Here is a 72,089-nt window from a genome sequence, read left to right as displayed (position 1 = left end):
GAAATCTTCAATTAGAGTTTATTCCCTCAGCTATCCCCTCTCGCATTAGTACCTCTCCAAGTGTGACCTGGCTCTCAGAAGTCTTGCCGAGGAGCGCAAGAAGGAGACAGAGACTGAATGAGCGGAAAACTAGAGAGAGGGAGGAAGTGGTAAAGTTTACGAGAGAGATCCACTCTGGAGGTTGTAGTAGGACACACGAAATTAGAACTAGTGACAGTTATTACAACACCCTCCTCGCCCCTGCCCCTGAAAACTGGACATGTACAGCAGCATTCCATGAACGGTCCCTGCCTCAACTGGAATGTCTTCTAAGCCCTCCAAGAAAGCGAAGATGAAGCCTGAGCGCCATGGAGAGATGAACCTCATTGGTAGGCGCCACAGTAGATCTAGCTGGCTTTGCAACCACAACAGAGAATATGCTGCAAAAGCCCTCAAAGATGACGATTCGAAGAGTCACTACATCAGCCATACCAGTAATAGAGAATATCGTAGTAAGTGACCCAACCGTTGGGGGGCATAAATGTTCTACTGCAGACATATTTGGCTAACCTACACCTACCATACCAAATAGGGGGAAGACAGGACTTGAAATCGAATCAGAAGAGCATACAGATTGACAATCTTTAAGAAAGAGCATTATAACAAACCTCAATCAGTCTGACAAATCTAGCCGAGTTGGTGCAATGATTTGAGTCTGTAAACAGAGAGATAAACAGGTCTCCCGGAAGAACTGTGGACAAACTACCCGAACTGAGGCCAGAAGTAAAAATGAGGATGGCAGAAAAAGGAGCGAGATAGGGCAGAGTGAGCAGATATCCCCAATCTTGTCTCGCAGGTTAGCATCCATGCAAATTCCACCTAGAATATTCATGCGGCCCTGCTCAATCCACCTCAAGCTCATCAAGTTTGGTTACTAAAAGCAAAGAGCTCCTACATTAAGTGATCTCCACCTAAGGAGTGCACAAGTACAATGGATAGCTGATAGCGAATTAAGAGCCTTAACTCAGGACAGGAGAAATCCAACAAGGAGGGAACCAAAAGAAGCCCTACGAAATAAAGTTTAAACCAAGCAAGATCCGAAAAAGGGCCGTGGGCTTCTAAAACGACTTGAAAGTTCTCCACGGGGTACAGATTGAGCAATGGTGCCCCCTTAGTAACAGAGACTGTATTGTTGTGAGATGTTCGAAAAACAATCGTGCCCATTTCTTGAGCTTCTGTAAAAAATGTGGCTAATGCGACATCTGAATCGAACCTGAAAGTTGTGGTTGACTTTCCATAGTTTTTGTGATCCGTTGCGGCCAGTGCAGTCTCCACTCAATCCGTGTCATAACTTTTCAGGCCACTGAAAATCTAACTTTTTAACTTTTGAAGTGTACCTCAATCAATTCTATTATTTCCAACATAGCAAGTTGCTGCACACTTGATGCATTCTATACTAGTCTATACTTTTTCTTTCAGTACTTTTGCTCTAGCAGCTTCACAGCATTTTTTTTTGCAGTAAAGAGCGCAATTATGTAAGAGATCAATGATTGTTGTACCCACAGATATACTGATTTGGTTCATGTTTTTGTGTTTCCCTTGTGTTTATTTAATGATTCAGTGTATTGGCACTTGTAATTCTGATGCACCAAAGGCCTTTAGTCAAAACGGGTTCAACAAAAACGTTAAACATTCAAAAGATGATGCTGTTATCATCCAACAGGTGGTGGCAGTCCTTTGCATGCTGAAATCAGGTGGGGTCTTTAGGGTGATGAAGATGAGTGTTGTTTATCATAATGCTGATGGTATGCAGGCATGAGGGTTCTTAAGGTTCGAAGAAAAGCATACTGTTTTTGAAGTGTTGGTGGCCTCAGGATGTCGAAGGGTGGTTTCATCCAAGGTGCTGACTTTGGGTGGGGAAATCACTATGCCTGATATGCATTTGAGATATCAGGCAGGAAGAGGTGGGCGGATGTGGAATTCGCAGACAGTCTTTCTATCGAGACATGAGTAGGCATGGATCGTGTTGTGATTCAGAGTGTTAACTTAGAGCAGCACACACATTGGGACAAGCAATTTGGAAAATGATTAACCCTTTACTAATGGACGTGAAATGTATATCTGGTTGGCTACATCCGTGAGGGTTTGATGAACACCCCGCAATGCTCCAATCTCAAGTATGTTAGTTTGTACCACACTGTTTATCCCTAATGAGGGTAACTAGTTTGAGAGCGGCCTACTTTGGGGTGATGAAGCTTTTTTATAAAGCAATGATGCCCTATACAACAGAGAAAATATTCTGAAGAAAAAATGCATGAAACCGTGTCCATGTTTGGTGGATTTTTCTTCCTTCTTTTATATCAAAATAACTGCTGGAGTTGAGCACAACACTCTGCTGCCACCTGGGCACACCCTGGTTTACAGAAAGATGCTTCTGCATGATTTCCATCAAGGAATGACCCTTTATTAGCGCCTGGTATCAAGAATTCAGAAAGTGTTTAACAGCAGAGGCGTAGACAGGGTAGGGCCTGTCACTGTGATGGGCCGACTACATTAGCTTCAGGCAACACTTGTTAGACAAGCCTGGCTACTCCTCTGTTTAGTAGCAGCTCATTATAGTAGTAGCAGGTTGGTATAGAAGGTCGAGTAGGAGAGTTTAAAGGCTGGAGGAATACGTGACCGATGGGACTCAGGTGCAATTTAAATATTACAGGATACAACAATGTGCTGTCATGAAAGAGATAATAGGATCTTTGGGATTCAGTTTTCAATGCCGAAGAGACAATCGTAGACTCAATTGTTGAATGTAAAGTGTACCGTGGCATGTCGAGGGAATGCAATTTATTTATTTAAAAAACAGGGTGGAATAGCCTTCCAAACACACATTACCATTTTGCTCTGTAAAGCAGGGACCATTATATTGTGAAACATGCAATGCTGAAAAAGGATTCGGCAGCCAGTGACTCTGCATTGCTCTATCTATGTTTGTATGTAGATGTAGCATGTCCCAAACCTGCTCATGACGTATGGTAACAAAAAACATGTCAAGGGTCTTCTATGTCTATAAGGCAAGAACTGTATTCTAATTCACCTCTGTTGATAAATCATACAGATGAAATGTCAACAGCAGTGCAGAGTTCTAATTCTTGGCTGTCTTGCTAGTTCAAATGACTGGCCACACAGTAAATGTTAGTGGATGAACAGTTTAAGATGTTAGTAATCGTGAATTTAAATTGGGGTGTTGACATTACTGAACACAATATGCATCCCTTCAGGGGCCAAGTAGGTGACAGGGATTTGAGCATTTATAAGGTCAGTAGAGTTCGGTAACAATGTGATCAATGGATTTCATTTAAATGGGAAAATGAATGTGAGCTTTCTCTTGTGAACCAAGTGAAAAGAATAAAAACGCTTTTTTCCTTAGGTGCCATTGAGTAGAGTTGATGTCATTTGCAGGCTGCAAGTCACTACTGACAAACTCTTTAAAACAAATAGGAAAATGTATTTTTACACTATGCCTGTAATCTAGACGTGTCTCTAGAGGGCGACCATATTTATTTTTGTTAGAAAAAAATGACACATGGAGAAACAATCAGAACGTTTTTTTGATATGTGGTGAGACTTCTAGTTTAGTTCAAAAGAACTAATGATATGATATGATAGGCCATTTATAACGCGCCTGTACACAAGGGTTTCTAGGTGCGACAAGACAAGGGAGGGAAGACAGAGGGAGGACAAGACAAACAATCTTACTAGGCCTTGTTTCATTCAGATCGTGCAAGTGCAAGACCGAGAAGTGCAAGGGGAAAGGGAGGGGGAAGTGCAAGGGAGAGGGGAGGGGAAAATAGGGCAGCAATGCTCTGAGTAAGTGCAATCAGGGCAGCACATTTATGGGTAGTGCAAGGAGAACATGGGACTGTAGTGTTACAGTTACAAGTCCTTCGTGCGTGGTAGGCCCGGAGGCAGTGCAAGGGTGACTGATCAAGAAAGATCCTGGTACCCAGTGAGATTCTGAGGGTAGCCAAGCAACCAGTTGGTACAGCAAACAGGTAGGTCAGATAGGTCAGCAGGAGAGGGAGAGAGAACGCAGAGGAAAGTTTGCAGCTGCTCTGGAACTGGGTAGGGAGGCCATTCCAGAGGGAGGCACCTGCAGAGGAGAGAGCTCTACTCCCCCCACTCTCTGTCTGGAAAAGCATCTAACCCTTAGAGAGTTGGAGGTAGCTGAGCGAAGGGCTCCAGAAGGAAGGTATTTTGGAAGAGAGCATTGGATGTAGTGGACAATGCAAAGGATCTTGAACTTGATCCTTGCAGCCACCGGGAGCCAGTGGAGAGATTTCTGGGCTGGAGAGTTACAGTCTCTGGGCTTGAGGCCAAGGATATGTCTTGCAGTCCTGTTCTTGATTGATCTGTAATGGATCTGCATTAAAAATAATGGGGGAGGTTTGGCCTATGCAGATGCCAATGTAATATTTTGGGAGGAAGGAGAGAATAATCAGCACAGATATTTGCTGGTACATGAAATTGAATCTATCAAGATTTTTAAAAAATTGGTATCGGGCGGATGTGGAGTGTGAAAAACAATATTATAATAGCTTAACTTTGACATATAAAACAAAGATATTTTGATTTACATTTGCATACAAAGAAATGTTTTTGGTGCTGTTTCCCATACATGAAGGCGATAAAGGTATTGTAAAGCTTAAAATTAAAACCAGCACAGGATGTTTAAAGTTTTTTTTTTTCAAGTTGGAGTTCTTCTTCTGATAGAAAACATAAGGAAGTGAGCCCAACTGCTGTAATGACATTGTGTATCATTAATTAGGATATATTATATATAAACTAGAAATTGGAGCACAGTTGAGGAGCCAGCTAGAATTGTACTGGTTGGGTGTGTGGCCGATTTTTTAAAAAGATAACACAGAGATCAGTAATTTGGTAACTTGCTGATTTATTTGTACACTTGGTATAAAGGTTCCTTCAAAAGATTGTTTATTCCCTCCAAACGTGTTTCACCACTGAAATCAAATGGCTCATCAGGAGGAATTTGGTTTCATTAGGTTGACTTAAACATACATTTTCATAACTTGTTCAAGACTTTTGGTGTATCCTTTAGTATTGGTTCAAAAAATAAAGGGAGCAAACCTCTGTGAAGCATAGATAACACTTTATATGGGGTATTATCAGGAGGGTAAATCTTTTGTCTAGGATGGATAGCCCAAAAAGATGCTGCATGACGGAAAATGTCATTTCAGTCACCTTGCGGTCTCGGAAGGCTGATCCTGTAGGATATTGCGAAGCTTAGAATGAAAACCAGCACAGGATGTTTAAAGTTTTTTTTTAAAAAGTTGGAGTTCCTCTTCTGATAGAAAACATAAGGAAGTGAACCGAACAGACATTGTGCGCCATTAATTAGGATATATTCGATATTAATACCATAATATAGCAAAGGCGGAAAGAGAAATTGAGGTAAAACTATTGAAATCCTTACACAAAACCATAATGGCGAAGCACCAGCTGTTAAATCAATAGCTAGGACTGTTTTGGGGTTCATGCCTAGAGTATAACATTGTATATGTGTAAGTTAGACATATATTACAAGGTTAACAGTAAAACCACTTCCATCCAGTGAGTGAAACTAGTCCTAGGGTGGTTGCTTTCTGACAATGTATCCAGATAACTTCACTGTGTCCGAAAAGTAATGCTTGATTTCCACTTCCCTGTGAAGTGAAAGGAAGAAAAGGGATAGGAGGACATGGGACACGTTTCCCAGTGCACAATTGTTGGTAAGATTTGTAAAAAAAAAAAAAGCCAGAGAGTCAAGAGAGAGAAAGGGAGAGGCATGCACACGAGGGACAGTAAAGACAGCTCAAAAGCAGGAATATGAGAGTAGGACATACCTCAAAGGACAGATCTGACACATAGAAAGATAAACCCACAGAGGTGAGCGGGTGATGAACAGAAGCAGTGGTGGATGGTGAATGTTTTTAATTTGTGAGGCAGAAATGTTTTGCACAAATATGTGGGAGTGTCTGAGCCTAGTGAGGGAGCCTAAACCAAACAATTGGGATTTTTGGATGTGGGGGATTCTGCCCCCAAGAAAAGATTTACAACGATGGGTTAAAATGGTGCAATAAAAACCCACACAGTTTTTGTAGGGTAACTCATGAATCAATGCAAGTCACAAATGATGTAAAGGAGCATTTTCCATGATGACGGATGTGACTATGGATGTGAATGCTAGGTTCACTAACATATGCCAGTGTTTACATCTAAGAACATACTTATGTTTACTGTGCGCATAATGGCAATAATGATACCATAAACAAATACTTCCATGCTGGCTTTGCCAATATATTCCAGACACCCCACATAAGAACATATTCCTGTTGGCTTTGCACATAAAAATGCCATACCACAGTAATAAAGTGCATCCTGACTGGCTGCATCATTGTAGGTTATCTAGTCACATAGTAACACATCATGTTTTATTCCCCCTTGATGCCCAATTAAAAAATGACATGACAAAACTAGTCAAGACCCTATAGTAAGAGTATATCTTCAGACTGGCAACACAAATGTAGGCCAGTACGGTGGCCCATGTAAAAGCAATCATGATGTTGGCTGTACCCTTTGTGGGCAGTAAAGTAAATGCCATGCCAGAATAAGAAAATATCACTTATCATGTTTGCTTTACCCTTGATGTCCATTCAAAAAATGCTATGCTGTCAGAGAAAAGACAGCACAGATAGTGTTCTTAAGTGAACAACGGCAAGAGTGAAAGAAACACTATTAAACAAAAAATGGCTCCTGTTGGATTGCACATCTTGCTTGCTGCCATGATGAAAAGAATTCCCCTGAAAATGTGAGGTGTAAATAAACGTGTGCAGGCCTAACAACATTTTTCAACAAAGTAAAAGGAAACATTATCAACTGCAACCTTTGCTAAGACCTTTCAATTGAATGTATAAGTGCTAAAGACATGCTGTGAATTGTGATTACATGGGAATTCTCTACATGAAAGTGCAAAAAGACCTGATTTTATACTTTTATACGTGTATACTTTAAAGCAGTGATATTCACACTTTATTATGCCAAGCCCATCCTTAATTATTAAAAATAGTGTTGACAAGCACCGCCTTGAATTAAAATATAATTGCTGGGCTTCCCCAAAATGTCATATCTGCTTATATTTTCTATTAAAAGCAGTACTGTGCTCCCGTTTTGAAGAGATTTGCCTACATCCTTCAGGCCCCACAGTTTGAAGTGTAAATCAAATATTTCTTCAACTATTGCCTCATTGGTGCTAAGGACATGGACACAAATACTTGTAAGCTGGAACTGTGCCCCATGTAAAAGACAAGGCCTAGACCTTTGGAGTGTTTTTCACATTTCAGGAAGTTTAACAGGCCTAGGGACATATTTTCAAATCTTTAAAACTTCTAGGAACTCTTCAAGGAGCTCTTCAAAAGTGCTATTCCGGGATCTACAGTAGAGAAGGAAAATTAATTTGTTCATTACAAACCTGTCATTTGTTTTAAATGTTCATATATTTTGCATATGTTTCATTTGTAACTAAAATGATTTAAAGCCCCATTTTATTCTGCCTTGCATATATTTCACTTTGGATCACATTGTATATTATTTAACTCGAAATGAATATGCCTGAACAAGTCACTGTATTCATCTTGTAAGAGTGTTGCTGTCAACTAAATAATTTAGTCATAAGAAACAAAAACCCTAAGTTAAGGGCATTGTTCACTTCAAGTAAGAATAACATGTCCAGTTAGACTTGTTCACAGTGGTTTATCCAGGCCCAAAGTCACAGGACAAACCACAAGTTCATTGCATTTAAAATGACAGCTATTTGAGCTTTCTATGTCAGTAAAACGGAAAAGAGACAATTTCCCATGCACCACCAGTGCCATCTGCAGGCCAGAATCAGCATTTTGTCATTTCCAAACTGAATAGGAAGACAAATGGATGGTATTTTACATAAAAAATGTAATCATACAAAATTAATGTTGCTGTGATCTAAGATCAGCTTAATGTGGGACCAATTACAAAGCATACATAGAAAATATGTCTTCTACCCCATACATAATTTGTATATGGCATAACAGAAAAATCTAGAGAGAAATGGTAAAAATACTTAGCTCTGAAAATATTTAGCACACCAAAATCTTTTGCGCCTGTGTTCATATGCATTGATACAGAATTTGATGATTTTATTAATCTTGCATATTCACATTGAGAGTTTTCCTTTAAATATAAAACTGAATGTATGTAGGTGTGTGCATATTTGTCTGGCTATACAAATCCACACTGTTAAACCCACGTCTACCAAATTTTGGATGGATTCTTCTTTTTTCTGGGGCAAGATCGTAGGCTATGTTTGAATGAAAAAATCTATATAGAAAAAATGCTTTTGATGTGTGTGTGTATGTTTGTCCGGCTATACAAATCCACACTGTTGAAACCACTGCTACCACATTTTGCATGGATTCCTCTTTTGTCTGGGGCAAGATTGTAGTCTAAGTTTGGATGCAAAATATTAACATTGTAGACACCCTCATTTACTGGTGCTCACTCCGATTCACTACAGTAGGTACTAGAAGGTGGCAAAATTCGGAAAAGTGTATAAAGCAAAATGTTCACTGTGTTGGTTATTCCTTTGAAATGTATTACTACTGTATATAGTTCGAAAGTGTTTATTAAAGCATTTTTTAAAAGAGTCACGCCACTCCAAATATGGGAAATACCAAGGTTACAGTTTACTTAAGTTCATTCACAAGAAGAGAACACAATCAATGAATCTTTCTTGGACATGTTCTCAAATGTACTGAAGCCACTGAGTGACTGAAACATGCAGCACAAAAAACAAACATCACTTGGAAAAGCTCCATCAGATGCAAAGCGATAATCAATATCAAGAGCTTCTGAAATACAACAACAAACAGCAGCACCACTTGCTGGCCAGAGGGCAAGAGCAACTTTCTCCAGGGCAAATGAGATGCAAGAGCAAACTGAAGCAAGACTTGCTGACATGAGGACAAGTGCAACATCCTCCAGGGCTGGATTACCAACACACCCTTCCTTCTCAAGATCTTGGACAGGATGGCATATAACCAAATCACGCTACATCTCAACAGCCATTCCATCCTCAACAAGTTTGAATCAGGGTTAGGCAATACCACAGGACTGAGGCGGCTCTCATTGACCTGCAGTCCAAACTACTTGAAAGAATGGACAGTGATCAGGTATCTCTACTAATGATTTTGGATCTATCTGCTGCTTTTGACCTTTTGGACCATGACATCTTGTCCACCAGGTTAAAAAATGTCACCCTATTTTATGACAGGCAGCACAGTGTATTCCTTCCTGAGTGAGAGACAATGCAGAGTGGCCCGCGAAGAAGCTGAAGCTAAACCAGTCGCACTGTCATTTGGAGTGCAGCAGGCGGCATGCATTTGCCAACCCTATATAACATCTTTATGTTCCCTTTCTTTGATCTCTTGGCTCAAAATAATATCACTTTTACAAACTATGCTGACGACACGCAATGTGTCATTCCATTAACTGGATCTCACAGTTTGAAGGAAAACTGTATTAATAAGGAATATGATCTCATCCACATTTGGATGGTAAAAAATGGCCTGGCTCTCAACAATGAAAAAACAGAGCTCATGGTGGTCGGCATGGAAAACAAAATGGCTAAGCTAGACCCCATGTTTAACAGTTTCATCATAGTTAACCACAAGCTAGAGGTACAGAAAAAAGTAAAAACTTTAGGCATAACATTTGAGCAAAATTGAAATATGAAAGCACAAGTGAGCAGTCTGGTCTCTGCATCAACCTATTATATAAAATTACTTGCACACCATTGCCCGTTTATTATGCAAAATAATGTGGAGATGAAAGCGAGAGCTACAATAGGCTCAAAAATCAACTACTGCTATAGCCTCCTTATTGTTACCTACCAATCCGAGACCAACCACCTTCAGGTCATCCAAAATGGTGCGGTCAAGGTGATTAAGAATCTGAAATGGAGAGACCATGTTTCGGAGGCTAGGCATAGTCTACAATAGCTGCCAGTGAAGGCAAGAGTCCAATTCAGAACTCTTCTGGTTGCTCATAAATGTTCTCTAGGCTTAATGCCAGTATATCTAAGGGAATGCATTGTTAATAAGCAGAACCTGAGTCATCTGAGATCAAATAAGACATCCCAACTAAAGATACGCCACTGTAAAATCAGTAAAGCTCTCAAGGGAGCATTTAGCACAGCCACCCCAATGGCATGGAACAGGCTTCCATTAGATATAAGAGAAACTAAATCGACCAACATGTTCAAGAAAAAACTGAAAACGCTTCTAGTCTGCTAAACTCTCAAGAGCCTGTGTCTCAACCATTTCGTCCTGCAGATAAAGGTTGCCCCTGCATTGGTTTGTATGTGCCTGACTTGTTATATGTATGCCCTTAAGCCAACGGGTAACTGGTTGTGTGGTATAACTGTGAAAGTAAATTAAAGTAAAGGGCACATGAGACACCACTTGATCAGGTCACAGGCAATGCCGGGTACCCCAGCTAGTTTGACATAAAGGGAGTGCTTATTCATATGTTTAGTAGTGATGTTCCTCCTACCTTCTGTATCATGAGACTGATAGAAGCCACACTTAGTCACATGGCTGGGGAGGAGCTGAGGATTATAAAATAGCAGGCACACAAAATCAATTAGACAATATTGGGTGAGGACTATAAAAGAATAGTTCAGGAAGGAATTGGCTATGGAAAACAGAAAATTGAATGCAATTTTGGTGCAACTTAAATGCATATTGTATCATAACATGAAGCACCATTTCAAATAGAATTCTTGTCTTAAGCTGGTCTAGAATCATCTGGACCATATTGCATTCATGGCACGCTATTGTCTATTAGATAACATGCATTAAAACAGCTGGGTGAAGCCTAGTCATAAACCATGTGTGTGCAACTGAAATGAATATATTAAATCAGTTATATTCACTGAAAATCATGCAAAATGTTAAACATCTACAGTACCTTATTTTGAAATGCACAGGTAGACCTATGTGCAATGTGAAAGGGCTAGTTTTATTATTTTTTTAAACATGTTACCTTTTACTGTGGAATAGTACATATCCAAACCAATAAGCACATGTAGGTTAAAAGCTGAACACGCACACGTATAGACTGAGCACTTCACACAAACAGACTCTAAATTGTACCTGCATATATAGACTGAAAGCTGCACAGATATAATCTGAGAAGATTACACACATGTGTATTCAGAGCAGATTGCAGAATCCCTGAGAGCATTATTTTCCAAATCCAAACTTGTAGGCATCATTTGCAATCTGCCTATTGTCTACAATTTAAATGACTTGCACATGGCCAATACATTCACAACCCCACACGTACACAAGGGAAGTAAGTTGAAAGAATATGATAGTTTAAAGGTTTTTAAATAAAGTAACTTTTTTCCGATATCATACTTGTCTTGATACTGGAGAAAACCAAGCGTTCATGTAGATTGTTGAATTGGTTCCATTTTAAAACGCATAAGCTGGCAGAAAAGCTGCAATATTATCATTGATGTAAAGCTGTACTGCCTAGAAAGAAGCAATCAATGGAGCATATATAAAATATCTAGAATTTGTAGTGCATAGTATATTGATAGGATTAATCCTGTAAAGGAATGCTTGCATGGGAACCAGTAGTGAGATTCATGTAGGCAGGAAGAATTCTGTTTGGTTGACTAAGTGTTCACTAATATTAATATTAGTGCAACAATGAGCAAAGACACTGTCATGTTGCCTTTGTCTTTTGTTCCAGCAATACATTTATTATTACTGGAATAACTAGAAAAGACAACATATTTTAGACCATTATTCCAGTAATATTGCTATTAACAGATTAATAAGTAAAGACACTGGGGGTCATTACGACCCCGGCTCTAAGTGGTTAACCACTTAGCGCCTAATTACGAGGTCCCTTTGCGGGACCCGACCTTAAAGTAGGGACCTTCAAAGGGACCTTGGTGCTAATTACGGTACCGCAATTTGTGGTACCGTAATTAGCGCCTTCCCCATTCCCATTATGCCCTATGGGGCAAAATGGGAATGGGGAAGGGTCATGGGGAAATGGGGAAATACCGCCCCGCCAACCTTGGAATGGGGCGTGTTTCCCCATTTCACCATGGCGGACACGTTACGACACTGGCACCAACCATGGTGCTAATAGCGCCATGGTTTAGCGCCGGTATCGTAATGAGGGCCACTGTCACGTTGTCTTTTCCCATTATTCCAATTATATTGTTAATATTACTGGAACAATGCAATATTACTGAAATAATGGGCAAAGACAATGTGTGTGTAGATTCTTTGCAAATGCAAAGACGTAGTTTTCATTATGAAGTGCAAATACACTATTCTTTTACGTTTCATTTATGGAATATGGTCCCATAAAGTAGAAGGAGGGGCTGGGGCTCCTCATGGCCATGATACCCCCTATGGGCAGCTGAACAGAAATATAAGTGTGAGACGTCAAAGGCATGAAGATGGAAATGAGAGGCAGTGGCACATCTTGTAGGTGCTATGGAGAGAAGTGAGAAAAGACAGAGACAGGTACACAGAAATGTATGTGAGAGAAATACATGGGGACAACAAATGATAAAGATGACAGAGAGAGAGAGAGAGAGAGAGAGAAGGGGAGAGAGAGCGAGAGAGAGAGAGAGCGAGCGTTCTAAAGGGCAGATGTGAATAAGAGTTGTATGTAAGCAAAAGATGCAAAATTGAGAAACATACACTGGCATAGAATGAGTGAAAGGGATTGAGAAAAACATTGAGTAAAACCTCAAGGGTCCTGAGGATTAAAGAGGAGAGCACAGCGTTAAAAGGTACAACTTACTAAGAAAAGATGATTGCCACAGAGGTAAAATGAGGAAGACCGGGAGATAGAGAGACACAGGGAGTCATAGACTGGCATTTGTTTACTGTGATAGAGAAAGCAAAAGAGAAAGTGCAAGAAAGTGCTAGAGTAACACCTAGGTTGTGGTTTTAAACATAGGGAAACAGGTGGCTTGACCCCTTTCCCCCAAAAACCCAACAATCAGTATTCATTATTTTGAGTTTATTAAAATGTCATTCTTTATTTTTTGTTTTTTTTAAATCACATAAATCCATTTTAATGATATATTGGTATGGAAGTGAGAGTAAGACGAGGAGAGATAAAATATAAGGCAGTTACAGAGAGACCTACTCTCATTAACATATTTCTGAATTTAAAAACACAAGCACCCTTTCTTATTTTGTCGTTTCCCTAACAGAACATCAGAGACATTTCTCAGTGCATGTGTAACTGAACTTACATCAGCATGAACTCAATACATTCTGACACTTATGGTGGTCCACATCAGAAGGCAATACTCAAGGACTCATGCACATGTGACAAAGCCATAGATCAGAAACTAGTGAAGGAGACTGTGGGGCTTGGGGTATGCTGCCCACTCTACGATGCTGACACTGGAGGCGGTATACAAAGGATCCCCCAGGAGCACTACTATTCACCTAACACAGGCCATCCATACTCTATAAGCCATAATGTACTTATTTTTCTCGATCTCTCATCTGCCTTTGACACAGTCAACCATTCTTTCCTCATACAAAGGCTCCACGATACCCTTGGTATCTCGGAACAGGCATTGGACTGGCTGACCTCTTTCCTCACTAACTGCTCTTCCCAAGTCATCCTGGGTTCCTTCTCCTCTTCTCCTTCCCTCTCCTCCTGTGGTTTCCCCTAGGGTTCTATACTCTCCCTGGCTCTTTAACATCTAACTTGCACTCCTTGCATGCCTCATTGCCTCCTTCTCCTCCAACTTCCATTGTTACGCAGATGACACACAGTTCTTTTTCAAACTCCCTGCTGACCCTCTTGCACCCTCCAACATCACTGACTGCCTATCTGCCATCCAGTCCAGGTGCGCCTCCAATTACCTTTGCCTTAAAGCCTGTAAAACTGAGATCCTTCCCATCGGGACCCCTGCTCCCTCCTTCTTCCTCTCACTCTGGCCGACCTCCTTGGGCTCTCCCCCTGTGCCTTCAACTGAATCCAGAAACCTTGGAGTCATCTTCAACTCCTCTCTCTCCTTCCTCCCTCAAACTCAGGACATTGCCAAGAAGTCCCACTTTCAGCTCTTCCTTCTCAAAGTAATTCTACCTTTTCTCACTTTCCCTCAGATGCTCAATGTGATCCAAGCCCTGGTTCTCTCTAGGCTTGACTACTGCAATAGCCTCCTCCTGAATCTTCCATTTTACACTCTGCAACCCCTCCAGTTTATCAAGACTATGGCTGCAAGACTTATCCTTGGCCTTAAGCCCAGGGACTGCATCTCTCCTGCACTAAAAAGTCTTCACTGGCTCCCGGTTGCTGCACAGATTAAATTCAAACCCCTCTGCATCATCCACAAGGCTGTTTGGGCCTGGGGATGTCATGATTCAACATTTTAGCCCCTACTGGACTACGTGGTCCATAAAATATTGCTACATTCCTTCCAAGGTACACCCAACATGGCCGACATTAGTGCGTGACTACCGCTCTAGCGTTTCCAGGAGTTCGCCAGTTCCTTGAAAAGAGACACGGCCTGTGGCGCTTCACGTCTCAACGCTAACTTCCTGAACTTCGGCAAGTGTGGTCGTACTTCCCTTGTGCTCGTACTCCTACTTTCCAGGTTCTGTTAGCCCCTCCTCTACCCTAAGCTGTCTTTTCAGCGCTCTCCTTCCTAGGGCCTTGCCGCCTGTAGCGCTTATTCCTTACTGCCCTTGTACTTGTACTGGTTCCTTCCTGGCTTCCTTCCTCCCGGGAGTCTGCAATTATTGCTGTTTCTACCTGGAATTGAACTCATACTCACCTCGGTCGGATTCACATACACGCTGCCGATGGAGGATACACGACCGTGTCTCTACAAGACCCGAGCTGTCCGGAAGAAGGAAAAACCCCAGTCCAAGATGTCGAAAGATAAACAGGTGAGATTTCAGGCAATGTGTGACAGGGGACCACACTATCTTCAACTTTAGCTCATGAAATTCTCTCCATCTAGACCACTTTGTTCCTCTGGCAGCAACTCTTTATGTGTAAAGCGTTTTTCTAAACAGTGAGAAGGTGGTTGTTCACTTTCTTCTGAAGGCTCCCTCCTATGGAATAGCCTCCCCGTCCCTCTGCACTTTGAGCAGCATCTTCTCAAATTCCAGAAGCTCCTTAAGACTTGCCTCTTTTCCTCCTCCTTCTCTTCTTCTCTCTCTGCTAATCCCACAGTTGCTGCGATCGGTGTCCTGGGCCCTATGCATCCTCGGGACCCTGACCGCCTGCCCCAATGCTGGCCAGCTCCTGTCTATCCACAGCACTTGCAGCTGCACACCCTATGCCCTGGAGGTTCGCACTTACACCTCCCGCAACCTCAGTCCGTGTAGCACTCAATATTCCTAGCACTTCGTTTGTGTCTCCTCCATGAGCTTGGACTCTCCAGCACTTACCCTCTCTTCCCCCTTCCTTGCCGCACTTGCACGTTATGAATACTCACAAGGCATGGTAGGTGCATACCTTCTACCTTTTCCCCCTCTGCTCTTAAATATTGTGTTTTAATATATTTCCCACCCTTGCTCCCTCCCTGCCCTGTGGGCACTTTGAAACAGTATTTTCTTATTAAATAAGCGCCTAACCAGCAAACAATAAAATAAATAAATAATAAATGTGCTAAGCAACTCAGGTCATGATCGGTACATGTAGAATGCAAAAATAAAATGAAGGAAACAATCCACAAGAGCGCATCCTGCAGAGTACACAGTGGATTTGATTAGAAATGTACCCACACTTGATACTGCATGTGAGCCTGGTGAAGTAATTTATGGACCTGGGATTCATAGGCAGCAATTCGGGAAAGGTATAACCAAACACTCTGACCAAAGGAAACCATGACAGGATCAAGCAGCTGCCACTGCAGGGCTCACTAACCCCAAGATGGCGGGTCTATCTTTTCAAACCTAGGTCTGCAGAACTGCCAAGTAGAAATCAAATACACATGCACTATTAATTTCACTGGGGCCACGGGAGGGCCCATTGGCTATTATCACATCAAATATAGCCACTGCCAATCAGGCAGAGTCCAACCCACAATACCACAATTCTCTAAGGTGTGTGTATGTGCATGCATATGTGTGTGTGTGTGTGTGTGTGTGTGTGTGCGTGTGTATAAAAGGAGAAAAGGAAGTGGCAGCAAAAGGGGAAACGGACAGAGTTGTAGAAGGGCAATACCAGCAAGGAAGAAGCAAAAGAAGGAAAGATCAGAAAGAGACAGTTATTGAAGGAGGGTAAGAGCGGAAAGGTGGAGTAAGAGGCCAATCAAGGAGATGACAGAGCTGGGGAAAGGACAGCAGAGGTGGAAGAAGGAGGGTGAGGTGAAGGTAGAGGTGACTGGAGGTTGGAAATGAGTCCAAGAGAGATCCAGAAGGAGGTCACCACAGAGAGGGACTTGGTGGAGATGGAGGAGGGACAACAGAAAAAAGGCAGTGGACATATATCATAGTATTTGTAGTGAGCTCTGAGAGGCAGATGACTAGACCAGTGGGCTCTAAGCTGCAGTGATGCCAAAAATAAGGGCTACATAGTAGAACGCCTTGTTGTGAGGTCCCACCTGTGGTCCAGCACTGTCAAGAAGCTGGCATGTCAGCCATGCGGTGCAGGGAGCACCACGACTCCAGCACTAGGTTGGTCAATGCTAGGAACTGTTGGAGGCAGGTGCTGGTGCCGCTGAGCCTCACTCAATACAGAGGGCCTTTCAGGATGGAGTGATGAGTCCTTGAACCAGTGTCCTCCTGGGAGGGAGAGGTCAGCCCAAGAAATACCGGGCACAGTGGGAGGCAGCAGGGTAGTGGACATCGGCACAACCAAACCCTGGGCGTTGTGAGAAACCTGAAGGTGTCACACCCGCTAGTCTCCGGGGATATGTCTTCCAGGTGGCCAGGACATGGCCATCAGTATTGGATCCAATTCCTGGGGGTGGACCAGTGCGGGAGGATCACCTGGATGAGGGATCCTCGGAGAGTGGAAGTGGGACACCAACGGGCAAGATGCGGTACCCCCTTCCCTATAACACCTTTTCCCATCCTACCCCACAGGATATTCAGATGTTCTACTCCCCCCTTTTCCAACACAAACTATTTCCTACACTGTGACAGACAATGGACTAACACCAGAGCTATTTACCTGACATGTCCCACACAAGGGTCAGGCAGAGGCAGGCAATTGACCATAACTATGCACACTTGACAACCCTTTCCCTTCCCAACAGGGATAAAAGGCAGAGCATGAAACCACACTTTGAGCAAGGCCGAACGCACGAAGTAGCAGCTATTCCGGAGCAGCAGTTCAAATGGAGGAGAAAGACGGAGAGACCTGGAGAGAAGACGAGGAGGGAATTTCCCTTGGTCTTTTCAACTCAAACCTGCAAAGCCTCCAAAAGGAAAATCATAAGACTGGGAAGTTCAGGTGGCGTGTGCTGTGAGAGGTGTCAAATATAGCCAAAGTGGGGAGAAGCGCTTTCCGCCGTGGTGTTGTCCTTGACTCCAGAGACAAGAAGCTCCAACAGTTCAGCACAGCTGAGTCGGATAATACAGATAGTAAGACCAAACTGTTCTGGGTCCAAGGTGGCAGGCGGCAACCTTGTTGAACAAAGAACTTGTCTAATTGAGCTTTAAAGAAACCCCAGTAAAAGGCTCAGAAGCAGAGTGGTCCGGCATCACAGGGGCGCTCATTCGAAGGACTCTGACTGAAGCCTTTTTGGGTTGTGTTGTTTTGTTGAAACTGCATTGTAAGAGGCCATATGAGAGGCCCGTGTGAAGTGTCAAAGGCGTCCTACGAGGATCGAGCAAAACCCCTCATACAGTCGAAAGTCTTTGACACATTGGAGAAAAGTGATTGAACTGTGAAATTGGCAAATGTGAACCCGACAGAGGGATGCCTGCAAATTGAGAGTGACCAGTGAGATACCCGTGAGCATTGTGGCAAGAAGTGTGAACCTGTCTGAAGGATGTCCACAATGAATAGTTGTTTAAAAAGACATTGACACTTTTGAATGATATGATTTTGAGTGAAAGACCATAGTGAACCCAATTGAGGGAGGCCAATGTTGCAAAAAGGATCAGAGCCCGACTGGGGGGATCCAAGGCGCAAAGAGCAATCGCCCAACATGAAAGATTACCAAAGGAACTTTTGTTTTGTTTATTGTAATTGGTTCAGCAAGTCTTCTAAGGCAAGAGACTTTGCAGGAAAGAGACTTGGCCTCAGAAGGTCCTGACATCGTTGAAAGGAACTGTAATCTCATGCTGGCGAGGCCCAGGAGTGTGCTGTGGTCAATGGTCCTGCCTTATCCCATGCTAAAAACGTGGGGAAGGGTGACCCCAACCATACCATCCTGACTTATCATTTGGTGAACACTTCTTCCTTTTCTTGAGAACATTATCCCCCACTATTTTGTGACTTAGTTGTAAGTATTGACAATATTTATTTTTAGTATAGGCCCTTTTTATTTGACAATACACCACTAGGACTGCCTTATTATTATTTGATGGTTGTAGCTTGCGGTCATCTTAGATTTAGGTTTAGATTAGGCGTTTTTCTCATATCATTATATAGTTTAATAAACACCCTTGAACTGTGATCACTTGTGTCTGTCTTTAGTGTTACCACCATTAGTTCCTTACAGAGTGCGCAGGCACAGAACACCTTAGGAGGGAAATGGAAGGAGAGTAGAGGAGGAGTCTATGTCCCCAGAGTGGCCATTAGAACCAATTAGGAGGGGAGGAGGGAATATAAAGTACAAACCACTAACACTCAAGTTGTTCACTCTGTGGAACGCACATCCAGGAGAGGAACACAGAGAAGTCTTGACCTGGGCATATTGAAGAAGTCCACATTGCCCCCTGAAAGTCAGAAAGTTCCAGGACTGAAAATGCAAGGTCCTGGAACAGACCACTGTAAAAAAGACCCAGGCCTAGAAAAGCAAGGTCCCAGGGAAAGACTACAGGGACAAGCCCCCCAAGAAGGAGACGAGAAAGAAAAAGGGACAATGGTGTGAATTGTCCTGCATACATGAACTGACTTACTTGTCAATAAAACGCATAACAAGACTACCTAGCTGGCTCTGCCTTTCCAGAAGATTACACTTGTTAACCAGAGCTCAGACGCTGGTTGGGCTAAGGGTCTCAACACTCTCTGAGAGCAGTAAGAGAAAGGAGCAAAACATAGGTTATCCAGAAGCCATAATCCAGATTATGGTGGCACTGACAAGCCCATCAAGGTACCCAAGTGAGAATTGCAACTGAACAATAAGAAAAAGAGAAAGAAAGGAAGAGGCCAAATGGCTATTATACTCTGGAGTTCCCATCAACAGAAATAAAGAGAGCTTGCTCAGTTAAACCGCAAGCCTGGAGAACTTGATCAGTAAAGGTGCTAATGAGACATCTGAGAAACCCAAGCTAGTAGCTTCAGCCAGTATGGCTCACTGAATGAATGCACCAAGGAGACTTTTGCATGCCACAAGAAGGAGGGCTCATTGAAAGAATGATTCAGTGAGGTTCAATGACATCCCAGAACCGGAAAGGTCCAGATAGAATCTGAGATAGATGGCTGACAGAGTCAGAATAGGAGGTTTCTCTGAATCATGGAATCTGTAAACCATCCTCTTCTTGTGGCATAAAAAACAATTTCCTCAGTCTGAAAGTCTATCTGAGATAGATGGGGAAGAATGTAACTATCATTGAAACACTAAGCAACCAAACCTTTGCAACAGTCTGCAAAGTGATCACGAGCAGTTGTCCACAAGACACAGGATGGGTAAACTGAACACATTACTATGCTGTGCTCACTGTTTCTCAAAGGACCATACTGAGGGGGGGTGATGATAAAGCAATGGTACCTAATGGACCATAGAAGGCATTCTACCACAAATACAATATGCCCTCAGACGGATGACAACAACAATTCATCCAAGGACATGAGGTGGAGCTGCATGGATGCCATGGATGTACACCAGGAAATGGTTGCTGGTCCACAGTGATCTTTGTGAATGTAAACAAAGAGATCTGTAGTTGCCACATGGATCTCTGCAAAGTTACACAGTCTCTGTCCCCTGACTGTTAGATGTTATCACCCAGATTACTTCTTTACCTGCATTACCTGATCCCAAACACATCAAGAGCAGCCCCTGCAACTTCACCTCTATCGAGTCAGACAAACCCAGATAGCGAGCATAAATAAAGGTTAAGTGGAGGGAGGGAATCTAATTACAGAGGTCTTATCAGGAGGGGGAAATGAGTTAGTTCATCTGCAATGGAACAATGGGACCTTAGCAGCCAAGAATGAGGACATATAAAAGCAAGATGGGACACTTCTTCGTGTCTCTGTCCATTTTAGTGTAGTGTCCCAGAGAGGAACATTTAGATGGCTACACTGTGGCCTATTAAAACCATCAGGCTATGGATTGCGTTCTTCCTCGAGTATTCACCAACATGCTAGCGATCCAGCTTCCCCTCCCAGTCACCCTCAGATGCCAGACAACACACTGTTCAACTAGTCACACTCTTCTATCATTCTCGGAATGTTGTTGTTGCCAAGATTGTAAATCTTTGCCCTCTGCCCATCGACCGCATGTTGTGTGGACAGTAACACGCTCTCTTATGGATGCACATTACTTGCTTATTCTGCATTTTGTGGTTCAATATGTGTGACAAGGACTGCTTTCAGGACTTGTCTGGAGAGGAAAGGGGCAAACCGACCATTACAATCTCATATAGTGCTAAAACTGTTGATTGCGGGCCCACTTCCAACCCTACCTTACCTCACGTTTCTGGCTCCCATCGGGGAGCCGGAGCTGCAGCAGGTGTGACTGAGAGGGCCATGGAGAGAGCCTACAGTGGCAGACCAAGTTGTGAGGAAAGGCGACAGCCCGGCAGCACTCAGGGGCTGTTGGCAGAAAGGAGGAGGGGCAGAGCCAGAGAAGATGCTACATGAAAGACAAGTCCCATTGCAGCTGGATACAGATGAACACAAACCCTGCAGAGAGCCTCCACCGGAACCAGTTGCTGGAATAAGCACAGTCCTGGTGGAGATCCCTCCCAATAACCAATCAGGGATACATAATAGAAAAGAAGCCTACAGAAAGGCTTGTATAAAAGGGGACAGCAGTCCCTTGTGGACTGGCTTCACTTCCTGTACCATAAACACTGCGAGCCATGTGGCACAAATGGGGGCTGGGCTTTAAGCCCTTATGAAACTTCCCAATCCGTCCCCTCTCACACACCTTTAGGAAAGATAAGGAATTAGTTAGGGAAAGCAGGCCAATCATGGGAGGAGGAAGATCATTTGAGAAGGGCTAGGAAGAGGAAGTTGTGTGTTGTAAGGGTGGGGTCAGGAGGTAGAAGTAGGAGGACCAAGAGACCAGACGAGGATGGAGAGGAGTGTAGAGGTGGTTGGAGAGAGGGGTTCTGTGAAGTGATTGTGCTTGAGTGAGCGGAGAGAGTGAAGTAGTAATTGTAGAGTAGTAGTAAAGAAGAGGTGGTGGTAGTGAGAGGAGGATGGTAGTAGTGTGTTTGCATAGTGGTGAAAGGTATTACTAGAGGAGGGAAGGAGAGGTAGTAGATGTTGTGAGGCGGTAGGAGTACTGAGACAGTAGTGCGGAATAGAGAGGTGGTTATTGTAGCAGAGGAGTACAAGTGCTGTAGCAGGGAAGTGGGAGGAGAGGAGGCGGTAGAGAGAGAGATAGGAAGAGGAGAAGTAGGAAGTAAAAGGAGGTAGGTTAGCATCTACGGGTCAAGGCAGGAAGGTTGAGGGTAACATTAGAGGGACAGAAGCGTGTTGGGGAGGAGATCGCAGGAGGAAAGTCAGAGTAGAATTTCAAGGTGAGACTGTGCATGGCTGGTTATTGAATCCAACAGGGCGAGAGAAAGGCACCTTTTGCCAACTCCCTAAAGAACACTAAGCAGGGCTAGGAAAGGGAGTTAGAAGAACCTTAGGGAGTCCGCTAGCCAGTACTTTATGGAATCCATCACAGCCTCAGCCTTAAGATAAAAGACAGTAGGGCTTTCTGAGCCATAGAACTGACCAGAGTTACGGACACCTGGGCTACGGTGGCAGTTGCTCAAGGGAGGCGAGGGGAAGACCCTAGTGCCATATTCCTCCAAACCATTTTTGTCCTGAGCTTTCAGCAATTCTATCTGAACCCACAATTGTTGTAAGAGCACAATAATAATTCTCATTTATATAGCAATAATGATAATAATTCTCATTTATATAGCTCTACGATCCCTCATGGAATCTGAGCGCTGCTTATTAAAACCCACAGTGAGTGGTGCTCAATTTTCAACGTCGGAAGGATGAATGTATTTCAGGCCAGTAAAATGTATCAGTTATTTGGGCCTGAGCCTTGGACTGTCCCAGATAGCCTCCCATCAGATGTGAATGGGCTATCTCTAGGACCACCTGCTAATGATTTTTAGGGACAACCACCTGTGTTTTTACCAAGCCCTCTGAAGATGTGTCTCCCCTATATAGAAGGCCATGTTTAAAAAAAAAAAGGATCCCCCCCGCTCTCTCAACCCTCTGGCTCAGATAGGACTTGAAAGAAGGCTTCAGCCAATAAAGGATCATTCCTTTAGGCAAACTCTAGGTCTGGAAGTGTTTCAGGTTCTCCCTCTGTAATGTTCCTGTGCTCAGGGTTAGGTGGGGCACCAGGTGTCTCATCTGCCTCTCCAAAGCCTCAAGTACCCTTGTCTGTTCCCTTTTCCCCAGATTCCTCCTTAACCCTAGGGAACATTGCTTTCTCCAGCACCTCTTCAGCAATGTTATCCGCTTGATGGATGTGAAAAAAATCCTTACTGTGATGTTGTAACAACACCTTAACATCACCTCTAAAGTCTGGGTCTATGACTCCAGCCAACACATCAATTCCAAAATTCCATGCTAGCCCGGATTTGGGTGCCAATCTTATGTAAGTATCAGGGGGTGAAATTAGAATCAAATCAGTGGGTATTAGTCTTCTTTCGCTGGGGGAAATAACCTTCCTACTGCTACAAATATCAAACCCAATAGAGCCCTTCATGGCTACTGAGGGGTCTGATGCTCTGGTACTTAGCCTCTCAAATCTTAGGGTTCCCCAACTTGTATCAGTTGAGCTGTATGCAAATGTTAAGAAAAGCTGGGCTAAGAGCTAGCCCCAGAAAGTGTATATCGGCGGTTAAGTATTTGTTTTTTGTTTTTTATGGGAAATTGTACTGTCCAACCACAGCAGGAGAAAGTTAGAGCAGTTCTCGATACCCCAATGCCGAATACCAAGAAAGAACTGAGGACCTTTTGGGGTTAATCAGTTACTCTCGCCGGTTCATTCCAGCTATTGCTTTGGCTTATTTTGTTTTTCAACAGTGGAAGGGCCAGATAGCAATTAGGTTTGGACTGAGGACTACTTTTGATTTTGAAAATGGACAAGCACCCCTAGCTTAGATTTGCAGGGAGGGAAAATTCCTATTAGCAGTAAGGATAGATAGGAATTTTTGTTTTAGTTTAATAAACACCCTTGAAATTGGCTTCCTCAAGACTGACTCCTACATCTGGTTCACAACACCACCCATCCAAGAACAACCAGGAACTAAAAAAAGAGGTGGAATGATGTCAAGCACTGAGTCCAGACCATCTTCTCCGAGCATCACCAGCAATGCATTGCCAAAGAAAAACGCGCCATTTCTGACTGATTCCTGCACCATTGGAGTTGATGCGCAAATGTTATGGATGTAATAGGTCTGCCTGGAGCAGATCGCTGCTGTTGAGTATTACGTGAATCAATTCCTCCGAACACCAATGTAATAGGTGTATGGGTGAAGTCAGGTGAATGGTATGTTATGTTATTATGATTTGTACCGCACACAGATGCCATTTGTATGATTTTAAAACTCCCCAGTAGATCTGAAAATGAAGGGGGTTTGGGATCGATTAGTTACTGGGATTGAGAGGGAAAAGCGCAAAGGAGCTTTAATGTGCTGTTGGTGGCTTTAGTTCGGAAACACCAGTCACTGTGTGCTGCTATGTTTTTAGTTGATTGACATATGTGTGGTGTTTGGTGGATGGGGGTATGTGGTTAGTTTGTTTGCATCTTTGGTGTTGGGGAGAGTCGGAAGTGTGCTTGAAGTTTGCAGTGTTTATGTTGTTTGCGGTGAGGAAGGTGTCTAGCTCCTTCGTTATTGGGTGGTGGGTGTGCAGAATGTTAGAGATTTATTAGTAGGGTTAGTCCGATGTCCTCTTGGTCTTGCTCTGTGCATTAGGTTCATCAGCTGTATGACTCTTATTCTATTGAATTTCAGGTCGAGTTTTTTTGGAATGATCCACTTTTGCTGTTTATTATTATGTTGCGTTGTTCGGATTTTCTTTCTCCAGTGTTCCCTCATTAATTTGATGGGTTGAAGAGCCGTGTTTTTAGCAGTTTACTAAATTTAAGGTGATCATCTGTTATTTGTATTTACTTTGGGGAACGAGTTCCAAAGTCCAAGTTTTGAGGATACCACATTTATCTGTGCATCTTTTCACAAACAGCACAGCAAAGCAGTATTACAAAGCCAGACACACATGAACAGCAATTACATCAGCCACATGGGAGTAGTGCAACCATTATTTAAAGCAAATTAAGGTTTTGGGAGTGTCTACAGAGTCACTGCTAAAATTGTCAAAGCCATGAAAGCCACAGGATGCAGTACCTAAATGTGAGACACCTGCATCAATTGTGTACAACCACAGTCACTTCTTAGCACTATCATGAAAATGCACTGTATGTCATGATAGCATGATAGCAGATGCCAAGGAGGGGTGACATGTCAAAAGACGCCCTTGCAAAGACATGCATAAAATAAGATGTAAGCAGCTGACTTCTGTTACCCTTGAAGATCAATCTACTGTATACAACTGTTCAGCCATTTCGTGTAATGTGACTGACCATGTTACTTCTATTTTCAACATCGGAGATCTCCAATAGTCACGAGGAACAAGCCACACCAAACACCTGCCACCACTGGTCCCGTACGTATTTCCCCGACCAGCATCACTACTCCCTTGGATTCCATAAGCAGGTTATCCCCTTAAAACATTCTCAGCTGTAATTAATGTTGGGAAAAGGAAGAAGGGGAAGAACAACACCCCTGTGCAGCCTGATCAGCCCCCTATAGACACATAATTGGTGGACAACTCCATTTCACTGGGGAACTGATGCTCCTGGAAATAGTTATGAAATGGGTGATGAAAACACATACATCCATGTTGGGACTCTACCACCCAAGACGGTTCTGCAGGATTGGCACAAGATGAAAGTTATGACCATCCTGATGACACAGACAATGATGATGGCCATCATTCAGTGGGTATACCTGGCCTTGTTCAGATCCCTTGCCAGCCCTGGGGGCCACCAGGCGGTGCCAGATCCGATGATGAAAATAGGCACAACATGATGCAATCCTCCTGTGCCTCAAGGACATTAAGGAGAGACTGGACCACCAAGTGGAACTGAACACAAGGCAGTAGACAGTTCTGGGGGATGTAAAAAAAAGGCCATCAAAGGATGAGGAATATATGGGCCCACACATTTCCTTAACTGACAAGCTGGCCAAGGCAATCACACTGCAACGGCTGAGGGAATTCATGGAGGAATCATTTCATTTGCTCCAGCTATTATCTATCATCCTGGTGAGGGGGAGCTGTCCCTCATCCACAAAAGGACGTTGACTGTTCTGGACCCTACCCAGTACAGATCAGCTAAACAGAGGAATTTCTGTTCAGCAGTCCTGCCCCAGGCCACCTTGTAGTGGAAAAGACGACATTGACCATGATTACCCAACAGTCCTCCTGTGATAGGTTTGGTGCAAGGGTGTGTATCAGTTCATACTGTGAGGGGGTGGGGTTTGATTGGTGTATAGGGGGTTGATAAAGGGAAAGGGATTAAAGGGTAAAAGGTGTGTTAGTGTTGATACAGTGGAAGGAGGTGTTTGTTTATTTGTTTATTAATTTGTAAGGGACATGAGAAGAAGGTGGCTGATGCCCGGCGGTGGGGTCTTCACAGGGACAATCACGTGAGGAAGGAGAGAGAAGGGGACTGGAAAGAAGGCAAGGCTTCCTGACTTCCTTGACTTGCCCAAGATTTCAAAATCCAAAGGAAGGACCCCCCAACGGCCGGAAAATCAGGAAAAAAAGGCGCTGGAGGGGACCCTGCATTCAATCTGGCGGAGGGAGAAGGATGCAGTGCAAGAAAGTGGGAAAGGGGCCTCAAATCAGGAGGAGACCAGCGCAATCAGGGGCCCCTTGCAAAATAAGCACAAGGTGGTCACATAGGGGGTCCCTGCCAATACTTTGAGGACTTTGATGAAAACATTGCAGACACCATTCTGTCTCAGCTGAGCTTGATGTGGGGGAACTCTCCCATGCCCTGCAGGAGGTTTTACGGGGAGAGCTCAAAGCTTGAAGAACGAGTTGACGCAACGGAAAGCGCGTTGCAGGAGGTGGTGAAGGACACTCGAAAAATAGATGAGCTTGTAGAACAACTCGCCAGGGCCATGCAGACAATGGAGACCCAGAGTGAGGACCTTAAAAATCGCTCAAAGAGGGCCAATATTAGAATTAAAGGTCTCAACGAGACAGTGATGGACAAAGATCTTCGTATGATGGCACATCCTGTTTTTGCTGACTTTCTTGGGGAGGGGGATTGGTCTACTGTAGAACTGGACTACATCCACAGAGTGGGGCCTAAGAATAGTCAGACCAGGAACAGACCCAGGGACGTTGTGGTTGCCTTACACCAATACGGACAGAAGGAGAGGATCCTGGCAGCCGCTAGGAAGGTCAACATGATTAGTTATAACAGATTGGAGATCCAGCTGTTCCAAGATTTAGCCCAAACCACTCTGGCAAAGCAGAGACTGATGGCACCGGTGTTTCGGGCCCATGCCCAACCAAAAATACGATACAAGTGGACTTTTCCCTTTGATCTACTATTCGAATGGGTGGGGAAGCAGCATCAAATCACCACATGTAAGGAAGGTTTGAGGATTGAGCGACTGAAAGAAGAAAAATGTCCTAAATTGCGTGCAAAAAGGGAGGGGTGAGCTGCTTAAAAGGAAAAGTTGGGAATGGACAACATTTTCTAAAAAAAGAGCCAAACAGCGGGCTCCAAGAGTTCCGGAGATGCTGTCACCTAAAGAAGCCGGAAGAGGAGAGAAGTGGAAACTAGAGACGATGCAGGGGACTCCGCCACATTGAAACTATGGTGGGTGTGCAGGCAATGGGAGTTTATTGGCCGGGGAGGAGTGATACGATGAGGAACTGGGGGAAGGCGGTCTTCTAAGTTTGACCTTGGGGTTTGGGATACCCACACGTTAATACTCTGAGATGTAAAAGGGGTTCAGCTCCTGGAAGGGAACACCAGGTGGACTAGAGGCTGGCTGTGACCAACCAGAGTTGACAGCTGTTCAGTAAGAAATTGAACACTAAAGATTAAATGCACAATGTTAAGATAATTACCCTCAATGTAAGGGGTCTCAATTCACCAGCGAAGAGGAGAAGAGTGGAACAATTCTTAGGTAGGGAAAAAGCTGAGCGGGTAACACTCCAAGAAACACACATTCAGAAGGTGGACAGACATAAGCTTAGGCTGAGAGGGTAAGCCCAGGTAATTCAAGCCAACTATAAGGGGAAATGAGGGGGAGTGCTTTTAGCACTCCCACCACAGCCGGGGATGAAGGTTTCATAAATGAGGCGAGATCCGGAAGGCAGATATGTTATGGCCAATATAACTTGGGATGGGTAGGGGTATACCCTGGCACACTATATGCCCCCAACATGGGGCAGGAGGGATTCCTGCGGTCAGCACTGGGTGAACTCGAGAAGTTTGCAAAGGGAAGACTTTGACTTGGCGTCGGACCCTGACAAAGAGAGGAGTGCACGGATATACCACAGTCGGAGGGCCCCAACCAGACAAATGAAAGAGGGGATTGAGCAGCTGGCCCTGGTAGACACATGGAGGAAACTAAACGCAGGGGACAGCAGTTACATATTTTACTCTAACGTCCATAAGTTCTTTTCAAGAATAGAATATGTATGGCTGGCCCGTACCCTCCTGGGGCAGGTGGGAGAGATGGAGCTGGGGGGCAATAGCACTCTCGACCATGCACCTATTGGCCTCTCATTACAAAGAAGGGGAGGATGTTCGAGACTATGGAGATTGAAGCTCCCAGAGCACCTCCTTAACGACCTGGTGATTTGCAAGGAACTGAGGGAATGGATTAAGGACTTCTTTGTGATAAATGGATTGCAGGGGACAGGGGCACACACACGTGTGGGACGTGTTTAAAGCCATTATGAGGGGAGAGTTGATAGCTAGGATAGTGCACAGAGACAGACAGAGAAACCAGCTGCAAGAGGATCTTGAAGATCAGTTACATGGGGTAATGTCCAGAATGGAGAAAGATGTAAGTAATGCGGCACAGAAGGAATACAGGGTGATCAGGGGCCAACTAGATGTCCTCCAGGCTAAAAAGGCAGAGCAATCACTACCATATTTTCAACAGAAATGCTATGTCAAAGCCAACAAGGCGGATAGATTATTGGCTAGACAGCTAGGAAAAAAAGAAAGGTCCAGGACCATACCAAGGATCAAGTCTGTACAGAAGGCATAGTACACTTCGAATGAGGACGCATTCCGGGAGTTCTATTCAAGTCTATATGCATCAGACTTGCCAGAAGAGGGAGCTCAGAGAGAGTACTTGGATAGGTCCTTATTGCAATAGATTTCCCGGGAGCAAAGGGAAGAATTGGAGGGGATAATCACCCCAGAAGAAGTGAGGGCGCAATTCAGTCATTACCGATGGGGAAAGGTCCAGGACCGGACAGTTATCTGGCCGGCTCCTACACAACATATAGGGAAACCCTGATACCTATTTTGGTGCCCTTGTTCATCTCCTTTGGGAAGAGGGGGAGAATTGCCCAATCTCTGGAAGAGGCCAAAATGGTCTTGCTTCTGAAGTCTAAGAAAGACCCAGAGCAATACGGATCATACCGTCCAATTTTCCTGATCAACTTGAATGCAAAATTATATACTAATTATATGACCCGATTAGAGAGGGTGATCCCAAAATTGATTGGGACAGCTCAATCAGGGTTCATCAAGAACAGACAGGCCTACGACAACACGTGTAGGGTATATCATCTTATAGAGAAATCTACTCTGACCGACACCCCCACAGCGGTCTTTGCCTTGGACGCTGAGAAAGCTTTTAACTGTGTGTATTGGACGTTTCTATTCTACTATGGAGGCCATGGGGTAGGGGGAAGGGTTCATTAACATGGTGAGGGCTTACTACAGAGATATGATGCTCTGCCTAGGTATTAATGGCTGGCCCTCAGATAGTATAGAAAAATCCTGAGGCATTAAACAGGGGTGTCCACTCTCTCCACTCCTATGTGCAATTCATTTAGAACCCCTACTCTCCCGCATCAGGGAATCTCCAGAGGTAACGGGGATCAGCTTTGGCAGAGGGTCCCACAAGGTAATTACTTTTGCTGACAATATCTTATTAGCAGTTACGAATCTGGAGACCATGCTGTCAGAGATAGAGAAGGAATTGGAAGAGTTTAGCAGGGTAGTTGGTCTGAAAATCCTAATCGGCCAAGACTGGGGGAGAGGGTAACAGGATTGACGAAGAAATGCCCCTATGCCTGGGCCACTGGGAGCATCCGATATCTGGGGGTCCAACTTACACAGTCATTGGGAGGGTTGGATAAGACAAACTATCCACTCCTCCTTGAGAAGGAATAGGGGCCTCTCTCTATCTCATGGTTAGGGAGAATAAACGTCTTGAAGATGGTGATCCTTCTCCTGTTAAGGTCCCAGTTCATTTCTTCAAGGAACGCCAGGAGCAGGTGAGCAAGTGTGTTTGGAATAACAGAAAAACACGACTGTCTATGGAGTTGTTAATGACACCCACCCACAGGAGAGGCCTGGGTGCTCCAAACTTTTATCTGTACTATTTAGCGTCACAGGTGAGAGTGGTACAGGCATGGTTTAGGGCAAGCCAAGAAAAGGTATGGGAGACCATGGATGGGGCGATCATGGGAAAGTAACTGTATAGAGTACTATGTCCCCAAGGCAGATAGGCCTAAGAATATGTACAGAAGTCAGATCACAACCCTGGTGGGCAAAGTATGGGGTGCCTTGGTAAAGAAAGTGGGATTGACGACTTCCCATCTCCGCTGATGCCAATATCCATTAATCCACAATTTAACCCCATGAAGGGAGGAAGGGGCTTTTGGGAAATGGGAAAAGGCAGGGTGTCAGGTATTAAGAAATATGACTGAAGGTGAGGTGGTCCAAACATTTGAAATGTGTAAAGAGGACTTTAATCTGGGGAAGGAAGAGAGGTTTAGGTGCTCCCAAATAAGACACTGGGTGACAAACCCCAGGATTATAAAGGCGGCAATAAGGGACCTCACTGCCTTTGAGAAATATGTGACCAGCAATAGTGTAGAGGCACTGCTGAAATGGCCCTACATGAAACAATGGGAGGAAACTGCGGGCAAGATATAGAAAGGGAAAGGGAACAGTGGGAACAATTGTGGTCAGATATTCCCCGTTTCACATGGGTAGTACAAATTAGAGAAATGTGGGTCAAGACCATGGTCCAATGGCACCTTACCCTGACAAACACTACCCAGCGGTCCCAGAAAGATGTTAGAGGGGGTGTTGTTCTCCAGGGATGAGGGGACACATCTGGTGATTGTGTGGGAAGCTGGGACCATGTATGAAAGGCAATGATGGACATGTTCGGAATACAGGCCCAAAAGACATTGAAGAGGCCATGTTGGGAATAGGGGGCATCCTGGAATGTCTGGCAACTAGGACTCAGAAGAAGGCCTACGTGATCCTCAGCATGGCGGTTCTACTTTTGATGGCTTAAAGGTGGAAATCTGGAATAGTTCGGAAGGAACATGATTGGTTGGCCAAGGTCTGGCAATTTGTAGCCCTAGAACGAGTCACTTACTCCCTACAAGGAGATTTACACAAATTTGGGGATGATTGGGATGTGGTACTATCCTTCCTCCGTAGTGATTCGAGAGCGGTGCTATGCCCGAGAAGGTTGAGAATATTAGAACTGGTGTGAGATTACGAAATGCGATGATTCCAAGGGGTGAACCGCTGTCAATGGGAAGTTTGTGGGAAGGGGGGAATATGAAGGGGCCATTTATGTTTAAAGTTGAAAATGCCAATAAAAACATTTAAATTAAAAATTAAAAATGTCGAATCATGCACATGTTGCATTTTTAAAAGATTTAATTATGTCATGCCTCCGTTGCATGACAATCTCAGAGTTTTAGACAACCCATTACCAAGGTCAGTACATATGCATGGGAACAGGTATAACACCAATACTTCACCCAGTATTTCCTGGAAAGGTACTGCAACCTGCATATGGTATTATGCTGATGGCCGCATTCTCACATGGGCTTGCTCCAGTATTACTTGCTGTGCTTGGCATGTCTCATGTATGCTTATATTGCAGGGTGGTACTATAAAATTGCAAAATTCCATTAGATCATAGGTGCTCTGGATGCACACATGTCACATTGTTTATTGTTGCTACAACATGTGAGGGAGCAGATGGGTGGGCATAAAACCGAGAGAACAACACACCCTCAATGTGTAGATGAGCCCATGTGCCCCTGATGGAATCACTGATATTCCTTTCCAAACAGCATTCAGAGGAACGTGTCCACCATCTGCTGTCCAGTGACCTATCCAGCACACTCATGATGTACACATTATTCCTACTTCTTCTTGTCACTGTCTGAAGGGGTGTGCTAATGGGTAAGCATGGGTGCATGTCACCTGATGCATATGTTCTGTAACATGCAACACGTTATCACAATGTTCCCAACCATTTGTGCCACATGCATCAGTGATTAGCCAGTTCAGTGCAGCACAAAAGCCCTTTAAATGATGCAGTGTGTTCTGATATGGTCTTGATGGTAGCACTTCTCCTCTGGGTTCTTTGGATTGCCTAATACGGGCTAGAGCCATAGCAGGAGGGGATACCCAGCATCAACTGCTGGGATAGAAGAAAGCATTCATATCAGTGGTTTCATACATTTTGTTTTTTTACATACAATTATGGGTGGAACTAGAAGGGTTTAGTGAAGGATGAAGTGAAGGGTATGAGTCTACTGCTTTGTTCCTGACAACCACCTCTTTCCATATCCCCTTCCAACCCTCTGTATAACTGCCCCCTTCCATATCTCTTGATATCCCTCTAGACAACCTTCCCTTCCATATCTCCTGACATCCCTCAGGGTAAATACTCTGCTTCTATATCCGTGGACGTCCTTCTTGAAAACCACCCCCTTCCATATTCCCTTAACATCTAATTAGATATGGTGGAGTTGCTGAAGTGTAGCGGAATGTGAGCCTACCGTTTTCCTCTAGGAAACTCTCCTGCTACCATAGCTTCTGACATCCATATGGACAACTACACCCCTTCCACGCCCCCTTTGATCTCTCTTCACAATCACCCCATTACATGTCCCCTAAAAACCCGTGACATCACTCTAAACAACCACCCCTTTTCAGACCCCAAAACTATTTGAACAACCCCCTTTTTCATCAGACACTTCCTTGTTTGGATTTGTCCTCTACCCAAAAGTCACTTCTGTCATCCTCTGTGGGTAGCCATGTAGGCTGGCAGGGTGCTGTTTTGAAGTATCATGGATTCATGCACTGAACCATAACAATGGGCAAGCAGCCCACACCACAGGGGACCCCTCAACACCCATGACCATACCATGCAGGCAGCCCATCACCCGTGACCATGCCCCGCAGGCAGCCCACATGGTACCATACACTGCAGGCAGGCCCCGTCTCATATCACCCCACCCCCACCAGTGACGGCAACCTGCAGGCAGGCCCCGCCTCATGTCCCCCACTCCCACCAGTGACGGCAACCTGCAGGCAGCCCCGCCTAATGTCCCCCCACCCCCACAAGTGATGGCAACCTGCAGCCAGGCCCTGCCTCATGTCCCTCCACCCCCGCCAGTGACGGCAACCTGCAGGCAGGCCCTGCCTCATGTCCCCCCACTAGTGACGGCAACCTGCAGGCAGGTCCTGCCTCATGTCCCCCCACCAGTGATGGCAACCTGTAGGTAGGCCCCGCCTCATGTCCCCCCACCCCCACCAGTGACGGCAACCTGCAGGCAGGCCCGCCTCATGTCCCCCACGAGTGACGGCAACCTGCAGACAGGCCCCGCCTCATGTCCCCCACCCCCACCAGTGCCGTCAACCTGCAGGAAGGCCCCGCCTCATGTCCCCCCACCAGTGATGGCAACCTGCAGGCAGGCCCCACCTCATGTCCCCCTACCAGTGACGGTAATCTGCAGGCAGGCCCCGACACACATCACCCCCAACACATTGATCCAACATGCATTCATGTATGAAATTTCCACCAAAAAGCCACCACACACTGCCCCCCCACAGTGCAACTCAACACCCATCCATCAGTCATACTCCCCAGAGCATGCCCCATGCCATGTGAATCACAATACATCACATGCATGACTGCACACACATCACCAACATTGATGAACAGCAAGGACACATAACGTAGCACGTGAAGTGTGACACATGCACCAAACCATTGAGAGCAGACACCACTTAGATTTGAATGAATGAAAATGTATTAAAATTTTAAAAACACACCAAATGGAGAAAAAAAACATGAAAATGAAAATAAAATTAATGCAAATGAAAATGAAATGCAAATCAAAAAGGAATCCGAAAATCAGTAAAAACGCTAATCCAGAAAGTGGTCCATGTCCAAAGTCAGTCCTCCTGTTCCAAATGTAAATCAGAAAATAAACCATTAATCCATGGTAAAATTAAAAAAGATGGATGGAGGTGTATAGGCTGTTCACGTCCATTGTAAAGAGTAGTAGAGTAGCATAAAGCATAAAGAGGTAACCCCTGTATAGACTTACCAATTAGGAGTATCAAAATGGTCCAGTGGCGGCGATGCAGTCAGGAAGCGCTGCTTTCCGACCGCATCTACCGCGAGTGTGTTTATATATGTAAAATTGGTCTGCATTTAGTCACCCACGCATGCGCGATGTTACTCGATGTTACTCGCGCATGCTCGTGTGGTGCCAAAATTGATGACGTCATTCGCGATTGCGCGCGCGGCGGCATAGTGACGGAAAGTAATACAAAATGTCGAGTGATGGAACAATTGTAGTTTTTGAGGCCATAGGGTTGACATTTGTACCAGTAAATGGCTGATCAGAAAATTCCGCCGTGATACCTTGAATTACGCCAGAGATATTGTCTACTCCTGGCAGGAGTTTTATGCCAACAACAGACCAACACCCAGGAGACCAAATAGACCTCAAAACACACTGGATAGTAACACGGATAGTAGCGAAGTACTAAGTGGAGAAGTCGAAGATAGAGGTCAATCAACATCAGCATCCACCTCCTCTAATAACTTAACTCCAGTACATCTTGAAGATCCGAGTACAGAAGCTACAACCAACACTCAACCACCTTCTATTTTTAGGAAACGCAAAACAAGACGAGGACAGAAGAAAACTACGTCAGAAAAAGAAATAGATAAACACCTTGTCATTAATATCTCATCCAAACAATAACAACTGCACAAATTGAAACATTAAATTTGGGAATTTCCTTCATACCTACCAACTCAACGTCTTTTTTTGAGGAGGAAGTCAATTTGTTCAAATTAATAAGGAAGATGGAGCTGAAGGTATTCTTTGATAACATTGAGGATAACCTACAACACAAGGAGACACCAAGATATTTGGAGATGAAAAATAAGAGTACCTTCCACCCTCAAGTGAACCACCCACTTATAAATCTGTTCAAACAGAAAACTATGAAGGATTTAAAACTCCTTAAATATGTTCCCACGAACAAATGTAACATTAGGAAACATCAACTCAAGATCATAAAACAGTTGGCAGAGGACAACACCCTCACTCTCAAACAAGCGGACAAAGGAGGTGCCCTTGTTCTAATGGACACCTCATTCTATGAAAAGGGATGTTTGAAACTTTTGGAAGATGCCCGTACCTATAAACCACTCGACAGTGACCCAGGATTGGGGATTAGATCAATCATCCAAACAACAGTAGATAAAGCAGAGACCATGAACTGGATCTAAGAGAAAACAGCAGAATTTCTAATCCAGAAACATCCAGTCACCCCAGTCTTTTACGGACTGCCAAAAATTCATAAAAATGCCAATGATCCACCCTTCCGTCCAATTGTTGCAGGAACGGACAGTATTTTTCAACCTCTCGCCATCTACCTGGACACTGCTCTCCAACCATTAGTTCAATCCATCGAAACATATCTTAAGGATACCACCCATTTTTTGAGAATCTTACAATCATTACAACTGCCCGGGGAGAATCTACAACTCTTTACAATGGACGTGAACAGCCCATACACCGCCATCCCGCACTCGGAAGGCATTGAGGCTATGGAATGGTTCCTATTCCCACACAGAGAAGTCAACATCCAAAAAGTTTTCGCTTTGGAACTGCTCCATATCATTTTGCACAGTAACTACTTTAGGTACAATGGACAATACTACCTTCAAACATCTGGTACCTCAATGGGGTCCTCCGTGGCCCCATCCTATGCAAATATCTTCATGTATCACTACGAGAAAACATGTGTACTAGACAACCCCACTTGGAAGAACAAAATTGAGATTTGGTTGAGATATATCGATGATATATTTGGTATTTGGAAAGGCACGGAGACAGAACTCTTGAATTTTTGGAACCACCTGAACACCTGTAACCCAAGAATAGGGTTCACAATAGAAATTGGCAAACCCTTGGTGAATTTCCTGGATGTCACAGTGGAATATACTGGCACAAATCTTAAAACAAAAATCTTCCGAAAACCTACGGATGGCAATAGCTGCCTACACCATGCTAGTCACCATCCGAAACATTTGAAAGATAATCTACCCTATAGCCAGCTCTTACGGGTCAAAAGGATAACCTCAGAGACTAATACATTACAGGATGAATATGACATCATGAGAAAAAGATTTCTAGATAGAGGATTTCCTCCAGAAACAATCAACAAAGCTATCACTCGGACTGGAGCTCAGGATAGAAACACCCTCCTACAAGGTCATCAAAAGACGGAAAATAGAAATCGAATACATACACTTAGATATTCAAGCCAGAGTTTCCAAATAAAAAGAATAATCTATAAAAATTGGGAACTAATCAAATCCGATGAAACTCTTTCACATCTATTTCCAGATCAACCAATGATGGCATATAAACGTGGGAAAAATTTCAGAGATCAACTAATAAGAGCTGAAAGAATGAAACCAACATCACAGAGGACATTAAGCAAACCAAAAGCAGGCACCTTTGCCTGTCTACACTGTCAACAATGTAACAATCTGATCAAAGGTGACCATATCCGCCATCCACAGACAGGCAAAAAGATCTTTCTAAAGAACTTTGCAACATGTGATACAAAAAATGTTATCTATGCCATACGATGCCCCTGTGGTAAATATTATGTTGGAAAGACAAACAGGAGAGTCAAAGATAGATGGACGGAATACAAATCCTGTATCAGGACAAAAAACACTAATTCACCGGTCTTCAGACACTTTCGACATATGAGAAATAACATCTCCCAAATGAGATTAGCAATACTGGAAGTTATACGCCCATTCAGCCGGGGAGGTAACTTACCCAAACTGCTAGCACAAAGGCAATTGTTTTGGATAAACAAACTGGATGCGATGACCCCTTTGGGTCTAAATGAAGAATATTACTTAGGTAGGTTACTGTAGACATACATCTAAGAGTCATAAATGCCATTTCTTAACTCCTGTTTGTTTCCTTTATGTTTTTATGATCGAAAATAGTTAGTAATCTAAACCATATGAGGGTAGTTGGATACTATTATCAAAAATCCAGACAAGATTGTACACCCGGCGACCATGGGTTAGATGACTAACATTTTATTTTTGCTACTAAAATATGCCTTGTATTTCATGCTTTTACTGTACATTATGGTGAATAGATACTTTTTTTGAATCCACATATATTTTGAAATCTGGAAAAGAATGTACACCCAACAGCTATGGGGCAGATAATGATTATTCTAGTATGTTGTTAAAATACGCTTTACACTCCATGCCTTTAACATATATAACAACGCTATTGCTCTATAGCTTCCTTGAGCATCAGAAGTCGACCTTAATTGCAAAAATGTCCATTCTTGCATTAAGTCAAGTTAGACCATATTAGCCTTTTCTTCACTAACAGGCGCTCTTTTTTTCTTACAAATACATGTATTCCCGTTTTTTTCTAAAAATTGAACTTTTGAAATAAATCTCCGCCTTTTACTTTAAATCCTAAAACACATCATATTACAATCTCAGGATGCCAAAGTCCTTGTTTTTACGCACACTAACCGCGTTGTAATCATGTACGTCACTTATGGTGGCGCAGCCATTTACTGGTACAAATGTCAACCCTATGGCCTCAAAAACTACAATTGTTCCATCACTCGACATTTTGTATAACTTTCCGTCACTATGACGCCGCGCGCGCAATCGCAAGTGACGTCATCAATTTTGGCGCCACACGTGCATGCGCGAGTAACATCGCGCATGCGTGAGTGACGTAATGCAGACCAATTTTACATATATAAACACACTCGCGGTAGATGCGGTCGGAAAGCAGCGCTTCCTGACCGCATCTCTGCCACTGGACCATTTTGATACTCCTAATTGGTAATTCTATACAGGGGTTACCTCTTTATGCCCATGTCCTTAACCAGTTCCTCAGATTCTAATATGCACATCCTCCCCTAGGAGACAAGAATCAGCTAGTATTCCGTACAGATGCGACTTCAGTAAAGAAACTACTTGGAAACCCCTTTCCCTCACCTGTAATAGAGCCACTTCTTCAGACCTTTAGAAGAGGGGTGAGTTTCTCCCAGAATGCTTACATCATGTATATCCACAAGGGTCATTGATTAGGCAGTTGCTAAAAACACCACATCTAATTTGAGCATTATGCTACGGGTCACGCAGTGTGTTTAAACAACCATTTTTTAGCACAACCTTGCCCATACTAAAACTTCTTCCTGATACCAATAAGGGTCTATTACCAAAATTATTTCACAGTTCAGTATCATCAGACATCCAAGGACACTAGGGACTTGTTGTCTATCTCTTGACTATTCTTGCTAAAAATTATTTTTTTTTAAACGAAAAAACTGAATTTGGATAAAAAAACTTTTATTTGAATGAAAAATGTCATAAAAACATTTTTTTGAATTTAGCATGACACTCATGTAATTTCCTTTCTATATATGTTCTTTATAGATGCTTGTGAAAGTTATGTTGAAAATTTAAGCCCCTGATGAAGAGAATATGAATCTCGAAACGCGTTGGGCCATCACAGAAAAAATCAATAAAAAGGAGAAGACTCTTGTATTCTCAAAAAGCAAAATGATCTATTGAATTTCTTTATGAACTGTTGTCAAAAAATGTTGAATCACTATAGATTTTCAAAACGTTGTTTAACTCAACTAGGCTTTATGCCATCTAGAAAGTGTGCAGGGGACGCAGTTTTCCATAATTTGGATTTCTTTTTGTTCTCTATTGTATTCCGGCCCAGATACCAAGGCCGAGTCCTTCTCCCCTGCACCTCGAATCCTACTAAAACATACCTTATGAATTAGAATATTTACATAGAATTGCTATTTAAATACTGGTGTGCAAGTGTACTTCTGTGTTTTAATGGCTTCTGTGCAGGCACCAAATTGCAGGGCATTTAGGCAGCAGGCACGTAGAAGGCAGCTCAGGACGTAGGGGGCAGGAAAATGGCTTTTTGGGCAGGAGTGTGGTCTTCCGTGTGTTTTCGCATGGCCAGCCTGATGCAGAGTGACTCCGCATGTGCAGAAAAAGCGCATAAGCGTGGAATCCGAGGAAAGGCCCTTAGCGCTTAAGCACGTAAGTTACGTGATACGCATGGGCGTTGCCGTTCAGTTTGGGTTAAATGTCTGCGTAGGACACCATTTCGCTGTACGTGGTTTTCGAGGGGAACGACGCATGATGTTCTGCTCTTTTGTGGGTTCACACGCGATATCTTCACTACGGTTGCAGTTTGTACTTCTTGTTTTGGCGGGGGAGTTGCCTACACGCACACGCATGTGTGTTTTTCTTCATTATTCAAGGCAGACGGGGTCGCGGATGCTTTTTTCCCACTGTGGTTGCCCCTGTGTGTCGCATACCCCATTTTCGAGGTCATAGTAGCCTGAGTTTTCCACTGGTACGCATTTTTTGTGTTCCTGGGTGCCACGGCGTACTGGGGGACCTTAATTCCACACACATGGACTACCGAGCGGTCGTGTGCACATTTTATTTTGTTTTTGGGGTGCCTGAGCGTGGTGTGACCTGTCATATTTCCCCTGGGGTCACAGACAGCCTTGCAGGAGCACAGGGGTATGTTTACCATCACATACCCTGCCCCTTACCCCCCAATTGCTCAGGACATCAGTGTCATGGCTGGGAGGGCACCAAGTGGTAAGGGAGGCAAATCTGGGCAACCTCCCCGAGGTGTTCGCGGTGGGGCACATGGCCAGGGTGGCCAGCGAGGCCAAGGTGGCCTCGGTGGGTGGTGTGGCCAGGGTGGTCCATTAGGGCAGGATGTCCAGGCACATGCTGGGAGAGCTATGCCAACCCCCCCCCCAGCGGGTCAAGGAGATGCAGCTGCTGCAGTTGAAGGGGCCCCTGAGGCACCCTCGAATGTGGAAACAAGGCAATGTCACCACACACAAATAGATACGCCAAACACGAGGTTCCGTTCCCAAAATCTAGGGTTTATTGCAATACAAAATAGTCCCAATTGGCCAAGTGGTCTCACGCCCCGCGACGTGTGTCTAAACAGACCTCAGGGGACGCAAGCAAACAGGCGACGTACATCAGTTACATATATACAAAAGGAGCACCTGCAATCAGCAATGACACAGTATGACACATTTGATGCCGCCTTCAATTCATTTCCCTTTGAATTAGAGGCGATGATTGACCAGTGACAAATATGACACCTTAGACCACCATATTTAGTAACAGATTGCAATCTCCAGTTTTACAGACATCATTCTTTGTTTGCGAAAACACAGCGTTTCTGTTTCTCATAGGCAAGCTGTGCGTAGGAGACTGGCGCATACCAGGTCTCCCAATCTCTAAGTTTTGATTCTCGCTCTGGAGGTCAGCCGCTCTCCAGGGCCTCACTGGGCTTAGGAAGGGGGGCCGTAAAGAAGAACATAATTCAACTCTATAAATGCTAGTTTCGTACATTGCTATTCTTTCAAGAGACTCGCTGGCATTCATGTACTGATTAAATGCCTTGCTCCCTGTCTTCAAGGATATATGAGGGAGGGAATCGGGCATTTCTGTCTGGCTCTCCAGTGTAATGTTTCAACATGTTTTCGTAGCCTTGGACCATTGAAGCGAAATAATATCTACAGCAGAGCAGTTTTATATGAGGCAAAGAGGCAAAGTTAAAGAGAACAGAGAGAAAACAAAATGGTGATTCTAGTCATCTTAAAATGGCCACACTCTAGCTGGGCCAATAGCTACGTAATAACTAATGAGCATGTATTCTTAACACTTTAAATGAGGCGATTGGTCTTCGGCCAACCAATTATCATGCATTTCCTTCACCCCAGGGATGTCGAGATTTTCTGGACTGACAAACCCTCCTCTTGGCCGTATGCCAAACGCCTCATCCGTACATTATGTTTCAATTTTTTGTTCCATTTCCCATAATCTAGGCCGCATAGAGAGGCATAGCATGCAGAAATCAATAGCCGTCTTTCTATGTACTACGTTCAATTCCCTGTCAACTTTGGAGCAGGAGGGGGCATTCATTGATTCCGACATTCTTCTCTCATCCTTCTTCTTCCGTTGTATTCGTCGCAAATATCTTTTGTTCTTGTGCTTCTCCGGATGTTGAAACAGTTCAATTAATGTTTACAATCTTTTATGTCAGTTGCTACCTGCCTTGGTTGCTTTTTCCTTTCGGCAAGGCCTCCGTGCATTCCACATTGCTCTAGAGTTTCAGAGCAGCGACCTTTGTGCCACGTGCGCCCCGCTTGTTCGCTTGGGTTCCTGACACATGGACTTAACATTGAGGAGTTGCGTTTCGTGAGCTGTCTAAATTGCACAACTCTTACGCCACCCTCCTCTAGGCCTCTGGTTCCCACTTCATCAGAAAATTGGAAACAGAGGCAACAAAGAGATGAAAATGTGATCATTCCTTCTTTCTGCTCCGCAGGTTGTACCGATTTGCTCCTGGTACTGTGTGATCAATGAACAGTGCGGATGCACTTCCGGTTTCAAGCTCCGAGTCAGCCTGGGGCACAGTGGCAGATGATGATGGGTGCTCGGGCGACAATGCAGGCTGTGGCACAACAGTAGATGGTGGGCACCACAGATGTATGCGCTTGGTGTCGGCCAGCAGAGATGCAGAGTCTGCTGGGCAACGTTGGAGCGCTCTTTGCCCTTCCACTTTTATGGCAATCTCATCAGGCTTTGTTTCAGGATTAGGCAGCTTTCGTGGCGGAGGACTGGCAATGGCATTTTTCGTTTCCGGAACCATTGCTGTCTCTTTCTTGTCTTTGTCTCGATCAGTTGACGTGTCGAATGGTGATGGCACTTTCTTGGCGTGCGTAGCATGAATCCACGCCTTGCATCCATCCACGCGTAGTGCTGTCTGCGTGGTTAACAATACTTGATACGGCCCACGCCACCTGGGTGCTAATGATGTTTTCCGTTCGAAGTTCTTTATTAGCACCCAGGTTCCTGGCTCCAATGCATGTCCTGGGCCAGTATATCGTACCGGTAATGCCTCCTGCACCTGCTGATGAATCAAACGTAGTTTTTAAACTAACAAATTACAATAAGTGCTGAGTACAGGGTATTCAACCTCATTCATTTTCCTCGGCTGAGGTGGGCACCATACATTCGCCGGTCTCCCCATTATGATCTCATAAGGGGAGACCCAGTTCTGGCTTGCACTGACGTTCGCATGCATAGTAACGCTATTGGCAATGCATCTACCCAACTCAATTTGCTGCCCACACAGATCTAATGATCTTGGACTTTAGAATTCCGTTATGGCGTTCAATAAGACCGGCCGAACTCGGATGTCTTGAACTGTGGAACCTCTTATCGATCTGCAATCCTGCACAAATCTGTAATATCACTGCAGCCACAAAATGCGGACCATTGTCCGACCATATGACACGGGGCAGACCAAAGCGAGAGAAATACTCTTTTAGCATTACTTTCGCCGTGCTCATGGCTGTGCAATCTTTCAAAGGATACGCTTCCACCCATTTGCTAAATGCACATATGATCACTAGAACGTACTTCAAATTTTGGCACCTTTCCATTTCTATAAAGTCAAAGTGAATCACTTCGAGTGGCATAGAGGGAGGTCCGAAACTTCCCGTTGGAGTCACTGTTCCTTTTCCCACATTGTGCTGGAAGCACGTAATGCAATTTTAGACCAACCTCTTGCCATTCTTTTTTATCAGGGGATTTTCCCAAACTGTGGCTAAATGTTGGACTATTTTCTTCGCACAGATGTTGTGGGACTGTGAGCCATTGTAACCATTGCGTTTACATACGCATTTGGAAACATCAAATTTTCGCTTTTCATGTCCACCCAACATCCCTCCAAATCCAATTCTGCAGAGCCCTTGGCCCATCCCTGTATTTCGTCGGTGGTAGCTTCCACCTGCATTTCTTTAACCGTCACAATTCCATTCTCTATCATACAGGGCACTTCCTCCGATTGTACTGTCAACATTTTTGTATTCAGATCAGTGGCAGTCTGTTTCGCAATTTTGTCTGCAAATGCGTTTCCTTTACCCACGTTACATGTCACTTTTTTATGTGCCTCGCATTTCATTATTGCCACGTGTTTTGGACACGTAAGTGTAGACAGTAATCGCACAATCAAAGGGCCATGTTGTATTCTAGCCCCATGCGATGTTAAGAACCCTCTCTCGGCCCATAATCGGCCAAAGTTATGGACTACGCCAAAGGCCTACTGGCTATCAGTATAAATATTTACACTCAAGTTCTCTATGTTAAGGCAATTATCTCTGCTGCTTGGGTGGAGTTGTAAGGAATTCTATTACTCTTCACAATGCTTTTTAATGTGGTGACAGCGTATCCGGCAGTTGATGTGCCGTCAGGTAATTTAAAACAGGAGCCGTCACAATACAGTTCCCTTTCTGGTTCTTTTAGGGGTGTATCACTCAAATCAATTCTCCCTTTTGTTTCTTCCTCAGTAACCATTAAAGAATCATGGGGAGGCAATTCAGTCCCACCAATTTTCCCTTCGGGCATTGCCATTCATTCTGCTGGATTCAAAGCGCTACACCTCATAATTTGGATGTGGGCGCAAACAATATGATTTCATATCTAGTCAATCTAGCAGAGGTGAGGTGTTGCGTCTGCGTTCTATTGAGTCGAACATCTATGGCATGTGGCACCATCAAAATTACGGTGTGCCCCAATACCATCCCTTCTGTTTGTTTCACCGACGCAGCAGCCGCTGCAACAGCTCGCAAACATCGTGGTAGTGTGCGCGCTACAGGTTCCAGCGCAGAAGAAAAATAGCCGCACAGCCTATTTCTTCCACCTTGTTCCTGTGTTAAGACAGACAACGCGCATCCTTCGTTCTCATGCACAAATAGCCTAAAAACCTTTTAAAAATTGGTGTGCCCAAAACTGGAGCAGAACTCAAAATGGTTTTTAGCGAATTAAATGCTTTCTGACATTCTTCATTCCACTGCAAAGGCACCACAGTATCCTTCTTTGTTTGTTCCACCATTGGTTTCACAATCAAAGCGAAATTCATAATCCACTGACGACAATATGAAGCCATGCCTATTATAGCTCTCACACCTTTCTGTGTTGTTGGAATAGGCATACCAGAAATGCTCTTTATTCTTTCTGGCATTAATCTTCTCCCTTCCTTTGATAGTAAGTAACCCAAATAAACTACTTCTTTCTGACAGTACTGGAATTTCTTTAGGCTTGCTTTATGGCCATGCTCAGCTAGATGGGTTAATAGTAAAATACTACCTTTTTACATATCTCTTCTGTGTCAGCGGCGATTAATAAATCGTCAATGTATTGTAACAATACACAGTCCGCTGGTAATTCTAACATGTCCAGCTGTTCCTTCGATGCTCTACTGTATATGCTCGGATTTTCAATATAACCTTGTGGCACGCGTGTAAATGTGAATGATCGTCCTCCTAGAGTGAAAGTGAATAAGTACCTGCTTTCTTTGTGTACTGGAATGCTGAAAAAGGCGTTTTTTAAGTCTACAACACTAAAATATTTTGCTGATGCAGGGATCATTGTCAAGATCGTAGTGACGTCTTTGTTCAGTGCACGAAGATCAATAATAAAATGGTACGGTACCTCATTACCCCCTTTCTTATATACTGGAAGAATGGGGCTGTTACACACACTGCCTGTAATCTCTTCAATCACTCCCAATTTTACCAAATCAATCACAACACTTTTCAATCCTTTTTCTCCTTCCGCTGAAATTTTATACTGCGGAATACGTGGTAGCGTTATTCCTTCTTTCCATGTCATTTTTACTGGCTCTATTTTCAAACATCCCACATCATTGTCATTCACGGCCCAAATGCAAGTTGGCACTGTACTCAATTCCCCTGTTAAAGGTTCCGTCATAAATTCAGAAGTCGGCATATTCTGGGGAGAAATCGTCAAAAATACCCCATCTGGTGTACAATGAATAACTGCACTCAGTTGTTTCAGTAAATTTAATCCTAAAAGATTTTCTCCACAATGCTCTGTCAAAAGGAATGGACAATGTTCAGTAAAAGACCCTATTGTCACTGCTACTGGTTTAGACTCAGGTTTATTACTGGGGTACCTGCGAACCCTACTGAAATATTTTGTCACCCTGACAGAGGTATGCCTGGAACCAAGTGATGATCTATCGAGCACTTCTGTTCCCCTGTATCTACGAGGAATCTATGCTCTTCATTCCCGATCTTCATCTCTACGTAGGGTCCTTTCTGATTCACGGGAATAGACACTGGTTCAGACCCCTGTCCTGGGCTGTCCTATTGGGGTAACAATACATCATCCGATGTGTAATCACCACTGTTGTTACAGTATGCACCTGTTTGTGTGTCAAAAATGTTCCCCACTCTCCCTCTATTTCTCATTTGTGCACCCTGCTGATTTTGACTCTGATTTTGATTCGGAGCCTGGCCTTGATTTTGTGCTCCATTCCCTTGATCATTCTGATGCTGCTGCATATTATTTCTGTTATGACCATTTGTCCCCCCGTGGCCTCTATGAGGCCTTCTCTGACCATAACCGGCTCTATTTTGAAAGTGCGGGCATTGTGTCCGCCAGTGTCCTTCCTTCCTGCAATATGCACATTGGTTTAATCCCAAAGGCCCTCCATATATATTTGAATTCCCCCTGTTCTGTGTAGTTCCCTTTCCCCTGATGTGTCCTGCTACCTGCTGAAGTAATACCCGCGTTTTCAAGTTTGCTCTATCCTTTGCTTCTCTTTCCTTTTCAGTATTTACCCTGTTTTCATAATATTGAGCCATGTGTAATACTTCTCCTAGCGTTTTTGCTTGCCATGCACTTTCTGCTGTCATTATCAAATTTTGAATTGGAAGTATTAATCCCCTCACATATTTATCCACAAATAACCTTTTCCCTGCTTCTGTACTCACATCCTGTCCACTAAAATCTGTAAATACTTCTTCAAATCTGTTAAAATAATCTGTGGCCACCTCATCTTTTCCTTGCACACACGCTGTCATCTTGTCCCATTGAATTCTTTTCTCCGGGACCAATTCTTTTAACTTATGTATTATTCGTGCCGGTAGTGCTAACATATTCGCCCCCACCGCTTTATTTCTATCCTCCAGTATTAAATTTGCCCACGTGGCGCCATAGGCCGTCTCATCATCCACCTTTCTTATTTGTTTCCATATCTCTACTGGCAAAATCACGGGAAATATTAAAGTCTATATCACTCATTGTGAGCACCGCTGATTTCAATAAAGACTCTACTTCTTTATAAAAACCCGATGGATTTTTTCGTATGTCAAAATTGTCTGTTTTATATTATTCACTTCCTGTCTAGAGAAGGGAACATGCACAAATTGAGCTGCGTAATGCGCTGGGATTACCACAGCCGGCGTTTCGCCTACTGCGGGAGTCTCTACCTTCGGTACAAAAGTAGGGGGCACTTCTCTCATGGGGAAGGCCTCACTCACTAATCCTCCCCCTTCCCTCTTATGAAACAATATTCCCAGGTCGAGGGATAAGGCTGTTTCTCCTGTCCCCCGTTCCATCGCTCTCTTATAAACCGCCAATACTTCAGGGGGCTCACCTTTTTCTCGTTTCTATCTTTAGCTGTCAAATATTCTACCATTGTTTGTAACGCTCTCCTCTTCATTGCTAAAGTGTATTCATCAAATATTCCATGCATTTCCATTATGGGAATACTGGGATCTGAAATCCATTTTTGTGCCTCCAGCATACATGCCTTCAGCTCTGCACTAGTTTGCGCTGCTGGCGACGAGAATCGCTGCTGTCTACAGTCGTTGCGGTGGTAACTTTGCAATAAACTTTTTCCATTGTCTTGACAAATATTCCCCCATGCCTTCCAACAATACCTGTATTTCATTGTTCCTTCTGAAGTCAGACAGCGACGCTAGCGTGGATGCCTCATCATTGTCGTCTATATACATTGCCGCCTGTTCTTGCAGCTCGCGCTTTCTCTCCTTGCTGTTCGCACTGCGAGTTACTCTCATACATTCATTCTGCTCGATTCCACTCATGAGAGGGGCGGTCGGAACAGTGGCACCTTTTTGATCGGAAGGTGGGGAAGGGGCAGTGAGAGTGGGATATGTCTGTTGGGGTTGTGGTAGTTGCAAGACACTCAGGGCTGGCTGGCTGGTGGACAGTGCAATGTCTTATTCAGCCTGTGGCTGTGCTGGCATTGGGAGGGGCGGAGCAACGGGAGGGGTTTGAGTGACAGCTACTGACATATTCTGTTTGGTTCCACTCCTTGGACCCTGCTTTGTTTCAGTCAAAATTTTGTTTATTAATTCGTCTGACGTGTGTAGCTCTATTTGTGGATATATTTTTTCTATGTTTACTTCATCGCGCCGTCTTGCCTTTCGCAAGCTATTACTCCACTCCTCCTCCTCCTTCTCCTCAGCTTTCTCCGTCTTTGACTTATGCCTGCACGCATGCTTCTCTCTACTTCTAAATCTGAGCATTGCTTCCCTCCTCCAGTTCCTAAGGATGTCTAGTGCCCCAGGGCGTGCTCTTTTACTTATCAACACCTTTTCCAGGTTATCTATACGTCCCATCTCAAAACTCCCATGGATCGGCCACTGAAGGTCTGCCTGTTTTCTGGTTTGCTTATGCCAAGTCTCACACAACATTATCGCTCCCATACCATACTTTATGTACATCTCATAAGCCAGCGTTCCTCCCAGAGGTGCTTTCTGGCCAGTTTCCAAAGATTGTTCACTGCAGCGGAAAAATCCCGCTAAGGTAGACAATACCCCAGGCATGTTTTAACCTTACCCTTGGCTAATCAAACTTACTCTGGGTGTTTGATTTTGCAAAATCAACTCTCAACCAATATCAGGATTACTTACGAATCGGGGCACGACTCACCTGATCAATCAATGTGTCTTCTTCAAGACACAATTCATCCGTATACTGACGCAACCAATGATGTCGTGTCTGCGTATCTCGGCTCTGCCTCGTTTTCGGGACCCTCGTCTCCTTGTTCGCTGGCCAGGGGCGTCGATCAGGGATCAGCGGTGCGCAGATCTGCAAAGGAGTCTTTCATCGCTTTCGCAGGGGCGCCCCGTACACCTCTGGATCCCGGCTCGATCGCTCCTGTCCTCGCCGTTCTTGTCGCCTTCCTTATGTCACAACGTACACGATAGAACAAGTGGGGGAGGGTCCCTCTTGAAGGGTCCCTGTGGGACCCTCGAATGTGGAAACAAGGCAAAGTCACCACACACAAATAGATACGCCAAGCACGAGGTTCAGTTCCCAAAATCTAGGGTTTATTGCAATACAAAATAGTCCCAATTGGCCAAGTGGTCTCACGCCCCGCGACGTGTGTCTAAACAGACCTCAGGGGACGCAAGCAAACAAGCGACGTACATCAGTTACATATATACAAAAGGAGCGCCTACAATCAGCAATGACACAGTATGACACATTTGATGCCGCCCTCAATTCATTTCCCTTTGAATTAGAGGCGATGATTGACCAGTGTGACAAATATGACACCTTAGACCACCATATTTAGTAACAGGTTGCAATCTCCAGTTTTACAGACATCATTCTTTGTTTGCGAGAACACAGCGTTTCTGTTTCTCATTGGCAAGCTGTGCGTAGGAGACTGGCGCATACCAGGTCTCCCAATCTCTAAGTTTCGATTCTCGCTCTGGATGTCAGCCCGCTCTCCAGGGCCTCACTGGGCTTAGGAAGGGGGGCCGTAAAGAAGAACATAATTCAACTCTATAAATGCTAGTTTCGTACATTTCTATTCTTTCAAGAGACTCGCTGGCATTCATGTACTGATTAAATGCCTTGCTCCCTGTCTTCAAGGATATATGAGGGAGGGAATCGGGCATTTCTGTCTGGCTCTCCAGTGTAATGTTTCAACATGTTTTCGTAGCCTTGGACCATTGAAGCAAAATAATATCTACAGCAAAGCAGTTTTACATGCGGCAAAGAGGCAACGTTAAAGAGAACAGAGAGAAAACAAAATGGCGATTCTAGTCATCTTAAAATGGCCGCACTCTAGCTGGGCCAATAGCTACGTAATGACTAATGAGCATGTATTCTTAACACTTTGAATGAGGCGATTGGTCTTCGGCCAACCAATTATCATGCATTTCCTTCCACCCAGGGATGTCTAGATTTTCTGGACTGACACAGTCATCCCCAGCACCCGTCTGACCCGACAGGCAGTGTCATCTGCTGTCATGGGCCCCCAGGTTGTGGAAGCTGCAGGTGCCGCTGCGGCTACCACCACCCAGGCTCAGGGGCATCCAGCGCAGCCTGCATTAGCACAGGATGACTCCCAGGTAGATTTCCAGATTTCCAGGTTGGGAAGGAGAAGGCACGTGTGGGTAAGGTTGCTGTGACCAAGCCACGGGTATCTGGGGCAGTGGTGACAACTGCTGCCCCGAGCAGCCAGGTGGTGGAAGCTGCAGGGGTAGATGCAGCCGACGCCACCCCGGCTGTGAGTCAGCCAGCCAGGACTGTGTTGGTCATGGCCCTTGGCACTGAGGCAGTTTTGGCGCTGGGTCCTGGCGACAGCACCCAGCAGCCAATGCCTCCAGTCAGACCTTCCATTGTTTTGCCATTGCCTGCTCCAATTGGCAAGTCCACCTGCGCTCCTGCCCCAACTGACCTGAGTGGCAGAAGCCACTCAGGGTCCCCACCACCTACCAAAAGGAGGAAGCGTGTTCCTGCGCAAGAGGCTGGGACCCCAGACACGGCTCAGGCATCTGGCACATCAAGGAAGAAGAGTTTCAATGAAGTGGAACTGGGCGCACTTGTGGGCTACGTGTCAGGACACAACCGCAAAATGCTGGTGGTGGCAGGGTGCAACACTACGCCTGCCCAGCGTAAGGCCCAATGTTAGTGCATCGCGGAACATGTCAGTGCAATGGGATTTGAGAAGCGCACAGCTGGTGATTGCTATAAGCGTTGGTATGACTTCGGGCGGCGAGCAAAAAACAAGCGGGCTTCTAACTACACTTCTACTCTGGTGACTGGCAGTGGGCCAGCATCAGTGGACGATGAACTCACTGCGCATGAGGAGATCGCTGCAAGGTTCATCAATGAGCATCAGATCCCAAGAGTGGGAGATAGGCTGTATTATGATGCAATGTCCGGTGAGTGTTGATGCGTGTGTGTCCAGGCCATGTGTATTTTGCTTGGGTGATGTGTTGTGAATGACTGCCAGTTCCATCGATGTAGCCATGACTGCCATGTGTGACCCATGCAATGCTTTACTGATACGTGCTTGTTGTGATGCAGTCTGCATACAGGCCATGTGCTGCACACAGAGGCAATCCTAATCACCACACCTGCACCCTCCTTACATGCCAATCACTCGGCAGCATCTCTAGTCCATGTTCTTGCTCCCACACATGTTTGTGGATAGCCTGTGATGATCTTCCACTCAACACTCGGCCTATGTCGTCACATGACTGATGTCTCTGTGAGGTCACCCTGCAAGCTGGCCCTCCTCAGGGGCATGCTTCCTTGCCTCTCTATCCCCCAGCAGATCACTGTCTCCATGGTACTGGTGATTCACATGTTGGAATACTGCAACAGCCTGTTTCCAATATCTCTGGATATACACACTTCACTCTGCAACTCTGCCAGACCTGTACTGTGTGGTACATCCTCTGTCCTGTTGCAGGGTGTCTCACTCAGAATGTGCAGATGGCACAGGCTCACAGTGGCCATGAGTGTTAATTCATGGACCATGTGTTTTCCCAGAAAGCCCCTATGGGTCTGTGTCAAGCTATTCATTCTACTCCATCTCCGGCATTTCATCCGTCTCATGATATTTGGTTATCCCTATCATGCTCACTCGGGGTCAGTTCCTCATCACACCCATTTTTGGGGTGTCCTCATCTGTGTTGAGCGGAAGCCTCCCTCTGATACAGCCTCCCTGCCTCTATGCAACTGGTGTTGTGGCTTCTCCGTGTCTTGGTGAACTTGTGATGATTCCTCATGTGTTGTGCTTTCTGTCCTACTCTCATCTGCTGTAGTCTCAGATGACTGAGATGATGCAATTGACACATGCCCACACTGTCTGCCACAACAAAGTACTCTGATCCACCATTCTGAGCCATTCACTGCCTCACAGCCATTCCCCAAATGTAGGGGGTGGGGGGGTTACTGTATCCCTGTAACCCACAGCCAACACTTTGCACATCATGACTGCACTCACCCTTACACTGCCATCATGAAATGACATTGACATTACTGCATTTGTGATTATATTGCTGGTTGAGGTCGTACACTTGTACTGCACTGCACCCACCCACTGCTGAGCCCTGTTTCACCCTATTACATGCCTATTCACTTGTGTGATGTCAAAGTGACCTAGCATTTATGTATCTATGTGCCTTCCTTCACTGTATTGCAACACACTAGTGTTGTTGCATCCTGTGACACATGTCTCCTTTTTGCCATAGTGATTTGCATGTACTGAATGGTGACATGCATTTTACATGTGGCATGGACAGTGCTCTTTAACTTCCATCGGGGGCTGGTTGACAATTCTGCCATGGCTATGCTATTTGACATCTGTTTGTTGGCATCTGTCATTTTTGTGTAAGGTCTATGACAGGCAGAAGCTTGTGTGTGATGCACGTGCTATGCAACATGCAGTACATGTTTTGGCTTCACATTTGACACGCATCCATGTCTGCTTTCAGGGTCCCCTTCCATTTCATTGCCACTGCGTGCATGCAAGAGTTTGTGTCATGTGTGACATGGCTGCTTCATATGTTGGCTGTCAACATTGTGATGTCTATATGTGTGGTTTATGCTGTTGACATGTGTGCTCATGTGTTCTTTTGTTTTTTTTGCAGGTGATGAGGCACTGGGAGTGGAGGACGAGGAGATGGCAGAGAGGTTGGAGGGTTCAGAGAACTGACCAGGCACCAGTGGAGGACATGGTGTGGTAGCCCATGAGCATCTATTGGTGCTCCAGACCATCCTGTCCAGGGCTGGCTCTGGGTACACCTCTAAGGATCGCTTTACTTCTGATGCCGAATCAGATATTGATCCATCCATGACGTCGCAGGTGAGTGATTCTGCAGTGGATGCTGTTCTGCCTGACACACCTGCAGTGGGGGTATACCCCTCAAGGGGCCAGTCAGTGTTGGTATGTCCACCTGTGGGGGTTACGAATGAAGGCCATGTTCCACACCAGTTGATCCTGTTGCTGGGGCAGCAGATCAACATAGGAATGCAGTCCTGCAGCCACAGGCAGCGCCAGTGCAGCAAGGACCAGGTCTCCTTGGGCCTAACAGGTGTGCTGTCCGGCAACGTGGTGGCCGTTCACCACTGGGGAACACTGTGTGGGAGAATTCCATGCATACCATTGCACAGCAACTGGGGCATCATGTGAGATGATGCTCAGGGAGTGGAACATGTGGCCGATTCCATTCTCCCCCCTGAAAGGCAGGTGGAGCTCCAGCAGCAGGCAACATGGTCCACGTGCCGCTCACACAGGCTGGACACGTTGGCCGCCAACAGGGACCGATGGGATGACCTAGAGGCTCTGCACACAGCCATTGCTGCTGAGGCAGAGACCCACAGGGAAGCCCTGAGGGAAGAGAACATCTCCCTCAGAACTACTCTGGCTACACTTTTGATGAGCCAGTGTACATGGGCGGAACAGCGGATGGAGCAGGTGGAACACACCATCTTGGCTGAACTCCATGCAAGCCATGAGGAGGTCTGTCTGTCACGTGAGGCCTTGCAGGCAGAACTCGTGCTACACGTGAGACCTTGCAGGAGGAACTCTGTGCTACACGTGAGGTGCTGCATGGGGACCTCTGTGCCATCTTCCTGCAGGACCAGGCTTAACAGACCTGCTTGCTTGCTGCCATGGAGGGGCATGCCGGGGCTATGCATGGGGAGGCACCCTTACCACACACACCTCCTGATATTCAACCAGAGAGTGACAACAGTGACAATGATTCACTCACTATGGCCTAGCCATGCAGACCATTAGCCCATGGAAGATTTATCTTTTTAATCTCAACATCCATGCATGTGGGTGTTGAGGTGCACCCTGCACCTCCTCCATCCTGGGTGCCCCCCTTCATACCCCCGGTCGACCATAGCCATTTTTCTCATTTTTTTGTCTATTGAGCATTCATGTAACAGTGTGTTGCTTTGTGTGGCAGCCAAAGGCATCCACTGTGTGTTCCGGCTGAGCCCATACAGGCTTGTCTCGTGTTGGTGTTTGTGGCTTGGGGTCTGGACACATATACTACTCCTGCTTCCCCTTTCCATGGGCTTGCAAGGATGGCACCGTGTGACAATAACTTAAACATAGGCATTGGGCTTCCATCATATCTGTGGCCAGTCTGAAGCCCAACCTGTGTATACACCCCTAGTGAGGATTCATGATGGTTTCTCCAGTGCATGGTTGGCCTGCATTTTGGTTTGTATATTGTTAAATGTTCATGTTTTCATGTTGCCTATTCATGTATCGCCTTGCATGTCTACATTGTTGATGCACTTCATACTGTATGCGGTACCATGCCCCCTTTAGCTGTCAGAAACACACGCAAGATGGAAGGGGGCCATGTGGTGGCAATGTCACATTGAGACACTTGTGCTATAGTGATTGGTCACTGTCTGACATTGTCACTGTTGGGTCCTGTCTTCATGACATGTTATGCCGGTGAATAGATAGTCCTGTGTTGGGTTTGGTTTTGTTGTGTCAGGAGATCAGCATGGTTTTTGCATCGCATCGCAGAGAAGTCTGTGATGGAGAAGTTCTAATGAGAAATGTACGCAACACTGAAGGTTTGTACATTTCCCATGCAAACATGCATTGAATACCCCTACAATCCCACACCACCATCCACACCCACAACACACACACAACACACCCCCACATACACCTCCAACACCACCTCAACATACCCCCACGCACACCCTACTTACTTTCTGAGACATGCTGTGTCCCTGCAGTGCCTGTTCCCTTTCACTTCTGTGATCGGAAACCGTCACCGCAGGCGCCTTTTTATTTTCTATTATTTGGGGAGGTGCAGGGGGTTCCACCCAGCAACCCCCGCTCACTATACTGTGTAGTGTAGTGAGCGGGGTGTTGCGGGGGACACCCCCGCAGCACCCGCATTTAGTTTTTTTCCTTTTTTAATTACCTTAAATGCATGCCACCAAAGGTTCAAACATTGGGTGTTCGTACCTTTGGTGGCATGCATTTACGTCCTTTTAGTATTGGTCGGATATTTTTGGTCAATAATTACGTCAGATTCCGTGTCAAAGGGAATTGTCTCTGGCCTGTTTCCATTTGTCACGGTGCACTTTGTGACAATTGTTTTCACATTGGATGCCATGTCATGGTGTGTCGGGCGGGTGACATGGGGTTTGGGAGTGTTTAGATGACATACAGGATTTGGATGTGCTGTTTTGCATGGAGGTGGTGGATTATCCACCTTGCATGTGTGCCTTTTGGTCACACAGGATTGTTTTTGTTTAAGTAGCTAGGGATGCACCCAATGTAGCACTTCCAAGGACACATTCTCAGGGTGGTAAGGTTGTGTCAGTTGACTGTCCATTTGTCATCATTGATTGTCACCTGGTATGTGCCAGGTCTGTGTGCACTCCGCAGGGGTGGGATTTTAGGTGAAAAATGAATCCACAAGCTGGGTACGGGCTGCCTCACCACGTGCCCTTTGCCCTCCCATGCTCAGCGGCCGTGCATGTGGTTGGGGATGTGGGGGCACTACCATGTCCACCGGTACACCCCGCCATGTTGCAACGTTGTGCAGGACACGTGCTGCCACAATGATCCTGCACACTACTGGGGGTGCATATATTAGCTGTCCACCTGAGTGGTCAAGGTAGCGGAAACGTAACTTGAGCACTCCGAATGTGCGCTCCACTATGCCCCTGGTTGCAATGTGGGCTGCGCTGTATCTTATCTGGGGTGGTTTGGTGGGGTTCTGTATTGGTGTCATCATGTAGCTGCTAAGAGGGTAGGCACTGTGCCCTGGGGAGTTGGGAATGGTTGTCATTAGTTGGGTTTGTCTATTTGTCTGTGTGTGACATGCATGCATGTGCACAGGCATTTGTACTCACCAATGAGCCATGTTTTGCTATGCCTTCCAGGTCCCGGTTTAGGGCTGACATTCTGAATATGAAACTGTCATGGGTGGACCCTGGATAGTTTGCATAGACAGAGGTGATGATTCCCTTGGCATCGCACACAACCTACATGTTGATGGAATGCCAGTGCTTGCGGTTGCGATAGATGTGCTCAGTGTCCCTAGGTGGACGTAGGGCCAAATGCGTGCAATCAATGACACCGAGCACTTTGGCAAATTGTGCCACCCCGTAAAAGTCATGGACCACGGCCTGCATTTCTAAGGGTGTTCTGGGCATATATATTTGTCTGCTGACTGAGAGGCATGCAGTCATGATTGGCAACACCTGGTGTAGGCAGCATGACTGTGTAGGCTGTGAGACGCCCACAACTATGGCAGTTGTCCACTGAAATTACCCAGTGGCCAAGAAATGCAGGACTTTGAGCACCTTTTCCAAGGGGCTCAGTGCTTGGGAGCACAGGGTGCGTGATGTGAGGTCATCCTCCCACTCAGTGACCAGGTCTAGGATGATATGAGGTGGAAACCTATACCTGCCATAGACCTGGTCATCAGCCATCCCAAAACGGCTAGTCCTGGGTAGAAAAATACAGGACCTGTCTATCCTCCTCCTCCTGTGGTGTCCCACGATCACTGCTGCGAGAAATGGTACATTCATCGTAGCTGTATACGCTTGTTTGTTTTTTTGTGCGCACTTTTATGCTCTGCGGGGGCACTTATGACAGCTTTTGCATGGCGTACGTATTTCTGGCTTTGCGCGTATTTTGGCGCACGCGGGTTTGCCCTTTTGGATTCCAGGAATACGTGTTGTTAGCGCACATGTGGCCGTTGCGAGGATTTTGCTGCAGTACTTCCCCGTTACGCCCACATTTTCACGTGTTGTTTCCCATTCCACGTGTTCCGCTCCCTTTTTAGTTGTGTGCGCTGGACAGTGTCTGCCTTCTCTGGGCTTCTCGCACAGGGCTTCCGTGATGTCGCAATGACGTGTGGAATACACGTAGATTTGGTGCAGGTCGAGGGTAAGCCACGCGCAATGTGTTCCATGAATTGGGAAACGGGCGCTTGCACGTGTTATGCATGCATGCGCTGCGTTTTTCACGCTTGCGCTCCCGTTTTCGGCACACATTTGTTCCATGAATTACCCCGTGAATCATACACTTTTGTTTAACACAACTGCATTTATTGATGTGATGCTTTAAGCTTTTTTTTGGTGAGTGCCGTTAGAAGTACCAGTGTGTTTTGCTTACACACCTCATATGAATGTGACACGACCACAAGGTCATCCACACATAGGACCATCACCGAACCACCTAGAAATGATACGTCATCCAAATCTTTCTTGAGAATTTGTGAAGAGTGTGGAATAATCTGTATAGCACTGTGGAAGTCTAGTTGATATGTATCGCAAACCAGAAAGGAAAAATAACAAATATTGACTTTCAGGATGAGTATGGATACAGAAGAAAGCAAAACACAAATCAACATCAGAAAAATGAATTGCCATAGGTCTAATGCAGAAAGTATCAGTGCTGGATTTGAGACCACTGGAAATTTTGGAAAACCACTGAATTCACATCTAGCAAATCTGGTTTAAAATGCCATGTGTCCCTACCGGGATTGATCACTGGCAAAATTGAGTACTACTCTGATATTTAGGACAATAATCCTTTGCTGCAATAACAACTCTATGACAATTGCTAGACATGTTTCTGCTTCTGGATTCAATGGATAATGAGGTTTTAGTGAATTAATCGGAATTTGAACCGCTTCTACATTTCTGATTACCTTACCTCGTTTGCATCTTAACATCACAATTTGTCAGGTACCCTGGATAACAGTGTAATAAAATCTGAGTTCAACTCCTTATCCTTTTGTGGTTGTGGTGTTTCTTTCTGTAACGTTGCCGAGACATTTGATAATTGTCACAAGGAATATCCAAAACACTCCTTCTGGGGTTTAAGACGAGTTGCACCTTAAATTACAGAATAGGTAATAAACTGAGAAATTCTTCAGTGTGACAAAGTCACAGTGCAAACACTGAATCCAGTCTCCTGCTTGCGATTCGGACTCACAGGACCAGCCCAGAACTATTCCCAAACCCCCAGAGAGAGCAACTATTTAGAAACTGCCAAGCCCCAAAGAAACAGGATATTCAGGACTGCATCTCCCAAGATGCATTTAGTTTAGAATTTCAAAACACAGAGCGGATTCTGGAATTTCTTTCAGGGATTCAGGGAAAGATATGCTATGATGAAATACGAGCACATGCGGAGAGACCACTTAGTCAACAGGTACAGAACCTGAAAGGGAAATAACAAACATTTGCCAACCACCCCCCTCCAAGCAGCAGCACGTGTGAAGCAGAACAGTATTCTCCTTCTCCTGCTAAGAGAAATACTTTCTTCCCCTTTTTGAAAGAGAACACATTTGTGCACAGTTAGGAGGAATTTCTGTTTTTCTGTCCCTTGAGATAAGATTTTACCCACCAGAAATCCACAAAAACTTACCTCTGTGAAGCGACAGCCAGGAGGCACAGAAGGAGCAAAGACAAACACCAGCTCCTACTCTTGGAACCAAACTGAAAGACATCCAAGAAAGTGCAAAGCCTTTTAAAGACTTACTTCCCCTGGCTTGGAATAGGAAGCCAACTGAACAATGAATTGAAAATGTTGCCTCAGCCAAGGGTAGCACAGTGAGAGCTTTATAACTGAGGATAGGAAACACATCCAGTGTTGTTTGTGTCTTGAGCTGAGGAGGGAAGCTTGCTGAGCTAGCAGAAGAGAACCAGAGAAAGAAAGCCGCTTGAGCTCAGAAAATGGGTGTGCTCGGTGTGGAAGAGGATAGCCCCTGAATCCCAGAAGAGGAGTGAGTCTGTTTGACGGATGGGCAGAAGAGTCCCACCCACTGAATCACAGAAGAGGGGTATGTCCAGTGAGAGGGGAGATGCCTCTGAACACCAGAAGAGGGGTGTGCCACCCACAGTAAGGATGAGAAAAGCCTCCTGAACCCCCCAAAAACAGGTATGCTTTAGTGTGGGGGAGAGGGGTGTGCTCCAGTGAGTGGGAGGAAAGCTCCCCGTGAACCCTACAACTGGTAACTGCTCCAGTGAGGGGGTAAGCACCCTAAAAAGCCCCAGAAGAGGGGTCTAATCCAGTGAGGAGAAGAGCCCCCCTGAAATTAAGGAAAGTGGTGTGCTCCAGTGAGGGGAATAAGAGCACCCTGCCTGAGCCCCAAAAGTGGGGTTGGTTCCAGCGAGGAGGAGGGAATCCTCCTGAACCCAAGTAAATGGGATGGGTATGCTCAAGTGAGGAGAAGAAAACCCTGAACCCCACAAGAGGGATGTGCTCCAGTGAGGTGGCAAAAAGCCCCTGAAATCTACAAGAAGGGTGTGCTCCTGTGAGGAAGAGTTGAGACCCTGGTACCCCAGGAGAGGGGTGGACCCAAATGAGGGGGGAAAGAGCCTGTTGAGGCCAAATTAAACAGAACAATGTCCCAAGAGAGGGGATGGCTGAGAAGCAGCAAGAGAGAGAGTAGCTTTTACTCCACAAGAGGCAATGTTTAACAGAAGAAGAGAGTTAATGAAATTCAGAGAGGGGTTTGATACAGTAAAGAGTGATAGAATGAGCAGGACACTATATTAATGGGAGAGTGAGTAGAACACAATATCCCTGGGTGTTGATTAATGAGAGAGCCTTGTATCCCTGGGTGTGGAAGGTTAAGCAGCGCACCGATTTCCTGAATAAAAGAACAGAGGAGTGGAGCCCCATGGCCTCATAGGAGATTATCACTAACAGAGAGAAGAAGAGTTACTCATTGATAGAGAACTTTTGGGGCAATTGCTTCTTCAGATATTGTCACTTTTCTCCAGGGGGGAAACCCTTTCCATGAGGATGGGGAGGTGTGGCCGCCAACCAATTGTCCCCTTGGGGTCGCTGGAGGACCACATGGAGAGAAACTTCCCTCCTGGGGACAAGGACATGAATCGGTGACACAGCCCCTTTAACTCCCAACCCCATAAATTAGTGACATTGCTTCTTTTTCCTACAGTTATAAAAGAACCTATGCATTATTGTGCTAGATCAGACAATCTTAACGTGATAATTGCAGGGATGAGGAAGAACTTGAGAATGCTACAGTCAAGCAGGAAAAATGCTCAACCAGCTGTTGAAATGGAACTGACGTTATGCCAGGGCAGACCCTGCTATATTAAGTGGCTAGAAACAAATTACAGGGAAGATAGATGGAGACAGAGAGAGAGACGGAAAGGAAGATAGAGTTGGAAAGCGAGATTGTGGTCAAGGCAGAGGTAGAAGCAGTAGGAAGACTTGAAAGGCTCATGAGAAAGACGTTGAGTGTGTGATTCAAGAGAAGACACAATGACGTCTCGCAGGCTGACTAGGTGTTGGCAGCAGCGGAAGTAGAAGCAGAAAGTAGAGAAGGCATCCTGCATGGAGACAGAACAAAAAACATTATACAATTGAAACCTGGTGGTCAGTAGGCAAGAGTAAGACTGAGAAAGAGGCGAACAAGCACAAAGCCTCAATGAAACAAATGTTTGATATTTGTGAAATGCCCGGAAAGCGTTGTACCGGTCAAACATGAACCAGTCCAATGGAAGGACAGAGATTGGATTGTTGTGGCATGACCTGTAGTGGGTGGACCGTGTTGTAATTGATTTCAATCTGGCACACACCCAAGTCACACCCAGGATGTAGTGCGCAAATTAAACCCTTATTTATTTTTATCTATAAATTCAATAATCTGAATGATATACCACTCATATCACACCCTTCTCCTGAGACCCCCCCCCGGTCACACTGAACCAGGAATCAGGCTAGTTTGCAAAGGTAAATATTTATTTATGTTTTTAGAATTTAATCACAATGGCCCTCATTACGACCCTGGCGGAAAGGGGAAAACGATGGCGGAAATGCAATACCGCCATCGAAAAGCGCTCGGTGCGACTATGACCCGTCACCGCAAAGTACGAAGCCATTAGCGACACCGTAGTGAACGCCAACGCTAACTGCACTAAGCACGCGCGCGCGCACCATGCCAAACCGCAAACACCACCATGGTGCAACGGTACGGCAATTCCGACCCTAGCGGACATGTACCTAACGCCATCAGGCATGGCGGAATGGACCATTCCGCCATGGCTAGAAATACGGCATCGTGAACCAACCGTAAATGGCCCACTGAGTGCCTGTACTCCACTCCCTGGCCACATTGCACAACTCCTGGCAGGCGCAATGTACTCACACCATGCAACCAGTGAAATCTACAATTCACCCATGCATGCCAACGTAGAAATGCATGCAGGTGTTCGAAGCGCCCCGTGAGTGGGCATCCATGTACGGCATTTCACCATAGCCGTACTGATGCAGCACAGGCATGTGAAGGTACAAGACATCAAAATGGAAATCAAGAACACATGACACAAAACAACAGTAGTCCCCCATCGCTTGCCACCAGCGCAAGGCAACATCCAAAACAGCATCCTGAGGGGGATTGCACCAGACCTGTACTCTTGCCAGTAAACAAACCAACCATCAGCAGAAGCATGTACCACACAAGTTGGCAGAGTGACTGAGCAGCCAGGCACATCCCAAGAGGGGCCGATGGGAGCTGCAGGGCACAGATGGCATGAATACAGAAGCTATTCCAATGGACATGACCCCAGTCCCCCTCCAACAAACGCACGCAAACACAGGCACCTGTGACCAGCCACATTCTGAACATCCCATCATACCATCAATCGACCTGGCTGACAGGCACCAGTCGGCCAAAAGCCAATCCCCCGCCCCTGAACAGCACATCATGTAAACAGTCACAATGGCAGCCCCTATCCGTGACCACACTGTGCTACGTAGGCAAAAGCGGCCAGTACTGTACCACACAACTCAACTCAGAAGGCGGAACACAATGCAGATCATCTCGCAATACATACCGCCACAAATCGAAAATCGCCACATCACCTGCAAAGAATAACGCAACACGCCAAATATCGGAATACAATTTAAATGCACATCCAAATGACAAAGGCCTCACAGCAATTTGTAAAATAACACCAAAACATCCATCATCACCGAGGGCTGCATCTGCAATAATTGACCAGCTTCCACTTGTGTGACGCCCTGTACCATCATGGCACACAGGGCCAACATCAACGTTCCAAAAGGCAACATGGAAGCGGCAAGAACCGCAGGTCCGTCCCATGAGGCAGGCACTAGTCCAGCTGAAAGGCCGAAATGTTGCACCTAGCCACCAGAACAGCGTAAGGGCATGTGGCCCATTGGCGATCGTCCCATAAGATCGTAATGCTGCTCCACTGATTCACCCGAAGCTGCAGGTGTCGAGAGTAAAAACCATCTGGAGGAGTGGCGTACAGATGGCATCTGCAATAGGGCAGGAGATACCTGTCACCAAAATGAAACACAAATTAACCGATTGCACTACATGACACATGATGCATCACTATCTTCATTCAACACACCAAATCCACACCCATATGCATGCTAGGCCACTCCAAAGGAATATACACACCCCTAAATCAGTATCGATACATAACGAAACCAATCGAGGTTAATACACCATTGGCAACGTCGGTTACTGTGCATGCGTCCGTCAAGATAGAACCCATGACATGGGATTAGTAACGTGCCTAGACACAAGTGTATGAAGGCGCGTCGAGACAGGGAGGATCCGACAAGGGCAGATAGACGTAAGTCCCACTATGGCAGCCTTGCATCACATAGCGCAGGGGAAGGGGATTGAATCAAAAAACACATGTACATGGCAGACCCTAAATGGAATCATCTGTCCATGCATCCATTCATCATTCCCTCATCCCGCAATGAAAACGCATGAACATTCACTCACATAATATGTGAAACTTCCATCGCGTCTGTGCGTAATGCAGTCTGCAAAAACCACTGTGCTCCTGGCCGGATCTGTAGTGTCGTGAAGCTAGATGGACTTGGGAACGTCCTGCCTTATCGTCCACTACGCTATTGCGCATCCCATTCAATTCATGTCATTCATTGCTTGCTCGTTATGGGCCCTGTCCCAAGGACATTCAACAATAGAACGTTACATTTCCAGGCAGACCTGTGGGCGTCTCCTCACCGCTACTTCGCAACCAAAAATCCTGGCCTTCGAATTCCTCACTTGCAACATTACGTCGAAAAGGCTTCTGTGAACGCTTGCATTCACAATTACATCAATGTAGTGCGGCTGTGTGTCATAATGCTAACTGGCTGCAATCACAAATGGGACGCCACGCCCGTCGGTGAAGTACGATACTGTGCTGCATGAGGGTCGGCCATCGATCGAGCCCTACATACCACTGACTCTTCACAGGTATGTAAGCGGCTGCAATCATAGCATGTGTAACAATGGGAGCATAGCATGAAAATCAGTCAAAGTACATCACACTGCCATCGGGATTTGATACATGATTCCAACCCCAAGATGCCATGCGGCCAAATGCAGCCTTACGTGCGGGACGTGCTCGGCCAGAAGGGATTGCATCTGCCACAGATTCATTCAATCAGCACAGGTGGAGGCCATACAGGCCGACAGCACATATATAGCAGACCCAAACCCCTCCCACAACCACTCCCACTCCAAAATGCTACCGGCAGGACTAGCGATGTTGGGCCTGGGGCACCAGATAGCACTGCAAGTGCTACAACTACAAGAAGACGACGAACAACAACAGGTACAACAACCGGGCGCACAGGGGAGACGGAGGAGAAGGAGGAGGAGGAGGGCAAGGCAGGGTCAGCAAGGCCCACAAGCACTGCCACTACCACCACGCAGGCGGCCCGCAATCCCACGCCTCCGAGCTGATCCGTTCAACCTCACTGCTGAGCAGATCCACACCCTCTACCGTTTGGACCGGGACACCATAATCGCCATTGTGGACATGACACATGCTGACCTCGTGAGCATGATAGATAGCCCAACCGCCATCCCACCCCTACTGAAGGTGGTGTCTGTACTCCACTTCCTGGCCACAGGCACCTACCAGCACACAGTGGGACAGTTGCATGGCATTTCACAGCCACTGTTCTCACGGACACTCTCCCAAGTGCACGATGCCCTCCTGAAGCACGCCGACGACCACATCACACTACCACGCACGTACCAGGAGATTACCAACGCAAAGGTGGGATTCCATGCACTTGGCGGCATCCCGGGTTGCATTGGTGCCATCGACTGCACCCATGTTGAATTGGTTGTCCCACATGCCATGGAGGTCCAGTACCGCAACCGGAAACAATTTCATTCAATCAATGTGCAAATGGTGTGTGACTCCAACAAGATCTTTACGCATTGTTGTGCCAGATTTCCAGGATCTACCCATGATTCTATGGTCCTGAGGAACACAAGAATACCACGCTACATGGAGCGACACGCAGGGCACAGATCCTGGCTACTCGGTGAGTCTCATTCCATGCATGACATCGTGGCCCATTTGATGCGTCAATGACCTTGCAGGAGGGGGGGGGGGCTACTTAGCACTATCATTCCACTGACACCCTTTATTTGTCCCATACAGGTGATGCCGGGTATCCACTGAAGAGATGGCTCCTTACACCAATCCGGAACCCACAGAACCAGCATGAGGAGGACTACAACCATGCCCACTCACGTAGCCGTGTGGTCATTGAACAGGCATTCGGCCTACTGAAGGCTCGTTTCCGCAGCCTCAGCAGGTCTGGCGGGGCACTCATGTACAGCCATGAGAGGGTTTCTAAGATGGTCATGGCATGTGTCATGCTGCACAACATGTGCATACGTAGGAATGTGCCCATGCCCCCTGACGCTGTACTGCATGCACCTGAAGATGATGATGATGAGGGTGGGGATGTGGAGGGACGCCAGGGAGTCCATGAGGCACAGGATGCACGTGCAATCCGACAGAGCATCATAGATGCATGCTTCTAGCAACCACGCATGGTGCCTATTACACGGAAAGGGGACCTGTGGCACTGTGTGTGTGTAGTACAGGCACATAGTGGACTGTACGCCTATGAAGGCCTCGTACGCAAATATCAATGTCCACACATGTCATTGGATGATAATGAAGTGCTGTATTGTTAATGTGATTTGATTCATACACCCTATGGACCCGCCACCCAGTGAAGCCCAACACACCCCCTCCACCCTACTTCCTCCCCCCCCAACACCAGTGTCCAGATATGCATGCTGCCCGTGGGTAGACGCTATTGCAAGCCCCCTCTACGGGTATCAGGGGCACCCCTGCCCGTGGAGCGCAGGTTCCTGCCAGATCTGCGTTGGGGGCTGCCCTGGACGGAACTTGCCACGGATGACGTCTCTGCCTGCTCGCGTCCATGCATGTCTCTGAGGGTTTGTGAGAGCTCCGAGAGCACACGGCGCACAGCAGCAAGTTCAGCACAAACGTCTTTGGACGTCGCATGCAGTTCCCCCCTCAGGCTCTCGGTGCTTCTCTCCATTTGTGCTCTCAGGCTCTCGGTGCTTCTCTCCATTTCTCCCCTGAGGCTCTCACTACTTTTCTCTATTTGTGCCCTGAGTGTCTCGGTGGATGTTTCCATGGCTGCCCTGGAACCCCCGCATTCATTTGCATGGTCCTTGAGTAGCGTGGACGCTTCCTGCTGTTGCTCGATCAGCAGGTCGAGGGACTGTTGCCTCTGCTGGGCCATGGACATTTGCGGTGGTGTGACAGGGGGGCTGCTCAACACATGTTGCCTTGGCACAGGACTTGTGGGGGTTGGCCAGTCGTCGTCTTCAGGGTGCCCCTGCGTGGTTTCGTCATGGTGTAGGGGATGGAACATGCAGGGGGATTGGGAAAGGTCATGGATGGTACCTACGTCGCCAGCACTGTTTTCCGTGTCGGAGCATGCTGGCATGACAGCTGTGTCACCTATGGTGCTGCTACCACCAGAGGCAGTGCCATCAGATACGTTCTTTGGGGGGACCTGTGGTGCTGGGGTTGTGGACTTGCTGGCTGCTGGGGTGCCTGTTGCAGTCCCCTCCAGTGTGCTGGCACTTGATTCCTGCTGCTGCCGTGTCTTGATCCTTGCACCTGAGGTGGAGGCTCTTGGGACGTTGGTCCTGGCCCTCTTTGCAGGCGTGCTGGTAGGGGTGTCCTGCAGCTCGTCGTTGGTATCGGACCCTGTGGTGGAGTAAAGAGGGGCGAGCGTTAGTTATGGGTCTGTCGGATTTGGAATGGCAACGTGTCAAATGCATTGGGGTGGTACATGAGGCTGATATGGGACTGGGCCTTGGAGGTGGTCTCATTTTCGTGTGGATTGAGGATGCATTCATTTGGCTGCCTGCAGTTAGGGGGTGCATGCTGCACATGTAGGGGTTGTTTATGGCATCTTGATTAATTTGTTTATTCATTCTGACTTTTAGAGGGCGCTGTCAGGGCAAAGTATGTATTGCACTATGGGGTCACATGGTACTGCACATGTTCGTGGTTTGTGGATTTCGCATTGTTTCTCTTGGCAAACCTACCTGATTCTCCGGATGTCGGCACTCCTTTCTCCATCCCTCCGACTCCCTCTATGCTCTCCATTCCTATGGTGGAGGCGCAGATCTCCTCCCAGGGGGTCAACTTGATGGGCGACTCTGATCCCCCCCCGGTAGCTGTGGCGATGTTCCTGTTCGCAGAAAGTATGCTGCGTACGCGGATCCGCAGGTCGTCCCACCGCTTGCGACATTGCTGTGGCGTGCGGGGTGTTGTCCCCACCGCACTTACGCGCTGTGCCACAAGGGCCCATATGGCCTTCTTGTTGGCAAGGGCCGTCCTGGTCATTTGACTGGAGAAGACGACGGCGGCATTTTCCTGCAGGGTCTCGGTCAGCACGGTCAGTTCCTCTCGGGAGAAGTGGACCTGCCGCTTGCGATCACACGCTTTCTTGGCTACCTTTCCCATATTTATTTTTTGAACTGGGGTTGCTAACGGGTTGGGATGTGTGTCAGGGTCGGATTTTTAATGGTTGTGTTGGGATTCGGATTTTATAGTTGTGCGGCGTGCTGTTTCCCGTTCCGGCCACATGCTTTTACTTCCGTTTCCGTATATTTACGGTGCCCGTAATTTGCGGTGCCCGCTCATTACGGTGCCCGCTCATTACGGTGACCGCTAAGATGGGTGGCGGTATTGCACCTGGTGCAGCGTACGGCGGCGGTAAGGGCCGTTTTGGGGTCATTTCCGCCATCGCAGCCTTTCGGATTCCGCCATGGCGTAATGCTCGTGCCCGATGGGTCGTAATTAGCCGCACTTTGCTCCTTCGTGCAATGGCGGAAACGCTATTTACGCTGTTGCGGTCCGGTCAGTCAATTTCCGCAAGGGTCGTAATGAGGGCCAATATATTTTAATAGGCAAACAAGAAACACCAATGAGGTGACAGAACACTGAATAATATCTTTAATACACAAGGAATCAAATAATGAGCACAAAAGCAATTGCAGCACAGAAAAGAATACTTTTGGTTTGGTTTGAAACAGATGGCACTATGGTTAGGGGTTCTCCCTGCAACACCCCTCAACCCCCAATAGGCAATTAAATAAATGTGAGGATAGAGCAGGTATTCAGGAATAGCACAAATCAAACAGAATATCACTCCCACCTTCCCCCTTCAAACACAAGAGAAAAACGGAATTGACTTTTCAGTTGTCAGATGGCTTTGAAATTGTTTTTGGAATGGACTGAGCAAAAACACCAAATGTGGTCAAAAATACTTAAATTATTATAAATTCCTATGGGAGCCACTTTGAACAGTTTCACACAATCACAAACAATGGTTTAGTCCAAAGAAAACATTTGAAATCTCAAAGTCCAAGTGGGAAGCAGGCAGTTTCCAGTTATTTCACATGTGTAAAACCTTTCAGAATTTCAATTCGCAGCAAACTTTTCCTTGTGAGATTTTTGCTTTAATGGGTGAACCACACTGTTGGGTTCTATGAATAGCTGAGGATGTTAGGTACAAGTAGGAGTTGTAATTTCGCTTCTATCATAAAAACAGAGGGAGTTGTAGAGGTTTTCGTGAGAGTCGTTTTGCAAAATGGGCGCGAGAATGGAAAACAGAAAAGCACTTTTGGAAATGACAGATGGGTTTGATTATACTATATTATGACTATGAAAAAGCGAATGCCAGAGATGGATCTTACAGTCACGTGATCAGCGTAACCCGCCTGTTGTGGATACTCTACTTCTTCCAGGGATTTACTTTTCTTAATCAAATCAATAAGAATTTAGGCTTTAATAACACAGATGAGAAAAGAGTTAGCGCGAAGATATTTCTCGAAATACTATTTGTTCTGAATTAAAAATGGGATGACTTTGAGATTGGGATCATACAATGCAGATATATTTTGGGTCACTGTTCTTCCTATTAATACTCACAGAATAAGTTATTAAATTGGACCGTCAGTTGTGGTCATGGATTGGGTCTGTCAAGGAAGGACATCACATCAGGCGCGGGACTGGAGAAGCTAGGCCGGTCACCGGATTTGCACAGGGTCTGTCCTTCTTGTTTGTGGGTATTTCAATCAGCTGGATAGCGAGTTCCTCTGGCAAGCCTTATGGTAGCAAGCCAGAGAGTTTCAGGATACTGGTTGAAATGGGCCTTCCCACACCACAGCGCTTCACTAGGTTGTGAGACTAAGTTTGAGATTTTAGGCCTTGCTGGAAGTCAATAGTTCTCTACTGCTGGCAAGAGTCTTGGCATTTGGATCTGGAAGAATTTTAAAGCTGGATGTAGAATGCTGGATCAGAGGGCTTCGCTAGAATCAGAAAAGTGAGTAGATCAGTGAGTCCCTATGTGTTGTCAGCTGTCTCTATTTACCCTTTCAAGTGACATCACAAAATGGGTGTATGGGCCGGCTTAGCTAAGCTTGCCCCTTTTAGCTGGGATTGGATCAAGACCTCATCTCCGCCTTGCATCTGAGTGATTGGATCAAGGCCGGATGATGTCACATTTTTTGGTTTGCTTTACAGTCCTTAGAAACCTCCCTTTAGCCACTGGTCTCAAAATCGGATTTTATCCTAAATACATATTTCTACATTGGTCACCTCTACACAAATCACACACAAAGATTCCATATTTTATGTAGCAGCTGTTCCTCAAAATCCCACAGCTGCGGGATCTTGTTTCACCTTTCTACAGAATTTTGTTCTTTTCGCTATGAACACAATTTCCAAACTTTCTGCAACTTTCCACAAATGTGTGTGTTTACCATAGGGATGTGTGTGTAAAGTTTTACAATTTTAGTATTAACACAGTTCACCACATATATTGCCATTCCTGTCCACAATATGTTACACAGTTCTACCACCTCTTAAAACGTGCAGCCAAAAATTAGACTAAAAGATCTGTCCTTTGTATATTTTTCCCCACTTTGAATCACAAGTTATGAGTCTTTAAAAATTCATTGTGCATTGTTCAGGCTTAACAGCAAATGGTCTCCCTTTGTCTCTCCTTGCAGTCCAGGAACAGTTTACGACCCCTTTCACACCTCCGTTTCCTGGGCTGAAGGGTCTTCTATTGTTCATTCTCTTTCTGTAGACAAGACACAATTATCATCTACCAGTGAGTTTCTGCTGAGAGAATTCCCCCTCCCCTTGGAAGAAACCTGTTTTTTCCACTTCCAAAGGGTTGTAGCTCAGCCAGGCTAATTTATTCTTAATAAAAAATCCAGCAAAAACCAAACTTGTTGCATCAAGTCACATAAATACATTACTTTCTTAGCTTCAAATCTGTGGGATCAAAAACACAACTAAGATCTGTATTCCTTTTAGCAATAATCCTTTTATGTTTGGTAATCCGGCAGACTTTTAGTTTAAATACTTTGAGGTTTTCTCAGGAGCTCATCTGACAGCTGTCATTCACAGGTAGCCCAGGGTACTGCACACAGATTTTGACAGGGGCTGTCAGTTTACAGACAATCAGTTTTTCTGAAGAAATGTTTTGCTCTTCACATTTAGGACTTTGTATGTTCGCAATGCTTCATAAAATTACATGAATTTTTGCACCAAGCAAGATTTTGAATGTTGAGAAGTGTTGTGTTATAGGCACTTTGGAGTTTTTAGCAACAAAGCAAATGTCATTTATAGGTACATTTTGGAGTTTCATTTGTGAAGTGCTGCTTCTCTCTCTCCACTTTGTTTGCTGGTCATGGAGCCCAATGGCACATTTTCTGCAGGGTGTGCTCTAGTCCACCACACATGCACCATGGGTGGCAGGTTGTGCATTCATCTTTTTGTGTGTTTAAGAACACAGTTTTTGTAGGTTTTTGGCACGCACAATAGTTTTCCTGCCATTGTTGCGGTTTCTTGCACCATAACTATCAGAATGAAGCCACATAGCAAAGCGGAGTGGGTCAATACATCCCACAGTGTGGTCCAACAACTGCACTGAGACCGCTTACCACTGGCCCTCTGCAAAGTCCGATTAATGGGCATGAGAACCGGCCAGAGTTGTGGCGGCTGAACGACCTGTGTGGACGAGATGGTTGAGTCCATACCAACATAAGAATAACCAGCAATTCAGGGCTCAGGAAATAAGCACACAGCGAGAGAAGCAATATATTTCATCACAAGATCCCTGGAAGAACCGGTGAAGCATCCTGACTCCAATACCAGGTAACAGCAATTGTTTAAAGTCTGGGAGGGAGCTGAGGGAAAGCTAAGAGAGCCTTGGAAAACAGGCAACAGCAAACAAGTTGTAAGGAAGGCATGGTGTCAAATAGTAAGACAGACACAAGTGATCACGGTTCAAGGGTGTTTATTGAACTTCAATTGGGTTTGACAAATGCCTATCTAAACCTAAATCCAAAGATGGGAGTAAGCTACGACCATCAAATAATAATAACGCAGTCCTCATCGAGTCTGTCAAAAAAAAGGGCCTATACTAATAAACCTATTGCCAATCCTTACTTCTAAATACAAACAGTGTGAGAAATAATGTTATGTAAAAGAAAAGTGTTCAAGAAATGACATGTCAGGATATTCATGCCGTTGGCTTCCCTTGCCCATGTTTTCAGCATGGGACAAGGCGGCACACTCAAGCTTAGCACACTCTCTGGCTTCTTTCGCACAAGGATACATTTCAAAACTTCAACATCAGGGCCTTCTGTGGCAAAGTCTCTTTGCGATTCAAAGTCTCTTATTTCAGAGGGCCTGGTGAAACATGACAAACATTAAAGTTCCTTTCTTCTTAGGATTTCACATATACAATTTCTCAGGTGATGTTTACCTGGGTCCCCCTCCACCGGGTTCAGACCCACTTTGACACAAAATCTTCAATTGGTCTCACTTTGCCGGGCTCAGACCAAATATACAACTTCTCAGGTGGTTTACTCTTCACCCTGGGTCACCCTACACTGGCCTCAGACCCACTTTAACACAACACCTTCAACTGATCTACCTCTGCCGGGCTCGGACCAAATTTCTCTACTTCATCAAAATCAAAGACTTTCGACTGTGCGCTGGATTTTGGTTGACCCTTCGGAGGACCACTTGAATTCACAATTACTCATTCTCTTCTTGATATAACCTTTTCTCACTTTCACTTTTGCCACTCCTCATCTGGATACCTTACAGAGACCTTCAATTGAGCACCCATGTCGGACCACTCTGTCAAATGTATGGTGTCTTGGTTTTAAAGTTCAGTCACTCCTCAGGAATTATAACACGTGTTTAACAATGTGTGTTCCAGCACTCGCCATACTATGTTGCTGCTTGCAACCTTGGCTTCAACACAGACCGGTCTTGTATTGGTCTTCCCAACTAACCAGCTGTGTTGATTTCACTGACACTCCTTTGTTATTGGAGCCAAGGATGGTACCAATGCGGCTGGTGATTCTCACCAACTTGATTATTGACTTGGAAGGGCACCAGGGTACCTCCGACACACAAAACCGGATTCTTCAGCCTGGGTTCCCGGTCTTACACTTTCTATTCTCGAGGGTTCAGGAAAGTAATGGTTCCTTGTTGAAAAGGTCAAGAGAGCTTCCCTCCTTGCGATCCCCTTCTGTTTTGCCGTCTTTCCTCTCTCGTTCAACTGCAGTCTAGAAACTACTGTTTCCTCGTGGGCTTTGCCTCGCTCAGAGTGTGCTCTCGTGTTTCACCTTTTATCTGTCTGGGGGAACTTAATGGAAGTCAGGTGTTTGTGATGGTCAGTAATTACCTGACCTCTCCTGACCATTGTATTGGGAAATGTCAGATATACTGCTTGGGTGTTAGTCTGTTTTCTCTCATAGCAGGCTGTCCGTGGGAAAGTGTTTGTGTTGTAAAAGGGGGTGTAGAGTTCCTAAATATCCTACCTGGTAGGATGGGGTAAAGGTGTTACAGGGAAGGGGAAACTGTGTCTCACCATCCAGTATCCCACTCCCCAAAGACCCCTCACTCAGGTGATCCTCCCGCACTGCTCCACCCCCAGGAACTGGATCCAAAAGCAGTGGCCGTATCCTGGCCACCTGGAGGACAGACCCCCAGGAACTAGTGGGTGAGTCACCTTCTGGTTTCTCACAAAGTACAAAGAACAGTTAGCTAACAGAGATATAACACTCACCTCAGCAGTTGTGAATGAATTCTTTAAAACTCCAACCCCAACTTCCCGAAATTTTATTTAAGGTGTTATCACCTGGAACTCCGCAAAAGGAACAGAAACCCTTCCAGGGGTCTTCTGGAGAATCATTGCAAAGAAGAGAGTTCTTGAAGTGACTGTTGAGACAATCAAACTCCCCAGTTTCATCTATGACCGATCTTCAGAGCAAAAACCAATCAACCTCTATAAAAGGGCTATTCCCAGTTTATGGTTGGTCGACACCAGATCCTGTCAAGAGTCTAGTCCTTTTAATCACAGAGGCAAAACTCCCTTTTGAAACAAGAATAAAATCCATGTCGTTGTCTTTTGTCATTGTCTTCTCTTTTTGAAAAGCTGAGAAT

This window comes from Ambystoma mexicanum, chromosome 5q (assembly GCF_040938575.1).
Source record: "Ambystoma mexicanum isolate Mex_15411 chromosome 5q, UKY_AmexF1_1, whole genome shotgun sequence".
Lineage (NCBI taxonomy): Eukaryota > Metazoa > Chordata > Amphibia > Caudata > Ambystomatidae > Ambystoma > Ambystoma mexicanum.
The sequence above is the reverse complement of the archived record's forward strand: the minus strand, read 5'-3'. Positions refer to the sequence as shown.